The sequence below is a fragment of the Parasteatoda tepidariorum genome, chromosome 4 (genome assembly GCF_982258835.1).
Source record: "Parasteatoda tepidariorum strain Cologne lab strain chromosome 4, Ptep-v5.0, whole genome shotgun sequence".
Taxonomy (NCBI): Eukaryota; Metazoa; Arthropoda; class Arachnida; order Araneae; family Theridiidae; genus Parasteatoda; species Parasteatoda tepidariorum.
The window spans coordinates 86,177,128-86,249,216 of NC_141758.1; the positions used below are offsets into that span (position 1 = coordinate 86,177,128).

The window sequence follows — 72,089 nt, forward strand, 5'->3', positions numbered from 1 at the left end:
GACAGATCACTAGGGTACCCCGGGGCGTGACTCCTTGTGTTTACCTAAAGAAGGTAAACCCCCTCAGGGGGGTTGTATTTTTGAAACCAAATTCACGTGATACTGTTACGGGCGAGCCCCGATCACTGGTTCCTTTCTGTCCTGCCAGTCGCGATAGTTTTCGAGACTGGCTGGCATTCGCGAGGTCTGGAATCCTAGACGTTCGTCGTCTTTGAGACAATTCGAGAATTTTGTAGATGCGGTTAAAAAAAATTATATAAAAGGGGGTTACATTTATTTTCGATTTTAGTCAGACTAAGAGTTATCTCTGCCGCTTGTCCTTCGGAGCTTGTTTCTAAATCTGTTTTGTTTTGGAGACTCTGTGCTCGTTGAAGTTATTCATTCCAGCTCGAAACTTTGAGATCGTTGCTTAGTGGATATTTCTGTGCCAATATATATGTATATATTTTTGCTGTTCTTGGATCTTTAGGATGTCTAAACGCAAGAATTTAACAATTTTTAATTACTTTGAGAAAAAATCACGACCTGAAATTAGTGAGGTGACAGCATCTAGTACCAATGTAAGTTTTTCTGTTGAACAGAAATATGATACTTCCGTTGAAGAAAACGTTTCTAGCGTAACAGAATCTGATGAATGTGAAAGCGGCCCTCAAAGTGTTACTTCCCACCCATATGACATTGGACTTTTTTTCAGAAGATGCGAGGATAAAAAACTGGATATACTTAAAAATGTTTGGGAACCCAATCCAGCATTTGTTTTTCCTGAAAAAGAAAATTGAAATTTCAGTAGAAATGGCTTTATCGCTGGAAATGGCTTGCATATTCAAAGGTTAAGGGTGGTGCTTTTTGCAAATTTTGTGTACTTTTCCCCCCAAGTGGTGCCGATTCTGGAAAGCAACCTTTAGGCCAACTGTGCAATGTAAAATTTGACAACTGGAAAAATGCTGTAGAGCGATTTTCTGAATACGAGAAATGTCTTTATCACAAAAAATCGATCGAAACTGCTGGGACATTAAACGATATTTTACTTGGAAAGATGAAACCTGTGGATGAACAAGTTGACAGTGCAGCAAGCAGAAGAAAATTAGAAAATAGAAAAAACATTACTCCAATCATTGAAACCATCCTATTTTGTGGAAATCAAGGTCTCGCTCTAAGAGGACATAAGGATTCGGGAATAATTGCTGAACAACCAGGTGAAGAGAACGACGGAAATTTTCGGGCATTGCTTCGTTTCCGGAGTAAGAACGATTCGACTCTTAAGAACATTTTAGAGTCAAGCAGAAAAAATACTCAGTATACCAGCCCTCGATTTCAGAACGAAGTTATTGAGGTTTGCAATATTTTAATCCTGCAAAAACTAGTCAGCAAGATTAATGATGCAACTTGCTTTTCCATTCTTGCAGATGAAACAACTGATATTGCAGGTATAGAGCAATTATCGTTATGCGTTCGATATGTCGATAAATAAAATTTTAACATCACCGAACAGTTTTTGCAATTCATTCCGGTGCATGACTTAACCGGAAAAGCAATAGCAACAACAATATTAGACCAATTACAGTCTATGAAAGTTGATATAAGAAAGTTACGTGGACAGGGGTACGATGGTGCTGCATCAATGAGTGGAAAAATTAATGGTGTACAAGCCCACGTAAGAAGTATTGTCCCATCAGCACTCTATGTACATTGCTCTGCTCATAGCCTCAATTTGGCTGTATCAAATGCATGCGAAATAACTGGCATTAGAAATTGCTTAGGGACAATTAAAACATTATACGACTTTTTAAATACGGCAAAAAGACAGTATGTCCTATCTTCAGCAATAGAGGAGATGGAAACCAGCTCTAAGAGGGAGAAAATTAAACAGCTATGTGCAACCCGTTGGATGGAAAGATACGACTCAGTAACCGCTGTGGTGGAACTTTTCGAGCCTATCGCCGAAACACTACAAAAAATATCAGAATGGAAGGATAAGGAATCAGCTACCCAGGCTAATTCTTTACTGTGCACAGTATCTAATTGCCAGTTCGTAATATCTCTTTTGTGCATTTACAAAGTTTTCACCATAACAATCCATCTCTGTAGATACCTACAAAAAACAAGCATAGATTTGATAGAGGCAGTGAGTCTTGCAGAATATGTCATTAAAGATCTAAAATTAATGCGTGAAAATGCCACTGAAACATTCTCTGAAATATTCAGCTCCTCTTCTCTTATGCTAACAAGCATTGGATCTTCCACTTCCATGCAAATCCCTAGAATAACAGGAAGACAGAAAAATCGCGATAATTTTCCCTCATCGACACCGGAAACATATTTCAGAGTTAATGTTTTTATTCCATTTATAGAAAATTTTATAACACAATTAAACTTAAGATTTGTATCGCATCGTGATATTTTGAAAGGATTTCAGTGTCTTCTACCTGCCGATCCTTTCATTTGCCAACCTTCAAACATAAAGGGTTTTGAAGCATTAGTGGAATTTTACGCTGGAGATTTGGATACCTGTAAAGAAAGCCTTAAATCTGAACTAAAACTCTGGTATAAAAGATTAAAAAGGATTAGTGAAGACGGAGGTAGTGTTCCAAAAACTGCGGCGGATGCTCTTGGAATGTGCAATAAAGATATAACACCAAACATTTTCAAACTCCTAGAAATATTGGTCGTTCTACCTGTTTCAACGAGTGCAAACGAAAGATCCTTTTCGACTTTGCGCCGTTTGAAGACTTATTTACGCAACTCAACGGGAAATAATAGAATGAATGGATTGGCGCTCTTAAGCATTCATAGAAAATTTACCCCAGCTGTCGAAGACATTTTAAACGAACTTGCAAAAAAACCCCGTCGTTTGGATATTACAGTATAAATCAATAAATTTTTAGCGTGTTTGTATACTGGTTTAATTCCCTATTTGTTGGTAAGTCAATTTTTAGTTAAATTCATTGGTTTTCTATGGAATACTCACATTTATATGGTTATTATTTAGGTAGCTGTTACAGTATGAGTAGTTTTTTCTGGCTTGATTTATTCCTACTTTTTAATAAAAATAAAATATTTTACCTCTTATTATAAAAAAATTATATTCTTAAACTTAAAAAATAAAAACAAAATTTAACTAAACAATGTTGTCTAAATAAAAAGTCAAAATTGTCTAGCTGTCTAAATTAGGGAAGTAATAGTGCTTTATTACACACTCGAATTTCTTTTAGTAATTTCTGAAAATTATGAACCCCCCCCCCCACTTGAAAAAATTCTGCGTACGCCACTGATCAATATACACTGATGCTACCTACTATTTACTTTCATTATATTACCTTAAAATATAAAGACATATATCTATCTACATTCTACATAATTTATAAAAGTAGCTATGAAGTAAAATTTTTATTAAAATTAAAGTTATTAGGATTAATTTTTGATACATGAAAACTGAATTATTATAAACTAGCAGTTGCCTGCAGCTCCGCCCTCGTATGTTTTTATTTTCTCCACGTGTAAGGCTTTATTTTGTAACAAAAAAAAAAGTATTTTCGAGAGGTAAATTGTAGCCTAGCCTGTGTCAACTCGTTAGCTAGCTAGACCTCCTATTTTCTCTGCGCACAAGATCACGGTGATTTGTTGCTTAACTTTTACGTGAAAACGTAATAAACAGACCGATAATACACTACTACAGTTTTGTATACAAACTTATTTCCCCAATTATAATATTAGTAGCGGGGAACGGGTTTTGTAGTGCAGTATTTTATTCCACTTACAAATTAATTAAATTAGTAATTAAATTAGTTTGAATTTAATTAATAAATGTATAAAATGAAGATTTTTTTTTAAAGTTTTTCACACTAAATTTCACTACAGTTAGAAATTTAAATTTTTTACAGTTAGTCGCACTATACCAGCTGTCAAAAATACATTTGAAGTTGATATTGATGAATTTACACAAAATAAATATCAGGTAAGCAGGGTGTCTACCCAAAACCGAAAAACATGGCAAGGGATCTACGAGGCAAAAAAAAGTTCGGGAGCAACTGGTCTAGAGCTAAGATTACCTAAGAAAATTCATTACTTTAACTTTTGAGAAATTTTTAAAAAGTAGAAATGATAGTGGTAATTAATTTGATGCAAAGTAACACATTGAAGAAAATCTTTTGCAGATACTGCTAAATATGAATTTCAGGTAACAGCTTAATTTAAGATCCTTCAGTTCTAAAATCAATAAAATGATTTTATTAAAAGGAAACGATGTTACATTCTTTGATTAGCTCACTATTAGGGGTCTGTCCAGACATTTTGTGAAAGGTCCTGTTTTTTAAAAATTGTAAAAAAATTGCTCGTAATTTGTGAATATAAAATAAGTGTAGGTCACATTCTTTCAACCAGGGTCCTGTTTCGTGAATTTGTGCAAATAGGGTCCTGTTATTGAAAAAAAAACTATTTCAAGGAGTTTCAATTGTAAATGGATACAAGATTATGCTAAACTCTGTAAAATTATAATTAAAAAAATTAAAATTTCAAAAATAAACCGTTATTGCTGCTACTAAATTAGAGATGCAACATACAAATATAGGGTATTTAGCTTACACTGCACAAAGCAGAATATTCATTTCGACGATTAATGGAAACAAAATCACTCACATTTTTTATAATTTCAATTGACATATTTTAAAGAACGCAACTTAGTTATGCATCACTTCTAATGTGTTACACATTAAGTAAACTTAAACAATTCTTAAATTTATATATTTTTTTAAAAAAATATTGACATAAGTTAATTTTTATTTACATAAAATTTCATCCATTATTTTTATGAATAATATATTGCTCAATTATTTATTTACAAAAAGAATATCATTTAACAGCAATAAGAATATACACACGATGTTTGCAGAAATATAAATATTTTCGTAGAATACTACATTTGGAATTCATAACTTTTTTTGACCTCAAAGAGGTCAAGATACATAATATAAATGAAATGAAATCAAACTTAGCCTTAGAATTGAAGCAGAAAAACATGGTCAAAAAAATATTAGAGCAAGATGCGTCGAATGCCAGTAGATTTGAAAATAACTAAAATAGCTGAACACTCAGCATCAGTCAATTTACAATAATACGCAAATGTCTATCGAGTATCTGTTGTGAAAGGACAGATTAAAAGATAAAAACGAGCCCCTTAACAAAATAATTTAAGTTAAAATATTTTCTGAAGGGTTCGTTTTTATGAAAAGATATATTGTGAGGAGTACGTTAACGGACCCAAATTTCTTCTGAACAGACTGTTCTGAACAGACACCTGAATATAATTGTATACTCAGTAAACATAAATATAACTTTATTTATTCTGATACCCTATTAAACCCAACTATACTACCCAACTTTATATTATAATTTAATAAAACATTTATTCTGAAACAAGAATAGCAATCAGATTGATATACTGTTGATGAATTATTTAGAATTTAGTTTCAATTAGTAATCTATAAAAAGGAGAAGCAAACATTATTTAAGAAATCACAAACGCAAAAACGTCATTAAATTCCAATAGCAATAAGACATATTTGTTTAAAAGTTTTTGCAACAGAAAAAAAATAACAATTTTTTATGCTCTCTTTATTTACACTATTTAAAGTTTTATATTAAATCTACTTTTAGTAGAGATCTTTTTAGTCATTTTATTAGTGAAGTGCAGAAAAAAAAGTATCACATTTCATTTTGTGCTTTCTTTTGAAGCAATAATACATTCTAAAGAAACTAAAGGTATCCTGGAGTCAACAGGATAAGTGCCATTTTTCAAAGGGTGAAAGCAAATGTTGAAAAAAGTTTTTGGAAGAAGAAGATAGCAATAGTTAAGAGTTGTGAAAGCATGATGAAATGGAGGGTCAGTGGTTTGAAAGAGGGGATTTACTTCTCTGCAGGGGGCTATTTCCTGTATCTCAGCCTATAATACTTGTTGCTAATTGTATGGAACAGCTACAAGAAAAATTCCTAGTTCTGCACGGTTCTGGAAAGAAGACAAATCACTCTTTGAATACTTGACACTCTATTTTTGACAAATTTCTCTCTTTTCTGAGTATCGGCTCACAAGAAAGCATTTCTGGAGAAAAATGATTGCATCCTAGTTTGTAATGAGAAACGTATTTCTGTATGCATTTTAAAAAAGGAGGCGATGGAACTTAACTAACAATAAACAAATTATAACCAAACAATTTATTTATTGTCCAAAATTATAAAAAAGTGCATACAAATAAAAAGCTTTAATAGGAAAAGAAATTTCGAAAATAAATTTGTCCCTTAAAATCAGCCTCATATATAATGGAAAAGCAATAAGAAATAAAACTAAATATGTGAATGTAATTTACGCAGTTATCCATGCTTCATCTTCCACATATTTTATCTGTCCTAACTAGAATTTCTTTCAAGATTGTATTTTAAAAGGAAATATTTTTATTGTGACATCTCCAATGATGTTTTCAATAATTTTACCAACAACCAACTCTTATATTCTTAAACACGGTATTAACTTTTAATATGAAATTTTTTTTTCTTCCATTCTTTATTAAAAGTCAAATAATAATATTTAATTCTCGAAACACGCAAAGGCTGTTACATTTTAAGCTTCTGGGATCAATTTTACACGGTGGTAGTTTATGTAACAAATATGTATCAAGTTTCATGAGCAGAATTGTTCCCAATTTTGTCAGCACTATCAAATTGCAGGACTATCAGATTTTCTATGGTTAAAACAAATGTGTTGTTGTTGTCAAATTCCTTTTTAAATTAATTCCTAAGTAAAAAAAGTAAACATTTTTTAAACCCTTCGAAGCGCTGTTTGAATATATATTTATTTTGTTAAATTATCAAATAAAAATAACTTTTTTAATTTTCTCTATTAAAAAAAGTTTTATAATCCTTATTAAATAAATACTCGATTGTTTGACCTGTTTTTTGGTCTCAGTAATAGTAAAAAGCTGAGTAATACGCATAAATTAACTTTGCGTAGCCTTTTCCTTTTATTATTGTCCTTGATATAAATTGATTATAATTAAATCAGAAATTTGAAACAAATACATAAGAATATACAATTTAGAATATACATTAGCATTTACAAAATTTCGTTTAAAAAATTAGAAGGAAAAAAAAATTGAAATTATGTTATCCTCTGATTTTTACCTAGTCTTGTTTTTACTTAGTTTGCTTGGAATACATTTTTATGCAAGCCATATTAGTTTATTAAATAATGAATGACTTCATAAGTACATGAGAAGACTTTGAAGTAGTTTCTTGTTAAATAATTTATGCTACCAAAAATGAATGTTTAATTGTAATTTATTAAATTCCTTTATTATGACGCAATAAAGAAAGGATTTTGCGGGCATTATTAATATATCACTTGATAGTATTCGATAAAATTTAAATTGTCACAGAAAATAATCAGAGTTTAGCTGAGAAAAATTGTTTCAAAATATTATTATATGGTTTTTATATAAACTTAATAATTTTAATTAAAATTGAACTTAAACAGATATTTAATCTCATCCGTTTCTTTGTAGTTGGATGATTCTTCTTTTAGCAAAAATGTTTTTGTATGTACAAGTTATTATTTAAAAATTCAATATTTGTTTTTCGTATTCTGTTCAAATTTTTCTTTTATTTCTGTTCGAATTTCAGAGGCGATAATTCAAGGGAAATGCATAAAACATGACAAAAACCACAACAGAATAAGACTATGTTTCAGCATTTTTTAGAATAATTTTGAAAATTTGTGGGCAAATTTTTAGAATAATACGAAGAAAAAAAATTAAAAAAAGAATGTATTTAAAAGAATGTTTGCAAAGAAAACTTTAACATTTAAAATTAGCAAACTTTAATGACAAAATAGCAAAGTATTTCCTGGCAGTTGGAAATAAATAAAATAAGTCAAAATCTAAACTAAGTTAAAATCTCTTCTTTCATAAGTATGCAAGCTCACAAAATAAATTCATACTTAAGTTCGCAAAATAAAATTTAGCTGATGAATATTTTTAAAATATCGAATTTACAGTACTTATAATGAAGCAACAGAACATTATTAATAGAGATATTTTAAAACTTATTAAAAATATGCGAGTATTTATAAGCAATTTTAGATATTATATTTTATTTATACCTATTTTAAATAATTTCATCTTAAACTTCAATTCTTAATAAAATAGAAGTAAAATAATAACAAAAGAAACAAAATGTTTGATTTATTATTAGCAAAAGAAAACATAAAATTAATATTTTTTCCCTTTAAAACAAACTTTTACTCTCAGTACAATTAAACTGCTAATGTACTATGAACTCATGAATAGACTCACAACTCTTCTGTTATAGTGATTTATGATGACAGCTATAACCACCCCTCAATTAGTACCCAGTCGGCGGTCGTAGGGGAAGGAAAAAAATACCAGCCAAAAACTCGGGCGCGCCGCTAGAGAGGCAACCCGAGTTATTCCGGGCTTGCCGCTTTGCGTGTAGAAATCATGCCCGAGTTATTTCGGGTCCGCCGCCAGGAGGGTTAAAACATTTATGTACAGTTAAAAATACCAACAGCACGTAAATATGCAAAAATGTTAGGATGATGAATATCATCTAACAAATTCTGCATACATAAAATGGAACTCCCAAAAAACGTTAAACGAAGTGGACATGTTATTAAAATGTGATGAATCGAGAGAGGAACGTTACAGGTATTGCATAGAGGAGGAGGCTCTCCAAACAGTAAGTGGAGGTGTGTTAACCGGGTATGACCAATTCGAAGACGTGTAAGCTTTACATCAGCACTACGCAAGGGCAGTACTGGCAAATGGCCCAAATCGGTTTTAATGCTATGCAATTTATTAAAAACTTTGAGATCCCATTGTTGTTGCCACAATGATGTCACAAATTTCCGAATATGCAGTTTGACATCAGAGAAAGGTATAGATAATGTTAAAACAGATGTGGTAGATCGTGCAGCTGAGTCAGCTAGTTCGTTCCCAGGAATACCAACATGACTGGGTATCCAGAAAAATAATATCTCAAATCCCTTCTTCTGAAGAGTAGTTAGCAAATGAATAATGAAACATAAAATTGGATGAGTATCAAAGTGAAACTTTTCTAATTGGCTCAAAACGCTCATACTATCGGAGTATATAAAATATTTCCGAGTAGAGCGAGTAGAAATTAGTCGTAATGCTAATAAAATAGCAACAGTTTCAGCAGTGAAAACGGCGCAAATTTCAGGAATTTGGTAGCTGTACGTGACGTCAGCAATGATGACACCACAGCCAACATATCCAGGAGATTTTGAGCCATCAGTATATATCGGAACATAATGAAAAAACTGATGACGATGAGAAAGGAAAAGTTGTTGAAATATGGTTGATGCTACAAGTGATTTTTTAGATACATCAAATAGAGAACAAAAATGATATGGTGAACCAGTCCAGGGTGATATAAGTAGGTAGTCTGCCGATTGTGATGGTGAATCTAAAATAGCAAATGTTTGAATGTGTGATCGCATACGAGCTATAAAAGGGCGAACATAAGATGGTCGAGCATCATATAAGCGCATTAAACTTATAGGAGTAACCTCACGCTGTAAGAGGTGTGAGGCTGAAGACATGATTCGATAGTAGTGCATCAAGGACAATTGCATTCTGCATAAATCCAGTGGCAGTTGATGACAAACAGCATACAAGCTTTCCACGGGTAAAGTGCAAAATGCACCGCTACAGATGCGTAATGCTGTGTGATGTACCGTATCAAGGCGTTTTAGTTGCGAAGCAGAAGCAGTGCCATAAACTGTGCATGCATAGTCAATGAGCGACAGTATAAGTGCTTGGTAAATTCGCAATAGCGCGGTGCGGTCAGCACCCCAAAACGTATTAGAAAGCACCCGTAACATATTTAGGGATCTCTCGCATCTTTTTCGCAATTGTTTTATGTGAGGCAGAAAAGTAAGATTATGATCAAAAACAACTCCAAGAAATTTTGTTTCAATTACGATGGGTACAGAAATGTTATGAATATGAATAACAGGTTCATTGTGAAGCCGACGTTGCCGACAGAAATGCACACATGAGCTTTTGGAAGGTGATAGAGTATGACCATTCTCATGACACCATTTTACTATTTTATTGACAGCAAGTTGTAGTTGACGCTCGATTACTCTCATGTCAGATCCTGAGCATGAGACGTTGAGGTCGTCAACATAAAGTGATCCAAAAACTGTAGGAGGTAGAATGTTTAAAATGGAAGAAACATGAACTATAAAAAGTATAACCCTCAGAACACAACCTTGTGGAACACCTTCATATTAGATGTAGAGATCAGAAAGTGTATGATCCAGTTTGACATGAAAATATCTCTGACTCAAAAAGTTTTGAATAAAAATAGGTAGGTGACCACGGAGGCCCATATCAAACAATGCCTTTAGAGTGCCGTATCTCCATGTCCGATCGTACGCCTTCTCAATATCAAAGAAGATAGAGATAAAATGGTTACGTCGGACAAGAGCATTACGAATACGTGATTCTAAAGCAACAATGTTATCCATAGTCGAACTGCCCTTTCGAAAACAACTTTGAAAGTCGGGGATGAGTTTTTTCTTCTCCAGAAAGTAAACCAGGTGAGAGTTGACCATACGTTCGAATACCTTGCTGAAGCAGATAGTCAGAGCTATCGGGCGGTAGTTAATTGGTTCCGTCGGATCCTTACCTGGATTTGAAATTGGTATCACATGAGCCAGCCGCCAACTAGATGGGTATATCTGCTCCGTCCATAATCTGTTAAAAAGTAACAGGATATTCTGCAAAGATGCAGAAGTCAAATGGCGATATGATACACCATCAAGGCGGGGGCTCGTATTGGGTGCTTTTGACAATGCTCGCTGCAATTCATGAAAAGTGAATTTACAATTATATTGAAACTGCCGTCGAGTCGTAAACTGCAGCGTCTGGGCTTCAACTCTATGCTTGTGAGCTTGAAAAGCTGAGCTGTAACTGTCAATGCTAGATACGGCAGCGAATGTTTCACCCAAGATGTTACTCACATCTACAGGGTCAGAGTGCGTGATACCGTTTAAATCAAATACCGGAAGATAGAATTCACGGTAGATACCATTCGCTTTCTTGACCCTCGACCAGACTTGTCTGGGAGATGTTGTAGATGTGATGGATGAAACATAGCGTGACCAAGATTCTCTCTGGCTTTGGTGCCGAATCCTGCGTGCAATCGCTTTAGCTCGTTTAAAATCGACAAGATGTTCTGTTGTAGGATACCGATGGAAGATGTTCCATAGCATCTGCTTCTCTTTGTGAGCTGCGGAGTATTCAGCAGTAGTAGGTAAAAAAAGCCGATTCTGGATTCTGGCGGTGGAGTTGAGTTGTTTTCCTCCTGCTGCTGAGTTGAGTTGTTCCCCCTCCTACTTTAGTTTTGGTTTCGGTTTCCAAAAATTATTAACTTCCGGTGGCAACACTGAGTTTAGTTTCAGTTTCCAAAAAATTTTTGACTTCCGGTGGCAACACCGGATTTAGTTTCTGTTTCCAAAGCAAGTAAAATGTCGCCTATTTCTGCCCTCTTGTTTATTTCTGCCCACTTGAATTTCTTATTTTAGTTTTGATTTCAGTATTATTTCTTAGCGATGGCAACACTCATTCATTTCTATTTGTTATTAAAAGATGACAACACTCAATTTGGTTTCGGTATTCAAAATACACAGGTGGAACTGGCGGTTCAGTTTTAGCTTCGTCATTAATTACAAGTGGCACCATCTAGTGATTGAAATAATTACTAATTTTTGTACATTATAGATGTTTGATACTGGTGGCGCCATCTATATGAAAATTTTAGAAATAAAATAATTTTAAATCTATTTTAATATTTAATTATGTTTTATTAAATTATAATTCAAACTGAGGATCGAACTCATGCCAATCAAAAAAGCACTCGTGGGTCAGTAGTTGGATATCATAATCACTGACCTACGATTGCTTGGTCAGATATGTGTAAATAAGTTAAACCTTTGTATATTGAACACGTGTATGAATGAAGAGGGGTCGATTACGATATCACCTTTTAGTTTAATCGATATGTTTTTTACTTAATCATTGACAGTTATTAAATGACTATTTCTACCCGTATTGATGCTATTATAATTTTCTCTGGGTGGCAATGGCATTGACCATGCACATGTTAAAGTTTGACGTGTTCTGCATGATAACACAACTACTGATTACAGAGAGAGTTATTCTGATAAGATAAAACATGATAGATCTTGGTCTATGCATGTCTTGGTTCATTTATCTTACTGAGGAATAACGTCACACTAATAACACTTCCTTGAGGTACACCTTCCATCTGGTCAAAATCATCTGATAAAATAGAATTAATACGTACTTGAAAGGTTCTGTCAGATAAAAAGTTTTTGATAAAATAAAACATGTTTCCCGTAATATTATGCTTAATCAGGTCCATTAAAATGCCGTGTCTCCAAGTTCTATCATATGCTTTTTCTAGGTCAAACAGTACAGTTACAAGGTGTTGTTTTTTCAGAAAGGCTAATCTTACTTTTGTTTCAAGCATTAAAATGTTGTCAATAGTCGATCTACATTTTCTAAACCCGCTTTGATTTGTATGGTATATTTTACGGCTTTCAAGAATTTGGACAAGTCTGTTATTAATGATCTTTTCAAGCAGTTTACAAAGGCAACTTGTCAATGCTATTGGTCGATAATTAGTTGGATTTTTAAGATCTTTTCCAGGTTTCGGGATTGCTATGACTATAGATTTACGCCATGTAGATGGGAATTCTCTTTCTAACCATATACGATTAAACAATTTTAAAATTACTATGAAGTGAGGATCAGTAAGATTTTTTAGCATAGAATTGTGGATATTGTCAGGACCTGAAGATGTAAGTCGAGCATGGTTAAGAGCGAATTTTAATTCTGAAAATGTTATTGGTGAATTATATTCATCAGATGGGTATAATGAGAGTTTCAGAGGTATTTTTTCAACTTTGTTTTTATGAAATTGGAACTTGGAGGGATAGTTACTAGGATTTGAAACGTTGCTAAAATTTTTTGCCAGAACATTAGCTATGTCTTTAACATCTATTATTTTATTTCCATTCACAAGCACATGAGGGATTGATTGATTTGGATAGTGACCATTAATAGTTTTAATTTTTTTCCAAATTTCTCGGGATGTAGTATTACTGTTAATATTGGAGACATATTGGATCCAGGAATTTTTTTGACTATTTCTTCTAATTTTTCGTGCCAAAGCTCGCGATTTTTTAAATATAATCAGGTTATCAAGTGTGGGAAACCGACGAAATTTTCTCCACGCTCTTTTTTGTGCCTTGTGGGCGGAACTACATTCTGGGCTCCACCAAGGCTTAGGATACCTTGGAAGATGGCCAGAAGTGCGAGGTATACTTTTGTCAGCTGCTGTTAAAATGGAGTTTGAAATATTTAATGTTGCTTCTTCAATAGAATTGTCATAAACTAAATCATCAGTTAATGTAACACAGTTTTTAAATAGGTTCCAGACAGCATGCATGAATTTATATTTAGGTTGTATAGTTGGGATATTTCGTATAGATCCTGAGATATTTAAAATTAAGGGAAAATGATCACTCTGACATAAATCATCGTGAACGCCTAGGTTTAGTGAACTGTAGATATTTGGAGAACTAAGTATTAAATCTATGGAGTGGAATGTTCTGGTTGGAAAATGGAAGTACGTTAATTCATTATTATTGAGTAAACAGAGTTGGTGGTCGTCAATTAATTTTTCTATTTGTGCACCGCGTGAATTAGTATCTTTACTTCCCCAAATTATATTATGTCCGTTAAAATCTCCCAATAAGACAAAAGGTTCTGGCAGCTGGTTAATTAAATCATCAATATCGGATTGCGGGATTAATTGACTTGGAAGAAGGTAAATAGAACAGAAAGTTATGAGAGATGTTATTGTGACTTGAGCTGCGACGGCTTGAAGATTTACAGTTGAAAATGGATAGCTGTTAGATATCAGAAGGGACACTCCTCCACATGCTCTATTCCGTGATGTGTCGTCTTTTCTCAAGTGTGTATATCTGCGTATTTTTGGTGTGTGAGAAGGTTTTAAAAATGTTTCTTGTAGAGCAATACAAGCAGGATTATATACCTCGATTAAGTTCTTAATATCTGGCGAACTTGTATGAAATCCGCGGCAATTCCAAGTTAAAACTTTTCTTTCCATTATCTTTTAATTTTTAATTTTGAACTTTTTGGAAGAAGGTTGGTTGGCGTTTCTAATCCATCATCAATTTGCATTTGTGGTCCTAGAGGATCATCTGAGTTTTCTTCTTCAGTACTCATAGCATCTGAGGATGGCTGCTGGGTATTTTGTTGTGCTTTTGGACGAAATTTAAATTTATTTTGCCTGCTTTTGGGAATGTATTTCTGTTTGCTTATGACTGGTGACTGAGAAAATTTTTTGTGTAGAACATTTACCATTTGAGGTGTTAGTTTCAAATATTTACTACTTTCAGTGTTGCAAGGTGTTTTAGATTGTGTGGTTGTAGGTTTTGAAGTGTTTGATTTTTGTTGATTTACTTGAGATGATATTGATTTTGACTTAACTGATGTTTTACTAGGCGACAGAATTTTTAGTTTTGTGCTTTGTGGATCTATTTCTGTTGAGTCATACTGGATTCCTATAGATTTTGATGATTTTTTGGCTACTACTGCAGCATATGAAAGGTTAGGTTTTGGTTGGGAACCTAACAGTTTAGCTTTGGCTTCAAAATAAGTTAGATTCTGTGTTACTTTTATGTTTAATATTTGTTTTTCTTGTTTCCATTTTGGGCAATTTCGGGAATTAGCAGAATGTGATTCAGTACAGTTGACGCATTTTTCTGGGAGACTACATGTTTTAAAACTGTGATCGGGTTGGCTGCACTGCAGCGTGAACAGGTTTCATTTCCTCGGCAGTTGCTAGTTGAATGACCGAATTTTTGACATTTAAAGCAGCGTATTGGATTTGGGATATACGGACGGATTTTACAGTTACGATAGCCAGCTTCAACATCAGTAGGTAATTGAGCAGTATTGAATGTTAATATTAAGTGTTGTGTATTTATTATTTCTGAACCTTTTTTTATTGTAATATGACGTGCGTCTATAACACCTTGATCTGATAGGCCTTCTAAGATTTCTTCGATAGGGAGGGACTGGAGAGCTTTATCGGAAATTACGCCTTTGGAAATATTTAATGTATTATGAGGTGTGACAGTTATGGGTATGTTGCCTATTTTATGTGTTTTCAGGAGTGAAGTAGTTTGCTTTTCCGAGGTAGTTTCAACTAGTAAATCGCTTGAAGGTAGCTGTTTAACATTCTTTGGGTTACCTATTGATGATTCAAGTGACTTCTGGACAAGAAAGGGGGATACAGTAGATAGCTTTTTTTCTGTTGAGTTTAAAATTAGGAATCTAGCTTTAGCTGGGTCGTAATTCGGACATTTAGATAAATTAAAACTGGGTAACAAGGTTGTTCCGCTTTTGTTTCGGTGTACGGAACTAAACACCATCTGTTCATTTTCAGCCATAGGAAAAAATAGGCAAACTTCCACTATCGGCGGCACCACCCACCACGGAGTCCAACTCAGGGGATGCGAGAAATAGATTGAAATCTGTTACTCAACACCGATGCTAGCCAATAGCTATACGCCTGAAGGCCACCCCTGAAGCAGCCTCCACCCTTAACGAGGTGCCCAGTAAGTGACCCCAGGCTTGACCCAAGCCAACAGATGACATTCGTGACTGGCCGATTGATGCATACAGGCCTATATGCACCTCCCGTTTACTTGAAGCAAGGGCCAAAGTAGTGTATTGGGGTACCAGGATGCCCCTCAACTACCAGGATCCCCTTTTCCAAGGACACGGGTCTCCACGCACGGCGAACACGCGGGTGGCTTCTTCTCATCAGGGTCCAATGTAACACCGAACCAAGACGGAAAGTTCTAACCACGATAAGAATGAGAATCGATAACAAATTAGGAATTGCAACAAGATAAATAATTATATCAACGTAACAATTTTTTTTTAATCAAAAGTCTAGAAACCAATTTTCTGCAAATGATATCCAGAATTTGGAGGTAAATATAATAATATTCGCTCACTAGGTCAATGAAATTATAAAGTGAAAGTCAGAAACTCAAAACAGGACCGTCGCAAGAGAGAAATGGAAGTATGCTAAGGTCCAGCTCGGGGCCCCGGGTGCGCCGTACCCGTCACACAAGAGTGTGCCCCTGGGGGTGTACATTTTTCGTAATTGTCAAAATAATCATATGGGAAGATACCTTTTCTTAACAGTAAATCTAGTTTTTCTGAAGGGAAATAGTTTTTCATGTGATAAAATTCTTCCTTTTTTAATGTTTTTGTTAAATTATCTAAGCTGGAGGATATAAATTTGAAAGAATCTAAAAATCGAATTTGAAAATTATTACTAACCTTTTTACTGAATGATATATACTTTTCTTCCGTGTTGAGAATTACGTTAATATATTTTTTATCAAACCCTAATTCTTTTATAAATATATGGGCATCATAACCTGATAAATTATGGAAAAAAAATGGTAAAAATGTTGGCACCCTCATCAAAAGATTACAACTATTGTAGCATGCTCCGTTAAAATTTTGATTGATATGATTATGATCGCGTACTTTTTTATTGGATGAAGAGAAAGGTGTAGAACAAACGTAGCAATTTTTAGCATCGTCATAAAGTTTTTGCTCAACTTCACTTAAAGGTTTCAAAGGTTTTGGATTTGCATAAATTTTTTCTACTTCCATAGCTTCTTTTACAATATTTTGAATGAATACTTTAGGGGCATCCCTACCTCTGTATACGATTGGATCTTTATATTGACCCCCGTCGTAACAGACAAAATAGCAAAAACTAACAGGGATATGCTTTTCGTAAGCATTAGTAAAGGGAACTGTGGGGTCGGGACAGTAGCTATCAATTTTTAAAGTAATGCATTCAAAATCGGCATAAACAACAAAAGGAATTTTTAATGCATTTTGAAAGTTTTTAAATTTAAGAAACTTACTCTCTTCTGTTGGCATCACCACTCTGGCAGAACTCCTCTCATCGCAAATTTCTTTGTGACGAGAAAGTTTGCTTTCTGATTGGAAGCCTGTTAAGCATCTTTTACATACATATGTTTTGTGTTGGTGTTTGGATAGTTGTTTCGATACAAGTCGTGACAGGTTCTTTATCCAGCAATAATGTCCAATTTCTTTACTAATCGATATAAATAGCAAGTCAATATGTTGTTCTAATTCTGAGTCACAAATTAGAAGAGGGAAAATTTTAAGGTTCTTTTCAAACGAATACACATTTATAGAAATGTTGTTCATTTTCCCAAAATTCTTTACATCACTAAGAGGGGTTGGAAATGATACCCCCTTAAAATTTAATGTACTTACATTTGCTTCATAACTTGCTACTTTATTTGCATTGTTTGTGACCGGGAACAAAGCTGATAGAATCGCCCACTTGAAACACTGCGAATCATTAATTATGACATTTATAACAGCTTTAGTGTCCGAAATCTGCTTCGGCAGTTCTACAAAAGTTGATCCTTTTAAAGGGGAATATTTGTTTGTGCGAACTTCGAGTCTCAATATTTCCTCTAATGTCCAGCCAGAGTCTTTTTGTTCGAAATCTTCACTTTCCTTATTAATTTTCTCTGACATATGGCTATACAAAGTTTCTAAATTTGTTGACTTATACACTTCACTATTTGGCGTTTTGAATTCGACGTTTTTTATTTGCTTTTCACCGGAATCGGTTTTCTTTGAATAAATAGTATGTAACCGGAGATACTTTTTACGTATATCAACCCTGATAACTTTATTAAAGCAAACGATTTTGAATAAGCAACATGTCTACCATAGTAATAGATTTCGAGGGATTTCAACAATCTTCAGGAAACTATATCGTAAAAGAACTTGCCTTTCAGGCCGTAAATAGTAATTCCATCATCGGTAACTTTCATTTTCTTCCGCCATGTTCTTTCGAAGAGCTTACTCATCATGAGAAATTTCAATATAAATGGGTAACAAAACAAATACATTTAATAGAATGGAATGAAGGAGAACTACCATATTATCAACTACGTACCGTTTTGATTTTTTTATCTAATATGTTCACACATATTTATGTGAAAGGACTGGAGAAAAAAAAAATTCTAGAATTTTTAATTGGGAAAAAATGTGAAAATTTAGATGATATTGGCTGTCCGAAAATGGATAAATTAGATACAATTTCAGACTTTTGCTCTTATCACGCTCCAAATTTTAATAGATGTGCACTCACTAAAGTGAAAGCTTTTTGTGTTGGTTATAAACGTAAATGTTTTCTAATTACAATCAACACTGAAACAAGTATCTCATAGAACAAACTCTTTTACTATCACAAAAGTACACAAAGAATATATACATGTTGCCAACAAAAGAATAATGTAAGAAATAATACAATAAATAATATAATAAATAATCACTGCATCTGCGTTCACGTCTGGTAATCACTGCATCCGCGTTCACGCACTTGCGTCTGGAACATCCTCCCCACCCTGATCAATCTCAAGAGGAATGATCAGTTGAACAGGTCGGGAGATTTCTACTAGATGCTGCAGGTTGTGAAGGTATGGTTGTAAGTCTTCTACCGGTAAGAAAATGGGATGGTGTTAATGTTTCCTCAGGATCATCATTTCCTTGTTCATAAACTAACGGTCGACTATTTAATGCGGCTTCAACACCAACTAATGCTGTAGAAAGACCTTCTTCATCTAACAAGGTTCGACCTAGGGATTTTCGCAAACATCTTTTTGTTAGTCCGATCAAACGTTCCCACCATCCTCCCCACCAAGCCTCTCGTGCAACAATAAATTTCCACTTAATTCCCGTCTTGCTGGACTTTTGACGATGTCAAGTTGTCCCATAAAATGGATAGCTCTTTATTAGCGGCGTGGAAGGTAGTGGCGTTGTCAGTGTATATTGTATGAGGGACTCCTCTTCTGCCTACAAATCTTTTTAAGGCCATGAGAAATTTGTCAGTAGTGAGATCAGAGACTAGTTCAATATTTTCGGCACGAGTAGTTGAGCAAGTGAAAAGTGCGATATAGGCTGTATTTAAAGGTTTCAAGTTACGAACATAAAGTGGGCCAGCGAAATCTATGCCAATTGTAGTAAATGGAAGGCAAGGTGTAATTCTGTCCCTTGGTAAAGGAGCTTCGATTTGTTGACTTCTAGATGCCTGTGAGAGTTTACAAGGTAGACATTTATAGAGCACTCGTTTAATGGCTTCACGTCCTCGTATTATCCAGAAGTTGGAACGAATCTCTGAAAGTACAATTTGAACAATTCAGTGATGAAGCTTCACGTGTGTGTAGTATATGAGAAGATGTACAAAAGGATGAGAGCCATCAAGAAGCAAAGGGTGTTTTTGCTCATTTTTGAGCGATGCAAACTGTAATCTACCTCCTAATCGTATGAGATTTTCTTGAAGAAACGGGTTAAGACGGCTAATTGTTGAAGATTTTGGCAAAGGGGAATTATTTTGTAAAGCGTGAAGCTCTGCTGGAAAGCATTGCTTTTGCACTGTAAAAATCCAATCGTTCTTTGCTGTGTTAAGCTCATCACATGTGAGGTCAATAGAAATGTGTTGCTTGGATCGACAGTTATACAAGAAACGAAAAATATCCATGCTGTAACTCTAAGAAGTTTCATATATGAACTGAACCGCGATATATCAATAAGAGGTTGGTAAGAAGTTATCAATAAAGATTGAGAAGCTGGTTTACGTAGTTCAACATGAATATCTGGATTAGCGTCACTCAGTTGTTTTGAAGGCCAAAACTTTGATGACTGGGTTAGGGAGGTAGGTCCGAGCCACCAAAGATCCAATGATTTAAGCTCTGTTGGTGCAACACCACGAGACAAGTGGTCGGCAGGATTTTCATTGCCAGGGCAATGCCGCCATTGTGTTGGATTTGTGTAATTGAGAATTTCGTTCGTTCGGTTACAGACAAAAGTTTTCCAACAATTTGGATCACCTTGTATCCAATTTAAGGCAACTGTTGAGTCACTCCAAAGTGTTGCTGTGTTCCTATCCAGTTTAGTTTCTGTACAAAAATAGTGGAGTAATCGAGCACCCAATAATGCGGCTAACAGCTCTAAGCGGGGAAGTGTTATTATTTTCAGAGGAGAAAGTCTATTACGACTGCAAACCATTCGAATATGAAATTTAGTATCTTCTGTGAATCGTACATATAACACTGTTCCGTAAGCACGTTCCGAAGCATCGCAGAAAACGTGAATGGTAACATCAGCAGAAGATATTCCAATCCATCTGGGGATTCGAATGTTGTTTAAATGTGATAAGTCTATAATCCATTTTGACCACCTTGATGCGATAGATGGGGGTAAAAGTTCGTCCCATTCAATACCGCATAGCCATGTATCTTGAAAGAGAATTTTTCCTATTACAGTAGATGGTGAGAAAATTCCCAAGGGATCAAAATCTTTGAGATTGTTTTTAGAAGTAAGCGTTTAGTGACCGGTTCCTTAAATAAATCGTGGTCATGCTCCTTAATATTTTGATGAAACTAATCTTCTTCTGTATCCCAATGAACACCTAAGACTTGAGTCTAACTTTTAAACTTTATTTTTTCTTTCTTCCATTCGTTTTTCAAAACTTGTGAGTTGGTACTCCATTTTGCTAAGGGAAGGCTTATAAGACTCGTGAGTTCTCGCATTTCGTGAAATAGGGTCTTCGCTTCGATTTCTGAATAAACTCCCACAACGAAATCATCCATGAAAATATTGCCTTTTAGATGTTTAGCTGCTGTGGGATAAATGTTGGAGTACATGCAGGATAAATTCGTCAAGTGTAGCTGAAAGAAGGAATGGGCTGCTGGTTAATCCAAAGGGTAAACGTGTAAATTGGTAGACCACAATTTCATTCTCTAGCTGCAAATGTCCATCACCATTTTTCCTAGTTTTGAACCACAAAAACTTAGTAGCACATCTGTCTTTTTCCCACAAGGTTAATTGTAAAAAGGCCTGACTTCCATCACTAATAATTGCTTGTTTGTGAAGACGAAATCGCAATAAGGTGGCTAAAATTTCTGGAAGTAAGTTGGGACCTTGTTCTAGAACATCGTTTAATGATGGATGGCCTGGTGTGTGAGAAGAGGCGTCGAGCACTACTCGTCCCTTAATTTCTGCGTTCTTCTCTTTAATGACTAGATGATGGGGTATGTAATAGCTTTTTTCTACTTTATCATGATTTTCCGGTGCTATTTCAACTTGTCTTTTGTCTATGTAATCTTCCATGAGTGTAACATACATTTCCTTTAAGCTAGGATCTGTTTGGAGCTTCTTGCACAATGAATTGAAGCGTTTTGATGCTACGTGATAGTTATTTGAAGAAAGAGTAACGTCTTTCTTCCAAGGTAATCTAACAACACGACGATTTTCTAGGACTTCATAAGAACTGCGAAAGTCTTCCAATATTTCAGAATTGCGAATGGACATTTCTTTGTCTTGCATGGCTTTAATACCTAAAGTATCTAAGTCCCAGAATTTCCTAACTTGATCATCCAAAGTATATGGTAATTTCATGCTAATATTATGAACTGACGATAAAGAAGCGACAGATGTATGAGATCTGGATACAGACAAAATCCAGCCAAAGATTGATGGAATGAGCATAATTGTTTCCGAAAGTCTGAAAGGAATCTCAGAATTCACCACCGTCCAATAAAAATCTGCACAAATCAAAACTTCTATAGGCATCTCTTGAATGGTGTCATTCGGGTCAGCAAGCCTAAATTTTTTCTTGTGAGCCGTAGAAGCAATCTCTAATGGAACTGAGGGATGAACTGCATATCTAATAGAACTTTCAAATGCATGTAGATAAATTTCTGACTGATTCCAAATACTTTATAGTTTAAATCTTACTTTTCGTCTCGATTGAGCCTGATTTGATGATGATTGGAATGCATGAATTTCAAGTGAATCAGAGCTAATAACATCTAATTTTAGGTAGTCTACAAGATGTGAATGAATGAAACTGGTTTGACTTCCACAATCTAAAATGCATCTTGTAAGCTTAGTAATACCAGTTGGGCCAGTTATATATACTCGAGCAGTCTGTAAGTGAGTAAAATTAGGTGTACGAGTATCTATGTTATTTGTAGAAATAGAGTGGCTAGGTTGATTTGAACTGTTGTTTCTACAAATAGAGACATGGTGCTTCCTTTTGCATCTTATGCAGAATGCTTTATCTTTGCGAAGGCAATTGTTTATACTATGGCCGCGATTAGTACACAGGAAGCATGTACCAGAGGTTTTTAATTTTTGGATTCGAGTATCGATATCAGTTATATTCGTACAATCTTGCGGCCAGTGACCGTTAATTTCACAGAAGGGGCAAAATGGAGATGGTTTTTTTGTCTGGTTAATCTTTTTAGAATTCACATGCAAGGCTGCTGTAGATGTTTTAAATGTGTAATCAAAGTTTTGCTCACCTCGAATTTTTAGTGTTGTGAGAGCACCTTCTACTTCTTCAGATAAATATTGCACTAGTTTATTCATATCACCTTCAGATATTTTCTCTCTTTTTGCGTAAATGATCCATCGGCGACAAATATCATCCGGAAAGGCACGTAAAATTTTTGGAGCCAAAACTCGCCCGTAAGCGTTGATATCCTCCCCTAAGGCCGTTAAAGCGTTTAGTCTTCTGTTGCATTCTATAAATACTTCATTCAATGCAATAGGAGTGGGATTACGTATTGGCGAAATATTTTCCAAAAAGTCTAAATGGGTTTGAATTATTCTGTTTTTGTCGCCATATCGATTTTGAAGAAGAGCTTTTGTAGTTTCATATGTGCTGGCACTAACACTGATTCCGTCGACTAAACGTCTAGGTTCATCTTCTAAATATCCTCGCAAAAACACATGTTTATCAATTAATGATAGACTATTATTATCGTCAATAGAAGATTTAAATTGTTCCCAGAAACACTGCCATTGTTCAATATCACCTCGAAAAGTATCCAGTTTAATAGTAGGGAGTTTCACTGTGTGAGAGTGAGAAACGGGTAATTGCATAACGGGTACTTGTGTAACAGGTATTTGAGAAATGGTTACTTCTGGCGATTGGAACGTATTAAATTCAAAATTAATTCTACTGCCAAATTTTTTTGCTTTAAAGATAGCGAGCTCGGCATTATCCACGTATTCTTCACATTGAATAATATCATTGTCATAATCACTATCTGTTAATAAACTATGTATGTCATTATCCAATTTCTTCATTTCTAACAAGCAATCGGAAAGCCGATGACTAATATATTCGACATTTTCATTTAAAGTGTCAGAGGTTGCAGAAAGATCGGAATTTAATTGCGTAATAAATCGAGTAACATTACCTCGCACTGTTCCTCTTTTTCTTTTCAAAAGTGCCAGACTATCGCCAAGTTCTTTATCGTTTTGTTTCTCCATCATTGAGTAATATACTGATGTTTGACGTTTCGCTAGTTTTTAAAAGAGTGACTGCGTAAATTATTCATCTGATTCGTATTTAATTTTAAACAGAGTTGTTTCGGCACCAAAATGTGTTGGTTATAAATGTAAATGCTTTCTAATTACAATCAACACTGAAACAAGTATCTCATAGAACAAACTCTTTTACTATCACAAAAGTACACAAAGAATATATACATGTTGCCAACAAAAGAATAATGTAAGAAATAATACAATAAATAATATAATAAATAATCACTGCATCTGCGTTCACGCACTTGCGTCTGGAACACTTTTGTTAGATTTTTGGAGAAATGATAAATACATTCGAACAATAATTGTATCATTCATTTGATAACAAGATGTCAGTGTGCACTGAACAAACTTTACAGCTCTTAAAATTTATTTCTAAAACTAAAAATTCTAAGTCTCTACTGAAAAATTGTTCAAAAAGTGAGATAAAAACTTTGTGTGAATGTGTCTTAAATGTGTTGTGTGGAAACGTACCCTTAACAAAAACTCAAAAAAGTCGTTTATCTCCTTTTAAAGAAAACTTGCGAAAACTTTCAAACAAAAAAACACCCTTATATAAGAAAAAGCAAATTCTCATTCAAAAGGGAGAAGGATTTTTATCTATTTTATTACCTGCTGCTATATCAGTAATTAGTTCTTCAATTCATGGAGCACAGTAAGAAATTCGTGCTAGTTCAAGAAGATAGGGTTCAAATTCAAGAACACTTATCGGAGTTGGATCAACAAATGAAAAATATACTACAGAATAAATATTTAGCTGATCATGATAAAGCAGCTCTGTATTTGCAAGTGTTACAGAAATACACTCATTTTTCAATTATGAAACCCGATAAACCAGAACCTCAAACGGAACAACAGGATATTACAAATGTAGAGAATCCTTTAGATGCGTCTGCAGAAGAGGACTCTTCAAATATCAAAAAAGAAACAGAAGACTTGGAGGACAAAATTCTAACTGTAGTTCCAGCTCGAAAAAAAGCTAAAGATATGTATCAATTTTTAAAAAGTAATGAATCTCTCCTATGGAACAATAAAGGGGAGATTATTCATGAAGATAAAGCTGTTCCTGGAAGTAATATAGTAAATCTTATAAATGACTTTTTACGAAACAGAAAATCAGCTCCAGTGGGAAGAAATGTATTTCTAAAAACATTAAATGATGTTCATTTACCAGCACACTTAGATGTAAATAAAAAATTGTATAGTAAAAATAAAATTGTTATGAAACCTGTAATGTATGCTCGCAGAAGTGCTTGGGTGAAACTTTAAAAATAAATGTCACTCTATTAATTAAAACTTTTTGTCTTTGTCATTATCTTCAATGTTTTATTTTCTTATGAAGTTTTCATATTTAGAAGAAAAAAAATTTATAAAAACATCTTTTTAAAAAACTTTTTCTTATCTTTTCATTTTTTTATACAAAATATTTACATATACAAAAATATTTAAATATAAATGTTTTTCTTTTCCTTTTTTTTTCTTGGAAAAAAAAATTTTTTTTTTTGAAGATATTTGTAATTTTTTTTCTTAAAAATAATTTTATTTCTAAAAACGAAATAAAAATGTTATTCTTTTTTTTCCTCGGTAAGGAAATTTCAAAAAGTGATGATTTTTCTTTCCTTTGAAAAAAAAAGTTTTCTTTAAGAGAAATTCTTTTCTAGTTATTAAATAAATATGATACAATGCAACAAAATAAATATACATAATATTTTAATTTTATTCATTTTTATTTTATTTTCTGAAACAAATCTTACACCGTATCTTTTCTTTACAAATTGATACACTCGAAAATCACTAACATACAATTGATTTAAAATATGAAACATAGAATAACCTTGACAACGTTTCAGTAGAAAATAAATACAATATTGACCGCACACATTTGAAGTAAGTGATTGATATACTTTAGAATTCCATTGTACAGCCGAGTAAGGAGATATATTCATGCCGTAAAAGCTGGGTGGTCGACCATAGGAGTCATACAGTTCTAACTCGTTCTTCTTATTGATAAATATACCCAACCAGTGAGTTCCAGACTGTGAGGATTCATCAGAGTTCATTATCGCACACGAATTTTCCTGTAAAATCGGTAGGGTGTCTATAGAATACACCTCTCGAAAATATGGGGACGTTACCTTTTCATTAGATAAAATATGAAATAGCTAATCCATCCATTCCTTAGTTTCCGAAATCGTACAAAATATTTCTAGATTTGTTTACTTCAATTAAGTTTTCAAACTCAGCAAAAATGATAACACATACAGTGTGTTCTAATGATTGACTGAATTTTAGTTCTAATCGCAAATTGCTGTGCTTTATCAAATTTAAATGTTCTCCTGAACATAAATCCGGGGAAAGATTAAATCCGAACAATGTATTAGAGTTCTTATATTCTTCTCTGGAAATAAATATTCCTCTGTCTTGACCCATTCGATCTGTTTGATGCGCACGTATTGATTTTTAGAAAAGTCAAGTTCCAAATGATTGTGTGGTACGGGGTGGCCGTCTACATACACTCCGATAAAATTTAAATTAAAATGCTTAAATTCGTAGGGGGATTTTGCAAATGTTCCATGAAAAGCCTCATTTTCTACACATCCTACAATAATTTTTTTTGGCATTTGTCCTGAAAATATGTTATCTTGAATGAAAGACATGCTTCCTTTAGGAATCGAATACACTTTGCACAGAACTCTATTAATAGGATATTTTGCACTCGTTTTCTCCAGTGCTTTAGCATGGCCAAGAATAACTCCAGGGTTAACACGAACTTTGCGTATGAATAAGGAAACATGATCCAACACAACTTTAAAGCCTTTAGATCCTTGTAAACAAAATTCAGGCTTGCTTCGTATTAATTTCATTTTCAAATCAACTAAATTAAGTAAGAGACGATCTTGATGAAATAGATCAGAATGTATGCAGCCAATCATTTCTACTGTAGCACTTTCTTTAAAAAATTCAGTTCTTTTCATAAGTCCATCTTCATTATCTTTGTAAAATAATTCCGCCGTTAATTGAGAAGTTTTACTATCATGTCCATGGTTTAAGAGAGTCTCAATATACGCTCGATAAGGGTACGTATTATTTGAATTAGAAACCACGGAATCATTTAAGGATACATCTACTTGAGAAAATAAAGAATGTAGAAATAAATTCACAGGTCCTATAGTATCATTTGCAGTAATAAACGTATTGTCATCTTTTACTATTTTCGCTTTCACATATAGTTGCGTTTGACTGAGATCTATATAGTCTTCCCCACTTCCAGAAATCTAAAACTCTACAGGTGCGTTATCGAAAACGTTAGAAAGTGGATGAAATTGTATCCACTGCCCATCTTGAATAACTGTTTGAGATGCAGGTAAATTAAAAAGTTCTAATTCAGACTTCGCGCATTCGGGGGAATCTTTCAAAAGAAATGTCATTTTTTACGGGTCGAATATATCGCGTCCACTCACTTTACGTGCTTTGGAGGAAATGAATCTCTTCCGTTTCTTACGCTTTCTTTTATACCGTCCTTTCCCTACCATTGACTGTACGTTATCAAGGGCTTTTTGTGTTAAATTCTTCCCACTTTCTTTACTTCTTGTTTTTAGTGCTTCTTTAAAATTTTCTCCTGACAATACATCCGAAGCGACACGACTGCCAGTTACTAATGCTTCTTTTGCAACAGTTTTACCTCCTTTTACTAAAAAAGGTAATGCTGCTCTAAATAATCGACGAAATATCCCCCCGATTCCATAACCCTTTTGGAAATTAGCACCTTTATAATAGGTCAAACCCGAGCCAATTTGACTCACATAATGATCTTCAAACTTTTTAGTGCAGCAAACATATGGTGTATTCATCTTGATGGTTATATCATTAAATGAGGATACAATAATTGCGGTATACTATTTATAGTATTTGCCTCAGACGAAAATGTAGTACTATAATCACTCTACCTTTTTCAAAGGGAACAAAATCACCTGAATTGAGTCTCAGCTCTACTTGAATAGTTTGGAATGAATGCCTCATTAACGATAAGTATTGTGGTCTATCGTAATACTGACTAATCGTTTCCCCGTCTTGTCCTTTGATTCGAACGATTCGTAATAAAGGGGTTTGTATATCGCCTACAATTTGTGGTGAAATTAAATCTGAGTAGACATAAAAAACGGAAAAGTTAGACAATGCATCTGCAGCAAATTCACTTTTCATTTTACCCGTTATGATTGTATCACGTTTGAATCCTAGCAATTCACTTAACTTCTCTAAATGGAGACTGCTGCCCTCAACTGCATTAATTTCTACTCGTTTCGTAGCTTTATTATAATTTAATGTAAACCGACTAGGATTTTTTGGTAAAGTAAGTTGTATAGCTGATACAATATCGAACATTGATTCATAACAACCCACATCAATTGTTTTCTTAACAGTTGAAGTGATATTACCATTACTAATTTTATATAGAAAATAATTATTAGTTTCATTAACGTTATACCATGAATGAGGATAGATTATTTCAGACAGTCCTACTTCCCATTGCCCATTCAAATCAACCGGAACAGGTAATTGAGTCTTAAAATGAGATAATTTGTTTTCAGGAAAGAATTGCATAGAACTATCAGAAGGTAATGTTACGTAGAAAGACTTTTTTGAAAATGAATCCGTAATAAACAAGTTCTCCTTTTTATACTTTTTGAATATCAGTTACCCAAGTATTAAACTTTTCAGGATAACCCAAAAATTTAACAAAATATTCAGTTAATCCTCGCCTCTTTCTTTTTTTAAGCACTTTCTCTACAGGATAGAATCCTGAATCTATCACTTTTTGCAGTTCTGCTTCGTAGAAAGTACCCTTAATCTCCTCATCTACCAAATCTTTCAATTTATAAGCCACTGGACTTCTTGGGACAATTTCATAAATTTTAAAAAGTTCTACACTCCAATTTTGTTCATACCTCTTTTCAAAGTGAAGTTTTTTCTTACTTATGCGTACAAGATCTCCGATTTTGAGTTTAGGTATCTTAGGTTTCTCCTTTGTTGGAGTACCATACAAATTATGCAAAACCTGTTTCATATTTTGTTTATTTACGGAAGCAGGCTCCATTTTAATCGATCGATGATACGAATGATTATAACTATATATTAATTTATCTATAACATTAGTGTAATTTTTAGTATTAAATTCTGTAAAGTATTTCCACATTTTTATTTTTAGCGTACGATTAAACATTTCAACTATGCTAGCTTTAGTTTCATTATTCGTCGAAAAATATTTTACATTCATATTTTTCAAATAATTCTGAACTATTTTATTTGTGAATTCTGTGCCAGCATCTGTTTGTAACACTTCAGGCTTTTTTTCTATAAAAATAGATTCTAAAGCCGACTTTACACTTTTTCCAGTCATATCTCTTAAAGGTATTGCCCAAGCATACATACGTTATTTTCACAGATCCATATCATCATGATCTTCAAAATACTCAAAAGTATAAGGGGGGCATAGAATAGATTTTACTTCCTGTAAAACAGTATCTAGCTCAATATTCCTCAAGAAATCGCTGGTCACATAGGATAGGGGACTTAAAAGTAAAAAGTTTTTGCTATCCGATAAATTACAGTAAAATTTGTTGGCAAAGTTCGTAACATCAATGGAGAATGCAATAAATAGAATTGAAAGTTCTATCTTTATTAGCTCAGAGTTCTTCAGCAATTCTTACAGGCTGTTTCAAACCACCTTCGATAAACAGTTCAAACAATGAGCCGCGTAGCTTTGTCATCGCAAACTCTTGACCGAGGCTAACATCTAATGATGATGATAAAGCTCCTTCAATAGAACCTTCACAAAACTGGAGATATGCATTTACAAAGTCCATACATTGAAAGGTATAGTTTATAATACAGGTTGCAATGGCATCATAATTCGAAATCATTTCAGTCCATTGATTCAGTCAAGTCCAACTTTAAAGCATTCAAAAACAAATTGTAGAAAATCATCACTCGTAATTTTGATCTCATCCTCTGGTAAATCTACTCCGCCGTTCAGTTCATGCTTTGACTTAGGCACTGAACTTACTCCCATTATGTATTCCACCCAGAAAGGTCTTAGGGTAACACCTGCTGATGTAGGATAGTACTTTTTTCCATATTTTCTGTATCTTCGTAAGTGCACTACAACGTTATTTAGGAATTTGTTAACCACCACGAAAACGCTATCCCCAAGAGCAAAAACATTCTCTGGCATGTTGTCCTCCATAAGAGTTCCATTCCTCTAAAATATAAAAAAAAAGAAAAAATATTTAATAAACTGTCATAATTAAAACAGATAGCATACTCAGTTTAAACATTGATAATGAAAAATATAGCTTATTTATTTATTAAAAAATAACAAATCAAACTTACTTTTGAATCATCCATTCTAGATTTTTTACTCTGTATAGATGAATCTTCACTGCATTTTCTTTTATCCATACTCAGCTAAATTCAGAAACGATATCTAAAAACAATGTGAAGATAGAAAATTTTTTAACTTTACCACACCGCGACTAAACGACTGATATAATTCCTAGTTCAAACTAGGCAATAACTGTTAAGATAGAGTTGCCATTCCGAGAAACTGAAAAACTAACAACCAATGAGAAAATAGGAATCAGTCACATCGGTGAAAGGAACTGAATTCAATACGTCATAATTCGAGCTCTACCTTGTTAAATCTTGTTTGAACTGGATGCACCACGAAATGTGCAGCGGTGATGTCAGTCAGAAACTAGTTTGATTAGGATTATACGTCAAGAATTTGGAGAGTTGCCATTCGGTAAATAATAATGAAGGTGTTGCCACAGCTAAGAAGTAAAAATAAGTAAAAATCAAATGAGTTTAAATGATTTTAAACTAATATTTAGGTATGACCATTTCCAGAACTAAAAATAAATATGAATCTAAGTTCTTACTCATAACCGCGAACACGTCAAACTTTAACATGTGCATGATCAATGCCGTTGCCACCCAGAGAAAATTACAATAGCATCAATACGGGTAGAAATAGTCATTTAATAACTGTCAATGATTAAGTAAAAAACATATCGATTAAACTAAAAGGTGATATCGTAATCGACCCCTCTTCATTCATACACGTGTTCAATATACAAAGGTTTAACTTATTTACACATATCTGACCAAGCAATCGTAGGTCAGTGGTTATGATATCCAACTACTGACCCACGAGTGCTTTTTTGATTGGCATGAGTTCGATCCTCAGTTTGAATTATAATTCAATAAAACATAATTAAATATTAAAATAGATTTGAAATTATTTTATTTCTAAAATTTTCACATAGATGGCGCCACCAGTATCAAACATCTATAATGTACAAAAATTAGTAATTATTTCAATCTCTAGATGGAACCACTTGTAATTAATGACGAAGCTAAAACTGAACCGCCAGTTCCACCTGTGTATTTTGAATACCGAAACCAAATTGAGTGTTGTCATCTTTTAATAACAAATAGAAATGAATGAGTGTTGCCATCGCTAAGAAATAATACTGAAATCAAAACTAAAACTAAAATAAGAAATTCAAGCGGGCAGAAATAAGCAAGAGGGCAGAAATAAGCTTGATTGATTGATTGAATGTAGGGTTTAGTGGCACAAGGTCCAAATGAGGACATGCTGCGCCAAACAATATGGTGAAACAGTTCAAACGTATGAGTGAATGCGGAATGTTAATTGCAGCACAATTAAAACTGATAAAACAGTACAAAGTAAATAAAACAAGATAAAAGTATGAATACAGTATAAAACGCGCGAAATACTAAGTAAAATGAGCAAAGGTGATAAGAGTGTATAAAACAGTAGATGTGTTAAAACTTTTATATGCAGTTAAAGATACCAACGGCACGTAAAAATGCAAAAATGTTCGGATGGTGAATCCCATCCAACCAATCTTACATGCATAAAATAGAACTTCCAAAAAACTTTAAACGATGTTGATTAAAACATGAACACGTTATTAAAATATGATGAATTGTGAGAGGAACGTTACAAGTACTGCATTCAGGGGGGAGGTTCTCCGAATAGTAAATGGAGATGCGTTAACCAGGTGTGACCAATTCGGAGGCGGTTGAGCTTCACATCAGCACTGCGCAAACGCAGCACTGGCAGAAATAAGCAAGAGGGCAGAAATAGGCGCCATTTTACTTGCTTTGGAAACAGAAACTAAATCCGGTGTTGCCACCGGAAGTTAAAAATTTTTGGAAACCGAAACCAAAACTAAAGCAGGAGGGGAACAACTCAGCAGCAGGAGGAAAACAACTCGACTCCACCGCCAGCACCGCCAGAATCCAGAATCGGCTTTTTTTACCTACTAGCAGTCCACCATGGCTTGCGATGCCGGGGACGAGAAGTTGATGTTTTTGGTATGCTACTTTATGCAGCATTGATGATCACAGAAGTCACCGTTTCAACAGCAGCTTCACGATTTTCATCTGATATCATATCTTCTGTAATGTCAGCAAGCTGTGCAAAAAGCCTCCAATCAGCACGATGGTAAATAAATGTAGAGGGTTTTGTAGTGATAGAAGCAGTAGATGCATATGAAACAATGATTGGGAAATGATCGCTACTATGAAGATCATTATCAACCGAAAATTCTGAAAAGGGTAAAAGCGCAGGTGAACATAAAGCAAGATCAATGCAATGAAAAGTTCGTGTTGGTTCATGAAAGTGAGTGTCTTCACCTTGATTCAGTAAACATAGATTATGACCATGGATGAGCATTTCAACTTGATGCCCTCTAGTATTTGTGTCGAAACTACCCCATAGTTCGTTGTGACCATTAAAGTCTCCAAGCAAAATGAAAGGTGTAGGCAGATGATGAATTAATGAGTTTAAATCATGTTGTGAAACTAAAGCATGTGGAGGTATATAAATGGAACAGACAGTAATCGCAATCTTTATATGAATCTTTACTGCAATAGCCTGCAATGACGTTGACAATGGAAGACGAACTGATGAAAAACTTGTTGATGCTAAAATCGCGACACCACCATTAGGTCTACTACTGGCGTCATGGTCGTTTCGGTAACATGCATAATTATGAACATTAAAATTATCAGAGGATGTTAAATGAGTTTCTTGGATTGAAAAACATGATGGCTGATATTTAAAAATTATATCTCTGATGTCGGAGATTTTATTTCGCACACTGCGACAATTCCAAGAGATAATGGAACTTGCCATTATCTTTTGGATTTAAATTTTGATTTAGACGTGACATCCATCGGTGGGTCGTCGAAAACCGATTCGTCATCCGATGGATGTAGTGTTATTTCTGTGTCCATCTTCTGCAAGATATCTGAAGTGGACTTTTTAGCGATTTGTATGAATTTTGGGTCTTTATTCTTTTTAGGAATACCTGGTTTCAGACTAGGTGGCAACTTTGTATTCGGACGCTGCTTTAAGGCAGGACGAGGCTTTTCTGGGGATGTCATTCGAGATGTTTTTGGAGGTGGAGATTTGGATACAGGTCTGCGAGAAGTAGATGGTCCGGTAAAATTGAATTTTGGATTTTGTTTTGTTTGTTGTGGGGTAGATGATATTGAGGAATCTGTCTGCGTACTTACTGTGCAATATGAAGTTTCAGCTGCTGCGGAATAGGACACACCCGGACAGGGAGTGCGGGCCGTAACTATTCTGCGGGCTTCGTTAAATGTTAAGTTTTGTAATACTTTAATTGACTGGATTTCCTTTTCTTGTGACCATTTCGGACAACTTCTGGCGTAAGCTGCGTGATCACCCTTGCAGTTGATGCAAAGAGGTGGCAGCTCGCAAGAAGTGTCTTCATGGTCTGTATTGGTGCAACGGGCACACACTGGTCGACCTCGGCAAGACGTTTTTGAATGTCCAAACCCTTGACATTGGTAACAACGCAAAGGATTTGGGATATAAGGCCGAACCGGGCAGTTAATCCAAGCCATTTTAATTAAAGTTGGTAATTTAGCAGACGCAAAAGTGAGGATAAAGTGCTTCGTAGGGATGAGTTTACCATCCCTGCGCATCTTAATCTTTCTAACAGATGTAACGTTTTGAGATTGAAGGTTATCTAATATCGTGTCTTCTGTGTCATTTATGAATTCTGTTTCTGATATGACGCCACGAGAGGTGTTTAAAGATCTATGTGGTGTTACTGTTATATTAAATGAACACATGGTGGTGCATGTTGCCAGAATAGTTGCCTGTTTTGCAGAGGAGACTTCAACTAAGAGGTCACCAGAGCGTAGCTTTTTTACTGAGGCAACTTCTCCCAGAATGGAAAGTTGGTTGGTTGGTTGGTTAAAGTTTAATGGCACAAGAGCCAGAAGTGGCTATACTGCGCCAGTCACTAGGTAAAAAAAATTGCACTTTTACTTATATCAATGAATACAGTTTTATTGTTTTGATGAACTTGATGAGATTGTGATGTATAGGGTCACTAAGTAGGGATGAAAGATGGGGATAAAATCTGCCAAAAAGTTTCTTCCTCAAATATTTGAATCGTCTGCAGTCAGTTAATATGTGTTTAATTGAAATGTTAACTTGACATAGAGTACAGCTGGGTGCACGTTCGGCTTTCAGTAAATGCATATGAGTGAAACGAGTATGACCGATACGTAGTCTATTTATAATAGTCTGGGTTTTGCGATCAACAGTTAATGTCTTACAATTATCAAGATTAGGGTAAATTTCATATAATTTATTATTATTTTGCGCATTCCAATGATTTTTCCAGGCCTGATGAACTGAAGTTTTACAAATGTGTTTCAGGTCTAAGCAAGTCAATTGTGTTGGCCTGCTTAAGTTATGAGTAGTTTTAGCTATGATATCAGCACGGTCATTTCCAAGAATGCCGACATGTGACGGTATCCAACAAAAATATATGCTGAACCCTCGGACTTGCATTTTCATAAAGTGGCTTTGTATTTTTTGAATTATGGGGTTTTTTCCGACGTAAGGAACACTAGATATAAAGCTACGAGAATCAGTATAAATTATCCATTTATTTTTTGTTTGGTTTGAAATAAAATTAAGTGCTAGCAAAATAGCATAGCATTCTGCAGTGAGAATTGAAGTTTCGTGAAAAAAATTTTCAGAAATATTAGAGCTTTCGTAAACAACACCACAACCAACATGGTTATCATGTTTCGATCCATTTGTATAAACAGGTGTAAAATCCATATATTGATGACGATGTTCGTAAAACATTTGGCTAAAAATTGTTGGGCTCGTCTCGGATTTTTTCAAATTATTAAAAACGTTTAAAACACAAGTTGTAAGATCAACCCATGGTGGGATAGCGTCTGTGCTAGTAAAAACCTCAAAATTTAAAACGTTAAGCTCACATAAAATGTTGGTGGTTCTAATTCCAAATGAAGGAATGTAAGATGGACGTGAAGAGAAGTGAGTAACAAGTTGCGGATGGCAAACACAAGAGTAGAGTGGATGAAGTGGATTCACTTTTATTTTAAAATAATAGTCCAGAGATAACTTGTAACGACGAAAATGCAGAGAAGGTTCAGAACATAAAACATAAAGACTCTCAACTGGTGAAGTCCTGAATGCACCCGATGAAATTCTTAATCCTTGATGATGGATGGTATCGAGATATTTTAATACAGATTGGCGGGCTGATGAGTATACAGAAATACCATAGTCAAGTTTGGAACGGATTACGGACCGGTATATTTTTAGCATTGCGTCCATATCAGCCCCCCATGAGCAGTTTGTGAGGACCTTAAGAATGTTAAGTGTTTGAGAGCATTTTCTTTTAATATAAAATATGTGTGGTTTGAATGTAAGCTTTTCATCGAAGATCATGCCTAGATACTTGGTTTCTGCTAAAACAGGAATCACGTTATTATTCAGAGTTATCTCAGGATGAAGATGCATACCACGTTTACGACAGAAATGAACACAATGAGTTTTTTGTGGGGAAAATGTAAAACCGTTTTCATTTGCCCATTTTAAAATTTTATTCACAGCTATTTGTAGTTGTCGTTCAATGAGAGACATATTGCCAGATCGGCATGAAATTCTAAAATCGTCGACAAATAGCTCGCCATAGACAGTCGGGGGAAGTTGATTTAAAATTTCGTTTATTTTCAAAATGAAAAGTGTCACACTTAAAATGCTTCCCTGAGGAACGCTCCTGGGAAAAAACATCTGATAAAGTTGAACTAATTTTAACTCTAAATGTCCTGTTTGATAAAAAGTTTTTTATAAAATAAAATAAATTACCGCCAATGTCACAATTGATTAAATCTCGCAAGATTCCATAACGCCACGTCCTGTCATATGCTTTTTCCATATCAAAGAATATAGAAACCAAGTGTTGATTTTTGAGAAAGCATTGACGGATGTCGGTTTCAAGTTTCAGTAAATTATCAGTGGTACTGCGGCCCTTGCGAAAACCACTTTGATAAGGAGATAATTGATTTCGCGATTCAAGTGTGGTGTCTTCGGAATTCTTACCAGGTTTTAAAATAGGGATAACATATGCTGTTGACCAGGTCTGTGGAAAAACTCTTTCTGTCCAGATACGATTATATAATTGAAGTAGAAGCACTAAAGCTCTAACCGGCAGGTTTTGTAACATTGAATAATGAATTTCATCTGGTCCAGGTGTTGAAGGACGGGTGTTTTTTAGAACATATTGGAGGTCGTTTATTGTAAATGGCCGGTTATAATTATAATCTATGTCGTCTTTTGGCCTCAATTTAATTCTTTCGATATTTTTCTTAAATGTGGCGAAGGGTTCTTTGTAATTTGAAGCACTTGAGATTTCAGAGAAAGCAGCAGCAAGAGCATTTGCAATATCAGGAGTGTGTGATATATGTGTGTTATTAACTTTGAGAATAGGTATGTTATGTTCACAATATTTACCGGATATACTTTTAATTTTGTTCCAGATTTCAGTTGAGGGTGTATTACTGTTTATTAAAGAGACATAATTTTTCCACGAGGTTTTTTGAGCATTTCTTTGAACTCTCCGGGCTATGGACCGAGCTTTTTTAAATGCAATCAGATTATCTGTGGTTGGGTGTCTACGAAAGGTTTGCCATTGCTTTTTTTGTTCTTTCTGTGCTTGAAAACAGTTTTGATTCCACCAAGGTTTCGGATGTTTTGGCAGTTTAGTTGATGTCATCTTTGTGCAGTGTTTCGCTGCTTTAAGTATATTCGATGTGATATGTTCCACTGCATCATTTATATTGGCTTGGTTTATAAAGTTTTCAGTTATATTTACAGTCGATTTAAATTTGTTCCAATTCATAGTGTCTATTTTAAGTCGTGGCGTGCGGGAATTTTGAAAGTTACTGCTGCCTGTATGAGTTAGTATTAAGGGGAAGTGATCACTATTGAAAATGTTATCATGAACCAAAAAAGACCAATATGGATACTGAGATGAGCTGCAAATTGCTAAATCTATGGCATGATAAGATTGTGAAGGGGCGTGAAAATAAGTATTCTCACCTGAATTGAGAAGACTGAGTAAATGATTATTGATAAGTTTTTCAATTAAGTTTCCTCTATTATTTATGTCCGAACTACCCCAGATGGGATTATGGCCATTAAAATCCCCTATTATTATGAAAGGTTCTGGGAGTTGGGCAATTAGTTCGTCAAGATCTGCTTCTGATACATCATCTCGAGGTGGAAGATATATGCAGCATACAGTCAATAAAAATTGGATACTAAGGCGGACAGCCACTGCCTGCAAAGAAGTATTTAGTGAAACCATACTGGAGGGATACATACAGGAAGTCAATATCATGACTCCACCTGAAGCTCTACTATTGTCTATATTATCCTTCCTGCTGACGTGATATCCATGAATTTTAGTTTTATGAATGGGTTTTGGTGATGTTTCCTGTAAGCAAATGCAACATGGAGAAAACTTATTAATTATATCTATAATGTCAGGTTTATTATTGTTGTAGCTCCTACAATTCCAAGATATTAATTTAGCCATTTATTGCTTCCGATTTTTGGATTTTGTATTTTTTGGACAGAGATTGGGCGGTGTTTCCAACCCTTTATCGGTTTGCATTTGTGTATCTGAAATTTCATCGGCGGTGTTTTCGTCTGTGCTCATTGCATCAGATTGTGAATATTCTTGTTCTTTTTCTTTTGTTTGTTTTTGCCTGTTCTTATTAAATTTATTTTGTCTGCTCTTTGGTACATATTTGTGTTTAGTCACTAGTGGTGATTGGGTAAGTTTTTGTTGTAAGACATTTACCAATTGTGGAGTCAGTTTCAGATATTTTTGTTTTTCTGTAGAGGTTTGTGAAGGTGTTGTACGAGAGATAACAGATTTTACAGGGTTTTGTGTTTTTGAGGGTGGTTGAGATTGCTCCTTATTAGTTGAGCTTGCTGTTGGTTTAGGCAATAGTCTTTTGAAATTTGTATTATTTGGTTCGGTATCAGCTGCGTCATACTGAATACCTATGGATATCTTCGGTTTACTATTGGATAATGCTGAAGAATATGAAATATTAGGTCTTGGTTGTGAACTTAAGAACTTAGCTTTAGCTTCAGTGTATGTCAGATTTTGATTAACTTTGATGTTGATGATTTGTTTTTCCGTTTTCCATTTTTGACAGAGTCGGGAGTTGGCGGAGTGAGGTTCTGAACAGTTGGTACATTTTTCAGGCCGGGTGCAAGTTTGAAATGTATGTCCAAATTCACTGCAGCGAGAACAAGTTTCTTTACCCCTGCAGTGATTAGTCGAATGGCCAAACTTCTGACACTTAAAGCATCGAAGAGGGTTAGGAACATATGGTCGTACTTTGCAATTAATATAGCCTACTTTAATGTCAGTTGGTAGAGTGGCGGAATCGAAAGTTAATATTAAATGTTGAGTAGTAATTATATCTTTGCCTCTCTTAATGGTTATATGGCGTGCATCAACAACTGATTGATCAGAAAGACCTTCAATAATCTCGCTGATTGGGAGATATTGTAATGATTGAACTGTAATGACACCTTTTGATATGTTGAGGGTATTATGAGGAGTAACAGTTATAGATATATTATCTATTTTACGTGATTGTAGAAGTGACATGGTTTGCTTATTAGAATTGGTTTCAACTAGTAAATCACCCGACGGCAATTGACGAACATTTTTAGGGTTTCCGATTTGGGATTCTAAGAATTTTTGAATAATAAATGGTGAAACAGTACTAAGTTTTTTGTCTTTAGAATTAAGAACTAGAAATCTGGATTTTGCTGCGTCGTAGTTGGGACATTTGGATAGATCAAATTTAGATGTATTTGCGAAACTGTGTGCAGAATCTTTGGGTGACACCATAGCTCATAGAAACGTTCATCTGAACACTCTCACGCCCACCATCGAGCCCAACAAGGGGAAAAGAAGCACCGGCTCTGAAAAGCTCAGCCTCGGTGTTCTGTTCAGGGTAGCTCCAGGTATAGCACTACAACAGGGGAGCGTGGATCCGCCAAAACTATCAGAGTTCAAGGGCACTCTCCTGATGCAGCACGTAGTTCCTAGCAGGGTGCTATGCATGCCCTGCCTGCCGATTGAAAGGGAGGGGGACCTGACCTCCTTCCACTCGTCTACAGTGAAGCAGGGGCCAAAGAGTACGCAGTCGACCAACTCCGAGATGAAAATGCCCCCTTGGGCGCCACACTCGTATGAGAGAGCAGACAGGTAGCTCCAGGCTCCCCCTTTCCACCTTACGAGACGCAGCACACGGCAAACGTGCTGGTCAGCAAAAGCTAACGTTGTTAGTCTGTTTACTTTAGGGGAAAATTGGTTACTTAAAATAAATAGGTGAAACATCATAAATCAGGAAAGCCGACAAAAACAGTAGAAAACATACAGAAATCTGAAGATCTATAGTCTGTAAATAATATACAGTGTTTTTGAATGGAATGAAATAAAATTCGTTCACTAGGTCAATATAATATTTGATGAAAAGTCGGAAACTCAAAACAGGACCGTCGCAAGAGAGAAATGGAAAAATGCTCAGGTCCGGGTGCGTCACGCCCGTCACACAAGAGTGTGCCCCTGGGGGGCCCAGAATGGAAAGAGCCTTGTGTATCAGAAATGGAGATATGTGGGTAAATGAGGTATTAGATATGTTTGGGTTTGTCAGATTCATCGAAAAGTAACGAGCGTAATCACATGGTGCTAAGAATGTTCCGCTGTTTTTGCATTGGTGTGTGGAACTCAACACCGTACTATCTTCTGCCATAGAAAATAAAATCAGTTCTACTACCAGCGGCATCACCCACCACGGAGTCCTACTAAGGGGATGCAAGTAACATAATTCGTCACTTGACACCGATGCTAACCAATAGCTATACGTCCGCGAGTCACCCCTGAAGCAGCCTCCACCCTTAACGAGATACCTAGTAAGTGACCCCGGACTTGACCCTAGCCAACAGATGACGTTCGAAGCTAGCCGGTTGGTGCATACAGGCCAATATGCACCTCCCGTTTTCCTGACGCACGGGCCAAAGCAGTGTATTGGGGTACCAAGACGCCCCTCAACTGCCAGGATCCCTTTTTCCAGGGACATGGGTCTCTTCCCATCTGAGTCCGATACAACAGGGTGGTAATCGAACACAGACAAAAAGCCCTCACCAGTTAATGTGGCAACCACGACAAGGGGGAAGAGAGAGGAGAAAGTTGGAGAAAAGGGAGAAGAAACAGAAGGGAGGACAGATCACTAGGGTACCCCGGGGCGTGACTCCCTGTGTTTACCTAAAGAAGGTAAACCCCCTCAGGGATTTTATTTTCAGTGAATTGATTGTCATAAAAATGTTTCGAGAAATTATTTTTATTTTTATTGTTTTATGTGTTACAGTTTCCATGAATTATTGATGAGTAGAATTTATATTTTTGTTTCACTATAGTGTTCAGGGTGAAGATAAAAATGCAATTAAAACAATTAAAAAAAAAATTTTTTTTCTAAATTCAACTACAATAATTATTGATATTGATTTCTGGTATTGATATTGACATATGAATGCGATTACGGTGTGGCAGAAATTAAATCGAGAAATGTTAAAACTAACATAAATAGTTAGAAAAATGAACAAAATACTTGTTTTTAGAATTTCAATTGAAATGTGAAACCAGACATTAGTGTTTGAGTCCAACGCTGGTAATTAGTTCATAGCTCAGTTCCATCTCAGTAATTTTCATAAACAAATCGTTTCTTTATTACTGAACTATAATTCCAGCATACAGTTAGGAAAATTGAAAAGTAAGAGTAACCAAATACACTTCAGAAACACGCTAAAAATAGAAATGAAAATATTAGAGTTTCCTAACACCTGATTGTAACAAATTAAATTACCAATTAAGATCTCTGCACAAAAATTACTTTAAAAAAATATCCGAACTAAAATTTTTGAAAAAAAAAATTTATGTCCAAAAAGAAAGAAAAAAAGATATAAATGAAAAAAAAAAGAAATGAAAGGTAATTTGCAAATTAACCAAACTTGCACTTCAGATTAAAAATAAAGAAAATAGCTAGATCAGTCAAAAATTAAAAACTGATTTACCTTAATACCATATTAAATTTGAAAGTTTGTTTTGAATTTCAATTAGTGATTTACTGTTTTAAACAGGTTGTAATGCAAAATCTGAGAAGACTGATCACCTTTTCTGATTAAAAAAGCAATTTGTCTTTACATATTTCCTGAAATCCGGGTTAATAATTGCAGTAAAAATACCAATAAAGAAAAAGTATAAATAAATATAAAGAAAGTAGAAAGAAAAGAAAAATAAGAGAGAAAAAGAAAAGAAAAAATGTCATAGAAGGCAAATTTTGGACATAAAAAGAAAAATTCCGGATATTTTGCTATTAAAATGATAAATATGAAAGGTTAATAATAAATAAGTGAAATGAATACAATACTGAAATCTTGGACTTCGCAATAACAACCACTGTGTCATCTTTTTATTTTATTTTGTTTTCAAACAAGGTAAACAATACTCAAGTCTAATTCCAGATTGAAATTTTTCCAGTAAAACTGTTTTTGTATTTTGTGTTTTACATTTTAAATTACGCATTTTTAAAAATGTTTATAAATTTTTATCATCCTGATTGAAGAGTTGGCTTAAATTGTGTTATTATGAAGAATACTTCTTATAGTGAAAAAACTTTTAAGTCAAAAAAAACTGTTGAAAATGAAAATTTTGAATTTGCTGATAATGCTACTACAGATTTTTGATTGTGTTAAAATTTTTACCATGTGCACAAATGTGTATTTTTAATAATTCATATTACTTTTATATATTGTTAATATTACAAATTTGACTCTTTTCATTTTAATTGTACTTATATCATAGGGAAGATTTTGCAAATAGATAATTTTTAAAAATATTTGGATTGTAATTAAGCATTTTTGGCGAGGGAGGATTTAAGATAAAAAGCTTCAATTAATCTTTTTATGTTATCCTAATTATTATTCTAATCGAAATACTTTCTCACACTTTTAAAAGCCACATCCTGTTCTTAAATCTATTTTTGGCTCAAGTATGCATTTAATTAAAAGCAGGACATTTTTCCCTTTGCTCTGTGTGGGAAACGCTCGAGCTATTTTATAAACCAATAACATTTACTAAGATTTCCCTCTTTCCCTAAATTAAGACATTTTACGAATTTTACTTTGCAAGATTTTTCCTAACATATAACCAAGGAACGCAACATTTCATGCTCACTTTCACTTTTCTCATGACTGCTCTGTCATAATAAAAAATTTTGTACCCTCCTTCCCGACCTAAGACCTGTTTTAATCCTTCCACTCGGCAACGACGTTATATATATATATATATATATAATATATATATATATATATATGTATATATATATATATATATATATATATATATATATATATATATATATGTATATATATATATATATATATATATATATATATATATATATATATGTATATATATATATATATATATATATATATATATATGTATATATATATATATATATATATATATATATATATATTATATATATATATATATATATATATATATATATATAGTATATAATATATATATATATATATATATAATATATATATATATATATCTGTTACGCTTTGAAAGCCTAAACATTGTAAGTTCGTAGTGTGGCCGGTGCTTCTTGAAAAAGATACAGGAAAATGCAGGAATCATAATATAATTTTATTAAAGTAAGGACCAAAGCCCCAGAATGACAACCTTACATAATGGTGGATAGGTAGAGAATAGCACATTTGACCTTGGAAAGAGGATTTTTTATCTTTCTGGACAATATATTTAAATGTTAATAGGTCTCAGTAGCGTGGGACTGATCAATTTCCCAAGCTACTAAAGCCACATCAGCACATTTTTTGAGATAATTAGATCAATATTATTACTTTCTTGTGGGAAAGGTTTTTAAACGTTTTCGCGTTAGATAAATGCTCTTTTTATGGATTGTATTTAATTTATAATTGTTTTAACATTACATAATATTCCCCCCCCCCCCCCTGAAGAAAGTTCTGATCAATATGCTAGCCTATTGGTCAGAACTTCCCCCTTCACGCGATTTCAAATTAAAATGTATTATTTTTGGTATATTGTCCAATATTATACATTTATAAGTAAAGTATTACAACAATAACATTTATATAAAAGTAACTAAATATTTCTGCTTAACTTTGAATAACAATAATTAATATCTTTATAATAATTAATAATGATTATGTACATTTTTCCTTTTCCTGTTGAAAAGAATAAAAAATATCAAAACAACTCTAGAATATCTAAAACAAAAAATACCATGACATATCTAAAATAAAAATAAATCAAACCAAAATTTCACAACTTGTGAAAAGTTCTTTTCTTGAAATAAACTGGATCCACTGTTCAAGCCAAAATTTATTAAGTTATTCATCCATTTAAGAAGAAAAAAAAAGTTAATGTTCTTAATCATCATTGTTTCATTTTCGAAACAATTATTATTCATGAAGTCATTAAAATTCACTTATCATTTACATTTTTTCTTACTTTCTCATTAGTAATTATGTATTTTCACAAATATTGTGTAGAATTAATCACAACATATGAAATACACTTAAAAAATCAATACAAATAAAATAATACAAATAATATAAGTAATCTAGTTTAAAATGTTTACTTTTCCACATAATATTTAATATACTTCTATCAGAGCCGGATTATACCTTTCGTAGGCCCTAGGCACAGAGTCGGATTATACCTTTCGTGGGCCCTAGGCATAGCCGTTTTTGGGCCCTCCCCTCCTTCCCCCACTCCTCCCCTCTTTTCAAAATATATGCTAAAAAATTTTTTTACATTTTTATTAATATGGATTTTAATTTACAAATTTGTTTATCGAACTTTATCTGCAATACCGACATACTGCCGATATTGCAGTCGATATCGATAATACCATTATGATTAGTTCGATCGATAACTATGTTAAAGATAAACTAGTGAATACTTTCCCTAACGTTCATATTGCATTAAGAATATATTTGTCGATTCTTGGATCAAATGCAGAAGGAGAAAGATCTTTCTCCAGGTGGTTAAAATTGATAAAAATTATTTGCGTTCAACAATGAATCAAGATCGTTTGGCATCGCTTGTACTTATGTCTATTGAATACGACATTTTGCGTAGTTTGGAATTCGACAGCATAATACAAAATTTCGTTGAATCCAAAATTCGCAAAAAAGTAATATATTAGATCATAAGATTCTGCAAAATAATTTATTACCGAAAAATATTATATTTTTATTTGTATCTTCATAATTTTGTGCAAAATACACTTGTTGTTTTTAAAGCTAAATTATTTTTGTCAACAAATTTTTTTCTTTCAAGTTTTTCGTAGGCCCCTGAATTTCGTAGGCCCTAGGCACGTGCCTAGTGTGCCTATAGGTTAATCCGGCCCTGACTTCTATGGCATAAAAATTTACATACAAAGTGCATAATAAATCTTTGTTGAAAATAATATGCTTTATTCCAAAATAATAAAAATATATGCGTTATCTATTGATAACGATTGATAGTCTAAGTTGGGTAAAATATTCCCAACAAGGCGGAAAAAAATAGAGTTTTAAGTTTGTTTACTCATGCTTGATCCTTAATATTGAGGAGAAAACATCAGTAAAGAAACATTCTATGTGAGGAGTCCCACGGTTTAAACCATTTCTAAATATTTTATTTGCAAAAATAAAATTTAGGAAATTTACCTAAATTTTCCGAAGTAACTCTCAAACATCATGTAATAAAAAAAATTCAGACATAGATGCATTAAAAAAAAAATAACGGGACTTCAAAAATACGGGCAGAAAATAAAAATGAAAAACATATGAAAATACCAGCATTGAAAAGCTATTGTGAATTTTTTACATACAATTGAAACTGTTGACTTGGATAAAATTTCCTTAATTTGTTTACATGTACTATTTCTGATTCTTTCTTAGTGAGAAAATTAGGTTTATCAATGATTGTCAGATTGGTTTATCAATGATTGTCAGATTGGTTTATCAATGATTGTCACCTCAGATAATTTCTTTAAAATTTTGTATGGACCAGAATATGGTGAACTTAATTTCCTTGTGTTAGGATAATGGAATTCTTCGTAAATTACTAAATCATTAACTTTAAAATTAGGTTCCAAAAAATTAGTGTCATAACGAATTTTGGTTTTCTTAAAAAACTCTTGGGTATTTTGAGCAGCTATTTTTCTTGCTTCATCAACTGGGGGATAAATATTTTGATTTACAAGAGAATCACAAGGTAATTTTCCATACATTAAATAAGCAGGAGGAAATTGAGTTACAGAATGAGGGGTGTAATTATATTCATGTGTTACTTCTTCTAATAACTTTGTCCACGGAATTTTTTTAGAGTTTTCGTTTATTTTACATCTTAACCTAGAGATTATTGTCGCATTAGATTTTTCAACTTTTCCATTTGTTTGCGGATAATGAGCTGAAGTCAATAATTGTTTAACATTATAGTTTCTAAGAAATCTTCTAAATCTAGATGCTGTAAATGCAGCATTACGATCACTTTAAATTTTATCTGGAACTTGAATTTGAAAAATTTGTTTTAAGCAATTTGTATATGTTTCAGTTGTTACACTTTTTGAAGGAAAAGTCCAAAGATATCGAGTAGCATGATCAATAACTAAATGCAAATATTTTTTAGTTGAGTTGTAATAGTTGAGACCTCTGACAGTATCAATTGATAAAATTTCAAATGGTTGCTCTGTAGGGGGCATACTTTGTAACAACCCAAATCTTTTTTGGTGAGATTTTTTGTTAATTTGGCAAGTTTCACAACATTTAACATAGTTAGAGATATCAATTATTATATTAGGCCAATAGTAGAAGGGTGAGATTAAAGCAATCATTTTTTAATACCAACATGACCAAATTGAAAATGAGTTTTTTCTAATATTTTTGTTCTTAAAGAAAATGGTACTACTATTTTATGCAAAGTGCTACTATTAATGGTAAACTATTTTATGCAAATGCTACTATTTTATGTTCTTAATCGTTAACAAATCATTAATTGTTATGAATTTAGGATTACTTAAATTTTCGTTAATTGTGCTTCTTTAATTTCATCATGAGTCACAACTGGATTGTTATCAAATAAACTAAAAAATACAGAATATCTAGAAAGCATATCAGCTTCATGATTATTTTGACCCTTAATATATTTCACTTCACAATCATACATAGATAGTTTTAAAGACCATCCAAAAAGTCTACCTGTAGGATTTTTTATTTTCTTTAACCAAGTCAAAGCGGAATGATCACTATAAATTTCCATGGTAATAACAATGATATTTATCTAAAGCATTAATAATAGCTAAGCATTCCAATTCAGTAATAGAATAATTTCTTTCATGTTGAGATAAACATCTGGAGTGAAAAGCTATTGGATGCATTGAGCCATCGGGATGTTTTTGTTTTAAAACAGCAGCAATTGCTTCTTTTGAGGCATCAACAAACAAATGACATGGATAATTAGGATTATACAAAGTTAAAACAGGCTTAGAAATTAAAGACGATTTTAATTGATTAAATGAGGTATTGCATTCTACTGTCCAATTCCATTTAACATTTTTCTTAAGAAGATTATTAAGTGGCAATCTAAGTTCTGCATAATTCTTAATAAATTTATGGTATACATTAATACTACCAAGAAATCATTGTAGCTCTTTAACATTTTTTGGAGGTTTTAACTGTCTAATAGTTTCAATATAAGCATTTGCAGGTGAATATTGACCTTGTTCTATTTCATATCCTAAAAATTTTATTTCAGTTTTAGCAAATTGACATTTTGAAAATTTAAGTTTTAAATTTTCAGTTTCACATATTTTAAAAATTCTCTCTAAATGATCTAAATGTTCTAAATAATTATCAGAATATATGATAATATCATCAAAATAGTTTAAAGCAAAATCAACTTTATGTTTCTGTAAAATTTGACGAATAGCTCTTTGAAAAATAGCGGGTGAATTTTTCCAACCAAACGGTAAACGTAAAAATTCATAAAGGCCAAAATTGGTTGTAAATACTAATTTTTCAGTATCATTTGGATCTATTGTTAAATTCCAGTAACCACATTTTAAATCTATAGTTGAAAAATATTTAGCATTAGACAATTTATCAATTAAATCATCAATTCTAGGTACAGGTTCAGAGTCAGTTTTGGTAATCTGATTAAGCTTTCTAAAATCTACACACAATCTGGTTTTATTACCTTCATCTTTTTTGTAAACAAGAGTAACTGGGGTGGAGTATGGACTATAGGAGGGTTTAGTTATGTTAGCTTGTAATAAATTATCTATTTGATTTTTAATTTCTGCATTATCTTTAACAGATGCTCGATATGGACGCAATGATATGGGCAGTTCAGAAGTTACAGGTATTCTATCCTGAAATTCTGAGGGTGGGTTGAGCCTATGCTCATGAATATTTAAGCTATTGAAATTTCTTTCATCATAAAAATTATTAGTTTCTATATATCTATTATTAACACAATCATTTACATTACAATTCACATTTTTAAGATCATTTTTTTGTTTATTGTTGTAAAATATATTAGTATGATACTTATTTTTAGCACTATAATAATTATTAGACTGAGAAAATTTATCATATGTAACATCTTTAAATTTTTGAAAAACTCTAAACTTTATAAAATCAATATGTAACTTAAATAATGATATTTCATTAAGAACAAGTATAGCAAAATTAAGAGGGGTGTCTATAAAGGCGCATGTTATTACTTTTGTAATGTTTCCTATTTTAACACTTACCTTTTGGAGGTTTCCTTTGATATTTCCTTGAAATTGCGAAATTAAAATCCTAGTAGAATTCGCATGTTTTTTTTTATTGTCCTATAAAATGTTTCGGAATTATAGTGATGTTGGATCCTGTGTCCAATATAGTTAGTAAATTCTTATTGTTCACTCGCGATGTCACACATAAATAGTCATTTGATGGTCAGCTGTTGTTATTGCTGGGCAGCGGAGGTTGGGAATCATGCTGAGGTACTCCATAGCGATTAAGAGAATTCACAAACTTTGGCTGCTGCATTCTGTACTGATTTTGGGGAATCCACATTATATTTAATATATAATTGTTTTAACATTACAAATATATATATATATATATATATATATATATATATATTATAGACAATTAACTAGATTAATAAGGAAGAAAATGAAATTATTTTCAATCAAAATTTTAAGTGATATTAAATAAAAATTGTATTTAATAACAGTTCAGTATTTTTAATGAAAATTCTGATTCTGAAAACTAATGAGTAGTGCTTTAATAATTTTGAAAATGAATACTAAATAATATCCAAATAACATTTATTAAGGAAAAAAAAAGAGAGATAATAGGAGATAACAAAAATATATACAAAATAAATACAGACATGTAAAAACAAAAATATTTATATGATAATATATACAAATACTAGTAAGAATGTAAAAACAAACATTGACATATTTGTATTCGTGAGTATTTTGACAAAGTTGTTTTTTTTTTTTATATAACTATTCTCACTTTTTAGAGAAAATATTTTAAAAAATATAAGAAATTGGAAAATATATATTGGTTTTCAAGTTACAATTATAATATGAAATAGCAATGGCATTATAGAAATTAAATAAAGTTGTTTTACTCAATGAAAATTTTTTTTACGTTTACTTAATCATTGAACTTAAAAATATTGAATAAGTTTAAATATATTATAATTTTTTATGCTTGAAATTGAGATATGGTTAGAAATTTTACAGTTAAAAGTAAATGTCATTTATTTCATCTAAAGTTGGAAACGAAAATTTTTTTTTCTTTAAATATTTAAAAATAGCTGATATCGAAACAATATGCTTTTTAAATATTCGCTAATCGCAATAAAAAGTTATCCTATATCTTTGATCTTATATTATGATTGTACAGCTTGTCTAATTATTAACAAGAACAAAATTAACTTAATAATTAATTTATTAACAAAATTTGAATTCCTTTATTTCAAAATTTGTTATTGAATTCTTCCATTATTTTTTACGTTTTCCTCCCTAACTTAATTTTTCCACTCCTTCGAATTTTTTTCATTTTCTAATTTTTTCATAATTTTTAGAACATTTATTTTGTTTTTTAAATAAGTTTAAAAAGTAAAAGTAGAAACTGATTTTAAAATGATTTACAGAAAGGTATTAAAAAATTGTGGAAACTTTATCTTTTTCAAAAAATTAAAATAATTAGTATTTATTTAAAAAATATCTATTTTGTTTTTAAGGCAAATGCTTCAATTCAAGTAGAATCAATAGAACCTTGGTTTCTTACTTTAATATATTTTAACTATTTTTGTTCAAATTTCTTTTTAACTTTAGTTTATTTTAACTATTTTTGTTCAAATTTTTCTTTGAATTGTTTTTGTTTCATATGACACTACATTTAAAATGTTAAAATATCCTATTTTTCCGTTTTTAAACTCGGCAATTTTTTCCTTAATAAATAGTTATTTTTTTTTGTTATTTTTCGAGGTTCACAACCCTCGGCAGTGTTAATTCTAATGTAGGTATCACTTTGTGTTAAATTAAGGTTTTTGACAAAAAGAAAGATGTTAGGGTTTGTTGCTTCAAAAAATGAACTAATCCTGCTGTGAAAACTCTAACAAGAATTAGTTGTTCGCCACAGATCACAAGAGTCAGCTGCCCACATGGAAGGAGGATACGGCGTGTTATCATCTACGTCGATGTAGTTTTTTGCTAAACAATCAGCAAATTCCATCACTTCTGATGTCTGATGCCCAATTAATAAAAAAAATTGCCACTTCGACATCTTCAGGGCTTAAATATGTAAGACCAAAACAATAGCTCAATCATCTTCAAATTGGAGAATCTCGCTCTTTGTAGTGCCTACTAAGACCTAATTGCTGTATTTTTCTCCACCTGAAAAAGATCACTCTTGTAGTATTATGAATTTGAAATAAAGAATAAACAAATAAAAATTAAAGAGCATGCACTAAATTTTCTATAAGTAGATGTTTTTAACTTAATACTACATGTTCAACTCCGTAGCCTTTGAATTTTGAAGCCAAGGGAACTCCTGGATCGAATATTGGGAGAAATTTGCCTTCATGGAGGACTTTTTCATGAAGCTAACCGGCATTTGCGTTACATGGAGAGGAATTGAATTGAATTGAATGTGGGGTTTAGTGGCACAAGGTCCACAAAAGGACATACTGCGCCAAATACACGGTTTTAAAAACAGATTAAAAGGTTTAATACAGCACACGTATAAAATCAGATAAGATAGTGAAAATTCTAAAACAATGTTGTAAAGTTACATACATTAAAATCAATAAAACTACATGGTAAATTTACTAAAACACTAAATAGTATGAAACAATTAAATACAACTTAAAATTCCAATAATCTTAAAATCGTGCTTCCAAAAAAGGTGAGGCGTTGTTGGTTAAAACATGGGCAAGCGATTAAAATATGATGAATTGAAAGTGAAACGTTACAAGTATCGCATCGAGGGGGTGGTTCTCCGAACAGCAAGTGAAGATGAGTCAGTCGAGTATGTCCTATACGTAGGCGGGTGAGCTTGACATCTGCTCCACGCAATTGCAACACAGGCCAAGGCTCTAGCGTGGATTTAATTGTGTGCAGTTTGATTCAATTTGTAAATCCCAGTGTTGCTGCCACAAAGACATAGTAAACTGTCGTATATAATTCTTCATGTCAGAAATGGGGACTGATAGTGTTAATGGAGTCGTAGCAGATCGGGCAGCAGAGTCAGCCATGTCATTACCTGAAATACCAACATGGCTGGGAATCTAACAAAATAAAATGTTAAAACCACTTTTGTGAAGACTAACTAACAGATGTTCAATGATACATAAAATAGAGTGAGCTTCGTTGTTAACATGATTATTCAGCTGGCGTAAAACACTTAGGCTGTCAGAGTAAATTCAAAACTTTCGTGCGGCCAGTGATGAGATAAGTCGTAGAGCTATGAGAATGGCCACAGCTTCGGCAGTAAATACAGAACATATGGCAGGTAGGATATAACTTTATGTTCGATCAGCTATAATGATTCCACGTCCAACATGCCCTGGAGATTTTGACCCATCCGTAAAAACAGAAACATACTGAGAATACTCATGACGATGAGACATGAATAGCTGAATATACACGCTAGGAGATATACTGCATTTTCTGTATGAAGCAAATGGAGAATAAAAGTGATATGATGGAAGAATCCAAGGTTTGTTAAGAAAGTGATCGGTTGATTGAGATGGTGATTCGCAAAAACTGAATGTCTGAATAACTGTACGCATACGAGCATTAAAAGGAAGTGTGTACGAGGGTCGCGTACCATATAATTGTCGTAAGCTTAGTGGAAAAATCTCATGTCGAAGAGGATGAGATTTAGATGACATAACACGAAAGTAAGACAGAGCTGAATACGTCGAAAATAGAGAGATGATAAATTACATATACTATCGAAACTTTCAACAGGGGACGTTCGAAATGCGCCGCTACAGATTCGCATTGCAATATGCTGCACTGTATTTAACAGCTTCAAATTTGACGCAGTTGCAGTGCCATAGATTGCGCAAGCATAATCAATGCGTGATAATATCAACGCTTTGTAGATTCTGATTAGGGCGATGCGATCCGCACCCCAGAAAGTATTTGAGAGAACACGTAGGACATTTAAAGTTTTATCACAACGTTTTCTAAGATAACGAATATGGGGCAGGAAAGTGAGTTTGCTGTCAAAAATTACACCTAAATATTTTGTCTCCGACACAATAGGTATATTAACGTTATGAATGGAAATAACAGGATCATTGTGTAATCTGCGCAATCGGCAAAAATGTATGCAAGAAGCTTTTTTGTGGGTGAAAGTGTGTGACCATTTTGATCACACCATTTTGAAATCTTATTGACGGCCAGATGAAGTTGACGCTCAATAACGCTCATGTCAGAGCCAGAACATGAAACATTTAGATCGACAACATAAAGTGAGCCAAATACATGAGGTGGTAGTATGTTCAAAATGAGTGAAACATGAGTAATAAAAAGTATGACACTTAAAACACTGCCTTGTGGAACGCCTTCAGCTTGAATGAAGAGATCGGAAAATGTAGTGCCCAGTTTTACTCAAAAATACCGCTTCGACAGAAAGTTTTTGAGGAAGATGGGTAAGTTTCCGCGAAGTCCCATGTCGTAAAGTGTCTTCAAAATTCCGTATCGCCATGTCCGATCGTAAGCCTTCTCAATATCGAAGAAGATAGAGACAAAATGGTTACGTCGGACAAAGGCGTTACGAATCCGTGACTCAAGAGCAACGATGTTATCAATCGTGGATCCTCCCTTACGAAAACCACTCTGGAAGTCTGGTAAAAGGGGATTTTTTTCAAGGTAGTATACCAAGCGAGAGATAACCATCCGTTCAAATGTTTTTCCAATACAGCTGGTCACGGCTATAGGACGATAGTTAACAGGGTCTTTCGAGTCTTTACATGGTTTTAAGATGGGTATCACACTTGCTTCACGCCAACCTGACGGGTACGTTTGTTCCGTCCATATTCTATTGAACAGAATGAGGACATTCAACAACGACGTCCGATCTAAGTGGCGGAGCATGTGATATGTGATGCCATCAGGACCAGGGCTTGTATTGCGTGACTGGTAAAGTGCTCGCTGCAATTCTACAAAATTAAAATTGCTGTTATAGGAGAAGAGGCGGCGAATATTAAAGTTGATTTTATTCCTTTCGACGATCTGCTTATGTTGTTGAAATGCTGGACTGTAGCTCTCTAAGCTAGAGACAGCAGCAAATGTCTCACCAAGCATATTACAGACATCGGCAGGAGAAGAGTAAGTGGTGCCATTTTTCTCGAATACCGGAAGGTGAAATTCACGGTATATGCCATTAGCTCTCTTGACTCTCGACCAGACTTGTCTGGGAGAAGTCGAAGATGTTATGGAAGAGACGTAACGGGACCAAGAATTTTTCTGACTATTGCGCCGGACCCTTCGTGCCATTGCTTTAGCCCGTTTAAAAGCTAAAAGGTTGGCAGTGTTAGGGTAGCGGCGGAAGATGTTCCATAAGCGTCTCTGCTCTTTATAAGCAGCTGCACAATCCTCATTCCTCCACGGCTTGCGGTGGCGAGGAAGCGAACTCGACGACTTAGGAATACTTTCTTCTGCCGCTTCAAGAATTACAGACGTAACACGATCAACAGCTACACTTATAGTATCTTGTGTGACCATGTCATCCGTGATCTGAGCAAATAGAGACCAATTAGCACGATGGTATATAAAAGTTGAGGGCCTTGGGCTCATGGCAGCTGAAGCAGAATATGAAATTATGAGAGGGAAATGATCGCTGTTATGACGATCATTACTTACTGAAAAGTTTAAAAAAGGTAAGAGAGATGGTGAACATAAAGCTAAATCAATGGAATGAAAAGTTCGTGTCGGAGTATGAAAGTAAGTTTCTTCGCCTTGATTAAGCAAACAGAGACTGTGGTCATGGATGAGTTGTTCAATTTTACGCCCCCGGTCATTGGAGGCAGAACTACCCCATAATTCACTATGACCATTAAAATCTCCGAGCAAAATGAAAGGCGAAGGTAATTGAACTATCAGTGAGTTTAAATCTGTTTGAGAAATATGTGTATGAGGAGGTAGATAGACAGAGCAAACTGTGAGGAGAACATCGATGTGAATTTGAACTATGGTAGCCTGTATTGAGGTTGATAAAGTAAGATGAGTAGATGGAAATGCATTACATGTTAAAATTGCAACACAGCCATGAGGATGATTTCCACCATCGAAATCATGCCGGGAGCAAGTATAGTTGCGCAATTTAAAATTATTAGATGACGTTAGAAGAGTTTCCTGCACTGCAAAGCATGCAGGTTGATATTTAGAGATGATATCTTTAATATCAGAGACCTTGTTTCTGAGGCCACGGCAGTTCCATGAAATAAAATTTATTGACATTATGAAATGGATGAATTTAGTTGTCGTTTTCAACGTCAAAAGTTTTCGGTTAGTCTAGTAAAAATTCATCGTCGGAAGGATGAAGAGATAATTCTACGTCTAAATCCATCTTCTGAGAAGAAGAAGTTGATTGATTGACGTATTTTGGGTCTTTTTTCTTCCGAGTTATGCCAGGTTTTTTAGCTTGAGGTATTTTTGTTGATGGAAGCTGTTTGGGGAATGGTCGGACTTTTTCTGCGTTATCAATTTTAGAAGTTTTCTTAGGAGGAGGAGATGTTGTTCTATTTGATGCTGATGGTGTATTAAAATTGAATTTTGGCTTTTGGACTGTAGTTTTAGTCTGGTGATGAGAGGTAGAGGGCAAAGGTGGAAGGTCCGTTTACGTACTGACAGAGCAAAATGAAGTCTTGGCAGCCGCAGAATAGGACACACCCGGACGAGGAGTGCGGGCGGTTACTATACGGCGGGCTTCATTGAACGTCACGTTTTGCAATACTTTGACACTTCGTATCTCTTTCTCTTGGGACCATTTTGGACAACTCCTGGAGTAGGCAGGGTGAGCACCCTTGCAGTTAATGCAGAGGGGTGGCAACTCACAGGTAGTGTCATCATGGTCAGATCCAGAGCATCGAGAACAAATGGGCTGCTACGACAAGATACTTTAGAGTGTCCAAACCTTTGGCACTGAAAGCACCTTAATGGGTTTGGCACATATGGTCGTACAGGGCAGTTATGCCAGGCAAGCTTAACCGAAGATGGTAATTTCGGTGCGTCAAAAGTAAGGATCAGATGTTTCGTTGGGATGAGTTTCCCATCCCTCCTAATCCTGATCCTACGGACAGCAGTAACATGTTGGTCTGTTAAATTTTCCACAATTGTTTCTTCTGCATCATCGAGGCATTCAGATTGTGATATGACACCTCGAGAGGTGTTAAGAGTCTTATGAGGCGATACTGTTTTATTGAAGGAGCATATGTTGGTACAATTAGATAGAATAGTAGCTTGTTTCTGGGAGACCTCAACTAAAAGGTCACCCGAGCGTAATTTTTTCACCGAGGCTACTTCTCTTAATACTGAGAGAAGAGCCTTGTGAATCAGAAAAGGCGAAACTTTGGTAAATGAAGTGTTGGGTACTTCAGGGTTCGTGAGCGTTATGATGTAGAATCAAGCGTATTCAAAGGGTGAGAAGATTGTTCCGCTGTTTTTGTTTTGGTGTGCGGAACTGAACACCTGGCTACTTTCAGCCATAGAAAATTAAAAAATCATTTCGACTACCAGCGGCATCACCCACCACGGAGTCCAACCAAGGGGATGTAAGTAACAGAGTGGAATCTGTTGCTTAACACCGATGCTGACCAATAGTTATACGACCTTGAGTCACCCCTGAGGCAGCCTCCACCCTTAACGAAGTGCCCAGTAGGTGACCCCGGTCTTGACCCTAGTCAACAGATGACGATTGTGACCAGCCGATTGATGCACACAGGCCATTATACACCACCCGTTTACCTGAAACACGGGCCAAAGCAGTGTATTGGGGTACCAAGATGCCCCTCAACTGCCAGGATCCCCTTTTCCAGGGACACGGGTCTCCACGCACGGCAAACACGCGGGTGGTCTCTTCCCATGTGGGTTCGATACAACAGGGTGGTAATCGAACACAGATGACAAGCCCTTACCAGTAAATTCGGCAACCACGACAAGGGGGAAGAGAAAGTAGGGGAAAAGGGAGAGGAAACGGAAGGGAGGATAGATCACTAGGGTACCCCGGGGCGTGACTCCCTAAAGACTGATTATGAGACTGATAAAGTGCTCGCGGTAATTCTAAAATATTAAAATTACTGTTATAGTGGGAGAGACGGCGCTTATCAAAGTTGATGTTATTTCGTTCGGCAATCTGCTTATGGTATTGAAATGCTCAACTGTAACTCTCTAGACTAGAGACAGCAGCAAATGTCTCACCAAGTATATTACAGACGTCGATAGCAGATGAATAAATGGTACTGTTTCGTTTGAATACCGGAAGGTGAAATTCACGGTATATGCCGTTAGCTCTTTTGACTCTCGATCAAACTTGTATGGGAGAAGTCGTAGATGTTATAGAAGAGACGTAACGGCACCAAGAATCTCTCTGACAATTGCGCCTGACTTTGATATTGCTTTAGCCCGTTTAAAGGCTTAAAGGTTGGCAGTGTTAGGGTAACGGCGGAAGATGTTCCACAAGCGACTCTGCTTTTTATAAGTAGCAGCACATTCCTCATTCCACCACGGCTTGCGATGGCGAGGAAGCGAACTTGACGACTTGGGTATACTATCTTCCGCCGCTTGGAGAATTACTGACGTAACCAGGTCAGCAGCTGTATTTATAGTATCATATGTTACCATATCATCCGTGATCTGAGCAAGCTGTCCGAATTGTGGCCAATTAGCGCGATAAAATATGAAAGTTGATGGTCTTCGGCTCACGGGAACAGATGCAGAATATGAAATTGAGAGGGAGATGATCGCTGCTATAAGGATAATTACTAACTGAAAAATTTATAAAAGGCAAGAGAATTAGTGAACACGATGCTAAATCAATGGCGTGAAAGGATCGAGTAGGTGTTTGAAAGAAAGTTTCTTCGCCGTTATTAAGCAAACAGAGATTATGGTCCAGGATAAGTTGTTCAATTTTACGCCCCCTTTCATTGGAGGCGGAACTACCCCACAATTCACTATGACAATTAAAATCTCCGAACAAAATAAAAGGCGAAGGTAACTGATGTATAAGTGAGTTTAAATCTGTTTGAGATATTGATTGATTGATTGAATGTAGGGTTTAGTGGCACAAGGTCCAAATTAGGACATGCTGCGCCAAACATTATGGTGAAACAGTTCGAACCTCTAAGTGCATGCAAATGCTAATTGCAGCACAATTAAAACTGATAAAACAGTACTAAGTGAATAAAACAAGATAAATTTAAATTTGTTTGAGTTATGGGTGCCTGAGGAGGTAAATAGACAGAGCAGACTGTGAGGAGAATATTGATGTTAATTTGAATTACAGTATCCTGTAATGAGGTTGATAAAGTAAGATGGTTGGTTAGTTGAATTTTATATGCACAAGAGTAAGAAATGGCTATACTGCGCCAGGCTCCAGGTTGAAAGTCGGTTTCTAAGTCAAACTACTGTATTATTATAAGGCAGAGAATATAGTCCTATAATTTTGATAAACTTTAAAAGGTTGTGATGTATAGGGTCTCCAAGTAAAGATTGAAGATCAGGATAAAAGCTGCCAAAAAGTTTGTTCCTCAAATGCTTGAATCGTTCGCAGTCTGTTAAAATATGTTTAATTGTAATGTCAGCACGACATAGAGAACTAGGTGCAGGTTCAGATTTTAATAAGCGCATGTGGGTAAAACGGGAATGACCAATGCGCAGTCTATTGATTATAACCTGGGTTTTGCGATCAATATGTATTGTTTTGAAGTTGCCGAGATTAGGTAAAATTTCGTGCAGTTTATTATTAGCTTGTTTATACCAATGTTCTTTCCAAGCCTGTCGTATTGTGAATTTATATATACGTTTGAAATCAAGAGAAGTTATAAGGTTATTGCTTACATTTTGAGTGGTTTTAGCCGTAATATCTGCAAGGTTGTTTCCGTGTATGCCAACATGTGATGGTATCCAACAAAAAGTAGATGTGGAACCCTTCATCACACAATTCTGTGAAGCAATTTTGAATTTTGCAAATCATAGGGTTTCACCCGATGTGAGGAATACTTGATATAAAACTGAGTGAGTCAGTATAAATTATCCACTTGCGATAAGTTTGGTCAGAGATAAAATTAAGAGCGAGCAAAATAGCATAACATTCTGCAGTAAAAATTTTTCAAGTTTGGAATTATAAATGGATCTGCTCATAGTGAAAAGGAAGTCGGTAAGAGCTTCTTTTACTCGTTTATATAATATTTTAATTGCGGCTCTCGATAAACCAGAATTAAATTTTGAAGATTTAGAAAGTAAATTATCATCTTTGGAAAGAATTTCTATTGATTTATCGAAATTAGATGAAGATATATGTAACGCCATTTTGACAGAACTCGCCAAAGCAGACGATTTTGAAAAAGAATACTGTATCATTGAAGAATACAGAGAAAAGTTAGATTCTATTCCTGTAAAAAAGGATTCTTAATTCTCGTGAACTGAAAGATAAGAAAGATAATTCGGTTAAAAATGAAAAAACTAAACTAAAGCTTCCGAAAATAGAACTTGTACATTTCAGTGGCGAGATAAAAGATTGGCTGCATTTTTGGAGCCAATTCAGTAGAATACACGAAAATAAATCGATGGACGATGAAGATAAATTTCATTATCTTATTCAATGCGTGATCGCCGGAGGATAGTTACCCGCCGACTGCCGATAATTATTGCAAAATTATTGAGAGTTTGAAATCAAGGTTTGGCCGAGAGGAACTTTTAACTGAATATTATGTTCGGGAACTTTTGGCTCTTGTCGTCAAAAATGCTACAAATTTAAGGAATAAGATGGATATTACACAATTGTACGACAAATTAGAATCCCATTTGCGATCGTTGGAATCCATTGGCATGACATCTGACAAATATGCCGATATGCTATTCCCTTTAGTGGAGTCATGCATTCCCGAAGAAAATCTACAATCTACGAGTTTGGCTTAGAGGTCCTTTAATTAATAAAAAAGGGAATTCTTATAGCGATAAATTGGCTCAACTGTTAACATTTCTAAGAACGGAAGTAGAGGGTGAAGAGCGGATTGCTCTAGCAAAATCTGGTTTTAAACAAACTGAAATAGTTGAAAAGAGACAAAAACACAGAGAAACAGAATTTTATCCACCTACTGCCAATGATTTAATATCTGGGTCTGAAGAAAAAACAAAGTTTAACTGTATATTTTGTAACAAATTACATGAAAGTAAAGACTGTTTTAAGGGACAAAAACTGTCATTAGAAGAAAAGCGAGAAGCAGTCAGAAAATATAAATGCTGTTTTTTTGGTTTGAAGCCAGGGCATTTATCTAGAAACTGCAGATTAACTGTACGCTGCATGGTTTCCGGAAAGAGACACTGGGTAATAATATGTCCTAATTTATCGCCATGTCAGAAAGTGGCGATTCAAGAAAGTCAAGAAGTGCCGCAAAATCTTGCTTTAGCCAATCACAATGTTTCAGAAGAAGTTTTGTTGCAGACTTTGCTTGTTGTGATAAATCATGGGGGAAAACGTAGCGTCGTTAGAGCTTTAATCGGTACTGGCTCACAACGCTCTTATGTATTAAAATCCACAGTTGAACGAATGAAATTAAAACCTGCAGGATTTGAAACTCTGAATCATGTAGTGTTGGGTGGCTATATGACAAGATCTAAACACAATACCAATAAATTAAATGTAAGCAGTGTTCATGCAAACAAATTTTGCGAGATACAAGTCTTAGATCAACCAACCATTTGTGGAATAATACCAAGAACAAATGATGTATCTTGTTCGAAAGAGTTAGATGACTTGGGAATCTAGATAACAGACCGTGGTAAAGGTAGACCTCCTATTGAGCTCCTAATTGTAGCAGATATTGCAGGCAAATTGTGTACAGGTCAAACGCAAATTTTAAAATGTGGTCTTGTTGCTGTGCAGACGCACTTAGGTTGGACTATCATGGGAAGCTTTGAAAATCATAATTGCAAAGACAACACTATAACATCGCTATTTTTACAAAGTCATAGTATAGAAAATCTTTGGAAACTGGAAGCGATAGGAGTTGCAGATCCTTGTGAAAGTATGAACACAGAGTTATAGGAAAAAGTAGCCTTAAATCATTTTGAAAAGACTCTAAAGATTACTGAAGATGGGCGCTATGAAATTAGTTTTCCTTGGATGCAAAGTCCCGACGAATTACTAAGCAACCGCGAACTTGCAGAAAAACGATTATTGTCCACTTCTTGGAGACTCAGTAAAGCTGGAAAGATAAAAGATTATAATGCTGTGTTCCAGGAATGGCTGCAATGCGGAATAATTGATGAATGTTCAGAAGGGCCAGGTCACTATTTGCCACATCATGCATACCCTCCAACTTATGAGGATTTTGAAAATAATTCTTTCTAGTGGTAGCGAACCAAAGTAGAAATTTTTAAAGCAAATGGATCTCTCATAAAACTTTTATCAGAACTTAAGAATCTAGCCATATGGCCTGCACTTTTATAAGTAATAGTAGACAAGTTACGCTAAAATAATTTTTTAAATATTAAGACATTAATTTTGCTACCGTCAGAAAAGAAGATTTCTGAAACTACGGAAATTCCGTAGCAGTTGGAGGGTATGCATCATGCAGTGTTCAAACCAACTTCCCCTACAACACCTGTTAGACCCGCTTTTGACGCCTCGTGCAAGTCGAAGGGAAATATTTCGTTAAATGACTGCTTAATGAAATGTCCAAATTTGCTCAAAGACATCCCAACTGCTCTTCTTAGATTCAGACAGAAAAAAATTGGAGTTGTTGCTGACATTAAGAAGGCGCTTTTGCAAATTTCAGTAGCAGAAGAGGATCGCAAGTATTTGAAATTCTTATGGTGGGGAGATGAAGAAAAAAATCTATTAAGGTATACCAACATTGCAGAGTTGTTTTTGGACTTAATTGTAGTCCGCTTTTGCTGGGTGCTGTTTTAAGACATCATTTAGATTCATTTGCATTTTCTCCATATCAAGATGTTTCAGAGACACTTAAATCTGCTTACTATGTAGATAACTGTGTTACTTCAGTTAATTCTGAAAATGAATTACAAAGATTTGTAAAAGTGTCTACAGAGATCATGGCCAAAGGAAAGTTAGAGTTGAGAGGATGGGAATATTCTGCTGTTAAACGCTTAAGTGTTCCTATGGTCCCATCACAAGTTTTAGGTTTACTATGGGACAAGAACGAAGACGTTATTCTTTGCGATACTCAATCCATTTCAAACCATCCAGAAAAGATAACTAGAAGGTCCATTCTTTCCATGGCTCAGCAAGTATTTGATCCGCTTGGATTTTCATGTCTAGCTACGTTGTATCCTATGTTACTATTACAAGAGAGCTGGAGGTCTGAATTAGGATGGGATACTGAGGTTTGTGAAGATACAAAACTCATAGTTCTAAATTGGATTGGAGAAATGAGGAAACTAAAAGATTTAAAAATAAAAAGACAAGTGTTTCCTGATAATTATCTGGAGTCAGAATTACATACCTTTTGCGATGCAAGTGGTTTATCTTACGCTGCTGTAGTTTACTTGAGATGTGAGACAGATGAAAATACTTCGGTACAATTATTGATGGCTAAATCCAGAGTGGCACCATTAAAGAAGATTTCTATATCCAGGTTAGAGCTTTTAGCCTGCTGTATTGCCACACGTTTGGCTGATTTAGTACGGAGAAGTTTGAAAATAAACCTTAAGCAATTCTTTTGGACGGACTCAACTACTGCGTTGCAGTGGATTCAAAGGAAAGAGTCCTGGGGTGTGTTTGTGAGGAACAGGGTCAAGGAAATCCTTAAGACATCCACAAAGGAGAGCTGGAGACACATTCCAGGTGATTACAACCCAGCAGATCTACCTTCCCGGGGGTGCTCTGTGGAAAAGCTTATAAAATCTAGATGGTGGGAGGGGCCACACTGGCCCAGAACGCCGGTTGGAAGTTGGCCAAGTACAGAGATGAGGACAAATGAGGAAGAAGTACGCCTAGAAATACACAACTGTTCAACACTTTTACTTATCGAAAACAGTGAAGATTTCCTATATTACTTCTCAACTTATACCAGAATTATACGCATGATGTCATGGATATTAAGATTTATTCATAACTCAAGAGACAAAACCAATTTTCGAAAGGGAGAATTATCAGTAAAGGAATTAGATGAAGCTGAAAGAGTTTCGATAAAAAGAATGCAAGGAGAAGTATTTACTCCGCAATTTATCAATAGTTTGAAGACTTTAAACGTTTTTACAGATGAAAATGGAATTAATAGAGTAAAGACGAAATTAATTGACAGGAAAGATACTGATTTGTTTAGATACCCTTATCTTCTTCCGAGTAAACACAAATTTGTAGAAGTATTGATTCGAGAAAACCATTTGGAACTTATGCATGCTGGATTACAAACTGTTCTGTCTAACTTAAGGGAGAAATTTTGGGTTCTAGGTGGAAGACGATCTGTTCGCCACGTAATTAATAAGTGTATAAAGTGCAGAAGGCGCACAGTGAAGCCTGTTGAAACCGCTCCAATTTCCTTACCAGAAGATCGTGTCAAGAACGCTTCAGTTTTAGAAATTGTAGGAGTAGACTTGGCTGGTCCTTTGATATTGAAAGGTGGGCAAAAGAGCTGGCTTGTGCTTTTCACGTGTGCGGTGTTCAGAGCTGTACACTTAGAATTGGTCAGTTCGTTGTCTACCAAAGACTTCTTACTCTGTTTAAGAAGATTCATCGCTCGTCGAGGACGACCAAGTGTTGTATATAGTGACAACGGTACAAATTTTGTAGGAGCGGAAAACCTTTTCCGAAGCATTGATTGGAGTGTCGTCGAATCAGAAACAACAGTTAAAAGAATTGTGTGGAAATTTATCCCGCCCTCCGCCGCCTGGTAGGGGGGTTTTTGGGAACGCATGGTACAAATGGTCAAAAAACTCTTGCGAAGAGTTTTGGGAAATGCCTCACTTAATTATGAAGAGTTAATGAGCCTTCTCTGTGAATGCGAGGCAGTAATTAATTCAAGGCCTTTATCTTATCTTTCCGAAGATAGAGAAGATTTGATGCCACTGACACCGGCAATGTTCTTACAAGAAATGCGATCGGTGGGAGTACCCGATATTGATCAAATGGATTTGAAGAAAAGATGGAGATTTCAGCAAGCTCTTAGACTACAACTTAAGAAAAGATTCAGAATTGAATATCTCGGACTGTTAAAGCAAAGTAAAGAGAGGCCAAATTGTTTTCAACTAAGCATTGGAGACGTCGTTATTATCGAAAATGACTCCATAAAAAGAACTCTGTGGCCACTGGCTAAAGTGATGGAAGTTTATCCTGGTAAAGATGGAAAGGTTCGAGTAGTGAAATTTAAGACATCTTCTTGAGAATTGCTGAGACCTGTCCAACGCCTTTATCCGATGGAAATAAGTTCTGGTGGCGAATCTACTATTAAACAATCAGAGACACAAAATTCACTTTTAGCTGATAAACTAGTAAAAGATATTACGACCAGAAGTGGTCGGGTGATTAAGAAACCTATTAGATATTCAGATGACTGAAAGAAAACATTAGGTATTTATTTTTAAGTATAGTATTATTATTAAGTATAGTACATTTAATTTTAAGCTTACGTATTAGTGTTTCAATGCTTATTTTGGAAATGTTTTTTTTACTCTTAGATATAGTATATAATGCAGTTAGTAATTTTATATGTAGTTAAAATTTATATTTATTGCTTGTTTATGCATTTTTAAGAAATGTTCTAGTTGATTAAATAATATTTAATCAAGGTGGGAGGATGTCGCGTAAAGATTTTGTAATGACGTCATCGTTCATAATCTGTAATATTTTATTCATTAGTTTAATACTTATATGAATTCGAATGGCAACAGTTTATCAGTTTATGTTTTCATAGAGATTGTTAAGAATAGATGTGGATCACTTTTTATAACTTGTAAATATTGTAATAAAGGTTTATAAAAAATTAGTAAGAGTTTTACGATGCATCTGACACCAAGGATCTAGCGTGGATTTAATTGTGTGCAGTTTGTTTTCAATTTGTAAATCCCAGTGTTGCTGCCACAAAGAACTAGTAAACTGTCGTATATAATTCTTCATGTCAGAAATGGGGACTGATAGTGTTAATGCAGTCGTAGCAGAACGGGCAGCAGAGTCAGCCATGTCATTACCTGAAATACCAACATGGCTGGGGATCCAACAAAATAAAAAAAAGCACCACGCTATTGAGAATTTACCAAGTACTTATACAGTCTCGCATTGACTATGCATGCACAGTTTATGGTACTGCTTCTGCTTCGCCTTGACACGGTACATCACACTGCATTACGCATTTGTAGCGGTGCCTTTTCGAACTTCACCTGTGGAAAGCTTGTATGCTGTTTGCCATCAACTGCCACTGGATCTACGCAGAATGCAACTGTCCTTGACGCACTACTACCGTATCATGTCTTCAGCCTCACACCCCGTACAACGTGAGGTTGCTCCAATAAGTTTACTGCGCATATATGATGCATGACCTTCTCATGTTCGCCCTTTTATAACTCATATGCGTTCTCACATTCAAACATTTGCTATTTTAGATTCACCATCACAATCGATAGACCACCTACTTATTTCACCCTAGACTGTTTCACCACATCCTTTTTATTCTCTATTTGATGTGTTTAAAAAATCACTAGTACCACCAACCATATTTCAACAACTTTTCCTTTCTCATCGTCATCAGTTTTCTCATTACGTTCCGATATATACTGATGGCTCAAAATCTCCTGGATATGTCGGTTGTGGTGTCATCATTGCTGATGTTACGTACCTCTACAAAATTTCTGAAATTTGCTCCGTCTTCACTGCTGAAGCTGTTGCTATTTTATTAGCATTACAACTAATTTCTACACGCTCTACTCGGAAGTTTTTTATATACTCCGATAGTATGAGCGTTTTGAGCCAATTAGAAAAGTTTCACTTTGTTAGTTAATTAAGTATTATTGGCGCAAAAGCCATTTTTGGCCATACCGCACCTACAACTTGTTTTATAAGAAACATTCTGCTATAAGTTAAAGCTAAATTGATTTGTAAAAACCAATGTCCCTTAGATAATTAAAAATGTTATTGTGAGGTTTATCTCCAATTAATAAAGTCAATGTTGGATTAAAGCAACCAAAGTGGCGTTGTCTCTGTGTTTTAAATTCGTTACACTTTGTTACTCATCCAATTTTATGTTTCATTATTCATTTGCTAACTACTCTTCAGAAGAAGGGATTTGAGATATTATTTTTCTGGATACCCAGTCATGTTGGTATTCCTGGGAACGAACTAGCTGACTCAGCTGCACGATCTACCACATCTGTTTTAACATTATCTATACCTTTCTCTGATGTCAAACTGCATATTCAGAAATTTGTGTCATCATTGTGGCAACAACAGTGGGATCTGAAAGTTTTTAACAAATTGCATAGCATTAAATCCGAGTTGGGTCATTTTCCAGTACTGCCCTTGCGCAGTGCTGATGTAAAGCTTACACGTCTTCGAATTGGTCATACCCGGTTAACACACCTCCACTTACTGTTTGGAGAGCCTCCTCCTCTATGCAGTACCTGTAACGTTCTTCTCTCGACTTATCACATTTTAATTATTTATCCATGTTTTAACCAACTTCGTTTAACGTTTTTTGGGAGTTCTATTTTATGCATACAAGATTTGTTGAATAATACTCACCATCCTAACATATTTGCATTTTTACGTGCCGTAGGTACTTTTAACAGCATATAAATGTTTTAATGCATCTGCAATTTTATTCACTTTAGAAAACGACGTATTAGTTACTTCGTGTATTTTATATCGTAATCATAACTTCTTGTCTGATTTCATTCCTACCCTTTTAAGTTATTTTATACATACCTTTTATCTGATTCTATTTACAACCTCATACCATTTACAAACTTTTACCATTTTATCAGTTATATTTGTACGATAAATAAAGTGTTGCATATACTTCGTCTTCTGCACTGTTATACCATATTGTTTGGCGCAGCATGTCCTCTTTTGGACTTTGTGCCACTAAACCCTATATTCAATTCAATTCAATTCCAACAAAATAAAATGTTAAAAACACTTTTGTGAAGACTAGCTAACAAATGTTTAATGATACATAAAATAGTATGAGCTTCGCTGTTTACATGATTATGCAGCTGACGTAAAACACTTAGGCTGTCAGAGTAAAGGCCAAACTTTCGTGCGGGCAGTGATGAGATAAGTCGTTGAGCTATGATAATGGCTCCAGCTTCAGCAGTAAATACAGAACATATGGCAGGTATGATATAACTGTATGTTCGATCAGCTATAATGATTCCACATCCAACATGCCCTGGAGATTTTGACCCATCCCTAAAAACAGAAACATACTGAGAATACTCATGACGGTGAGAGATGAATAGCTGAATATACACGCTAGGAGCTATATTGGATTTTCTGTATTAAATAAATGGAGAATAAAAGTGATATGACGGAATAATCCAAGGTTTGTTAAGAATGTGATCGGTTGATTGAGATGGTGATTCGCAAAAATTGAATGTCTGAATGACTGTACGCATACGAGCTTTTAAAGGAGGTGTGTAAGAGGGTCGCGCATCATATAATCGTCTTAACCTTAGCGGAATAACCTCATGTCGAAGAGGATGAGATTTAGATGACATAACACGAAAGTAAAATGTAAGACAGTTGGTTGGTTGGATTTTATTGGCACAAGAGCCAGAAATGGCTATACTGCGCCAGGCACTAGGTTAAAATTCGGTCTCTAGGTCAAACTACTGTATTGTTTTAAAGCAGAGAATATAGTCCAATAGTTTTGATAAACTTTAAAAGGTTGTGATGTATAGGGTCACCAAGTAAAGATTGAAGATTAGGATAAAAGCTGCCAAAAAGTTTGTTCCTAATATGTTTGAATCGTTCGCAGTCTGTTAAAATATGTTTAATAGCATTGTTAACACGACATACAGAACAACTGGGTGCAGTTTCAGATTTTAGTAAATGCATGTGAGTAAAACGAGAATGACCAATGCGCAGTCTATTGATAATAACCTGGGTTTTGCGATCAATATCTATTGTTTTGAAGTTGTCAAGATCAGGATAAATTTCGTGCAGTTTATTTTTAATTTGTTTATTCCAATGCTCTTTCCAAACCTGGTGTATTGTAGATTTACATATTCGTTTAAAATCAAGCGATGTTATAAGGTTATTGCTTACATTTTGAGTGGTTTTAGCTGTAATAACAATAACAATGTGAGCATAAAATGACCAATATGGATATTGAGATGGGCTGCAAATTGCTAAATCAATGGCATGGAATGACTGTGATGGAGCGTGAAAATAAGTGTTCTCACCTGTATTGATAAGACTGAGCAAATGATCATCTATTAGTTTTTCAATCAATTGTCCATGATTATTTAAGTCGGAACTTCCCCAGATGGGATTATGGCCATTAAAATCGCCCAATATAATAAAAGATTGAGGAAGCTGTGTGATTAAATCGTCAAGGTCAGCTTGAAGTACAATATCACGAGTTGGAAGATAGAAGCAGTAAACTGTCGATAAACAATGAATGCTTAATTGAACAGCAGGAAAGGAGTATTTAAAATAATTTTATTGGAGGGACACGTGTTAGAAGTCATAATCATGACTCCGCCACAGGCTTTGTTATTATTTTCGTTATCTTTCCTAATGACACTATAACCGCGAAATTTGGTTGTTTGAGAAGGTCTTAATGAGGTTTCTTGGAGGCAAATACAACATGGGGAAAATATATTTATGATATCTATAATGTCTGGTTTTGTTGTATTATAACTTCTACAATTCCAAGATATTATTTTATCTATTTATTTGTTTCGAATTTTATCTTTTGTATTTTTTGGATAAAGGTTTGGAGGAGCCACCAACCCATCGCCAGTTTGCATTTGAGGATTTCGAATTTCTATTGCTTTATCTTCATCTGTGCTCATTGCATCAGATTGCGATTGCTGTTCTTTATTTTTTGACTGTTTTACCCGAATTTTGTGAAATTTATTCTGCCTACTTTTTGGCACATATTTCTGTCTGCTTACGAGTAGAGATTTAGTAAGTTTTTGTTGTAACTTAGTTATCAATTGTGGGGTTAGTTTCAAGCATTTTTGGCTTTCAGAAGTGACTTGCGAAGATGTCGAAGGGATTATGGGTACTTCAGATTTCTGCGTCTGTGCAAGTGGTTGGGAAGGAACTTTTGATGTATTGGATTCCTGTCTAGGTAACGCTTTGAGATTATTATTTGCTTCAATTTCATTTACTTCACGTTGTATGCCTATTGATTTCTTTGGTTTATTATTGGCTACGACTGCAGAATATGATTATTTGTTTTTCCTGTTTCCACTTTGGGCAGCACCGAGAATTTGGTTCGAAACAATTTATACATTTTTCGGATTGGGTACAGATTTTGAATCTATGTCCGGCTTCACTGCAGCGGGAGCAAGTTTCTTTACCTCTGCAGTTGTTAGTTGAATGTCCAAACTTTTGGCATTTAAAGCACCTAAGAGGATTAGGAACATGGGGCCGTACTTTGCAGTTTAAATATCCTACTTTAATATCTGTTGGTAGAGTGGGGGAGCTAAATGTTAGTATTAAATGCCGTGTGGTAAATATTTCTCGACCTTTCTTAATGGTTATGTATCTTGCGTCAACGACTCCTTGATCAGAAAGACCTTCAACGATTTCGCTGACTGAGAGGTTTTGTAGAGATTTGACTGTAACACCTTTTGATATATTGAGGGAATTGTGAGGAGTGACGGTTATGGGTAAGTTATCGAATTTACGCGCTTTAAGAAGTGACATGGTTTGTTTATTAGAACTGGTTTCCACTAGTAAATCACCAGAAGGCAACTGACGGACATTTTTAGGGTTTCCAATTTGGGATTCTAAGAATTTTTGCACAATAAAGGGTGATACTGTACTAAGTTTTTTGTCTTTAGAACTGAGAATGAGAAATCTGGCTTTTGCTGTGTCATAGTTTGAGCATTTTGATAAATCAAACTTATAAGTTGTCTTTTCGGAACTGTGTGAGTTATTGGTTGTATCCATAGTACACGGAAACGTTCAACTGGACACTCCCATGCCCACCATCGAGCCCAACAAGGGAAACAAACACACTGGCTCTGAAATCTTCAGCCTCAGTGCTCTGTCCAGGGTAGTTCCAGGTATAGCACTACACCAAGAGAGCGTGGATCCGCCAAAACTATCATAGTTCAGGGGCACTCTCCTGATGCAGCACTAGTCCCTAGCAGGGTGCAAGGCATGCCCTACCAGCCGGTTGAAAAAGGGGGGGACCTAGCCTCCTTCCACTCGTCTACAGTGAAGCATGGGCCAAGGAGCACACAGCCTACCAACGTCGAGATGAAAATGCCCCCTTGGGCGCCACACTCATATGAGAAAGCAGACAGGTACCCCAGGATCCCATTTTCCACCTTAGGAGACGCAGCACACGGCAAACGTGCTGGTCAGCAAAAGCTAACGTTTTTAGTCTGTATGATTTAGGGAAAAATTGGTTATCTAAAATAAATAGGTGAAACATAATATATCAGGAAACCAGACAGAAACAATAAAAAACAAAAATATGAGCATCTACAATCTGTAAATGATAAACAGTGCTTTTGAATGAAAAAAATTTCGTTCACTAGGTCAATATAAATATTTGATAAAAAGTCGGAAACTCAAAACAGGACAGTCGCAAGAGAGAAATGGAAAAATGCTCAGGTCCAGCTCGGGGCCCCGGGTGCGCCGTACCCGTCACACAAGAGTGTGCCCCTGGGGGTAAATGTAAGACAGAGCTGCATACGTCGAAAATATAGAGATGATAAATTACATATACTATATAAACTTTCGGCAAGCATAATCAATACGTGATAATATAAACGCTTTGTAGATTCTTATTAGGGTGATACGATCCACACACCAGAAAGAATTTGAGAGAACACGTAGGACATTTAAAGTTTTTTCACAACGTTTTCTAAGATAACGAATATGGGGCAGGAAAGTGAGTTTGTTGTCAAGAATTACGCCTAAATATTTTGTCTCCGACACAATAGGTATATTAACGTTATGAATAGAAATAACAGGATCGTTGTGTGATCTGCGAAATTGAAAAAAAATGCATGCAAGAGCTTTTGTTGGGTGAAAGCGTGTGACCATTTTGTTCACACCATTTTGAAATCTTATTCACAGTCAGCTGAATACTTTTTTCACAGTCAGCTAGTTTACTTTTCATTAGATGTCTAGTTGACAAATTGTCACCCGATTTTTAACAATTACCACCTAGTTGAATCTGAGAAATATAACTATGATTTTTTTTTTTCTTAACGCAGTGATTAAAAAATATTAATTGAAAAAATACATTTATCTTATGTAATAATAATTTTATCAAATTTTAGTAAAAAATATTAGCTATTTTACTTCTATTTTTAAGCAATAGTATTATTAAAATATTGTATCAGATGCTCTGGATGGTAAATTTAAAATTTAAAAAAATCCAATTATTTTTATTCAAATAAAAAAAAATCAATCAATAAAAAAATGAACTAATTTAAATCAAATATGTACGGTTTTGGAGTAAAAAAAATAATGATAGTCAATCATGACTTCTGGTCAGAGTTTTAGTCATAAACTTTTAAGTACAAGAACTGCAAAAATTGAAACATTTTATGTTCATATATTTTTTTTAAAAATAATATGCAGAAGTTCGGTTAAGATAGATTGGTTAAAGGTGGTTTAAAATTCAAATTATTAAATATATTCAAAAATTGCAAGTAAAAAATTATTTAAATTATTAAATAAATTCAAATTATTGAATATTAAAGAAAGGTTTTTTCAACTTAATTAAAACTTGATACTGCACCCTGAACTTTAATTTTTTAACCAACTTAAGATGACAAGTGGGCAACAAATGTATATTTTTTTTAAAACTTTTTAACCAATATTCTCGAAACAATTGCATAGGTCTAATTAAAATTTTAACGGATTTTCGAAACTTTGAAAGCTATATATCACCTTAAAATGAACTCTAATTTTTTTTTTATTCATAGGTTAAATATAGTTTGTATTTTAAAATTGCAGAAGTATTAAAATTTAAAAACCTATAAAAAATTCCTTTTAAATGAAAATTACTAAAAGATGGAGGAAAACTTATTGACAAATACCCCTCCCCCCTCAGCACACTAGCTTCTGGCGAACAATATTGGCGAGACGATACTTTTATCAGAAATTGTTTTACTGCATAAATGAAGTAGGAGGGATAGTCATAAGGGTTGCCTTAAGCGCAGTCCACCAACCTTTATTAAAGGGGGATAAGATGTTAGCAGCGCAGTCCACCATGTTTCAGAAAACTGTTAGCGCAATCAGGTATCACCGCTGTAAATATACGACTCAAAAGCACAAAAGAGCCCAGGGTCATAAAAATGATTAAGGCCATTTAAAGAAGCAAAAGGTCATTTTCCCATAGTGTAAAAGGAGATGGCTATTTTTTGAGGAGTCAGATAACTGTGGGTCAACTCTGTGGGTGGTATGAAGGTTTTACCCACAGTCAAAAGATTCTTTAAAATATATCTATTAGTCTCAGTGTATGATGCATTTTTCAGGATGCAAAACAGTGGTACTAATTTTAGTTTTCTAAACACTTATGTTTTTTTATGATGTGCTCCTCTTCTCCTTTCGTGTTTTAGAAACATTAGATAGAGATTTGCGAATTGTTTATAAATGGGTCAGAAAAATTAACGGAATCGAGGGCGTGTTAAGATTATTGTAGAGACAGGCATCACGACCAGCGCCTGAGGTAAAACTGATGTGTAGCATTGGTTGCTGGTAGAAAACTAGTTTCACATGAGTCACTGCAAGTTGAAGTGAAAGTGCTTTTTTTCCATTACCAAGTAAAGGTAAAATTATAGGCAGTGGCGTATCTAGGGTATGGCAGGCATGGCGAGAGCCATGGGAGCATTATTTGAAAAAGGCGCAAAATTAACCAACATCAACGTCCTTCTTTTTTTCAATTTTTCAAAATATTGTGATATTTTGCTTGTTTTAAAAAAATAAATTTAACATACATACAAATACAAATTTTAAAAACAATAATACAAATTTCAAAA

General features: G+C 34.5%; 7 protein-coding genes across 7 annotated transcripts; 2 read left to right on the forward strand and 5 right to left on the reverse strand.

The window, feature by feature from the left end:
- Positions 1-8,548: 8,548 nt before the first annotated feature.
- Positions 8,549-10,180, reverse strand: LOC147811884 (uncharacterized). Its single transcript, XM_087162265.1, has one exon. It carries the CDS (start codon positions 10,178-10,180, stop codon positions 8,549-8,551), a length of 1,632 nt encoding a protein of 543 aa, XP_087018391.1.
- An 8,464-nt stretch (positions 10,181-18,644) lies between these two features.
- On the reverse strand, positions 18,645-20,818 carry LOC147811885 (uncharacterized). Its single transcript, XM_087162266.1, has 4 exons — positions 20,716-20,818; positions 19,584-20,524; positions 19,087-19,317; positions 18,645-18,977 (listed from the first exon to the last, which is right to left on the reverse strand). The coding sequence occupies exons 1-4, from the start codon at positions 20,816-20,818 to the stop codon at positions 18,645-18,647; spliced, it is 1,608 nt and encodes a 535-aa protein (XP_087018392.1).
- Positions 20,819-20,900: 82 nt separating this feature from the next.
- On the reverse strand, positions 20,901-21,860 carry LOC122272001 (uncharacterized). The gene has a single exon (XM_043054921.1). The coding sequence runs from the start codon at positions 21,858-21,860 to the stop codon at positions 20,901-20,903; it is 960 nt and encodes a 319-aa protein (XP_042910855.1).
- A 147-nt stretch (positions 21,861-22,007) lies between these two features.
- Positions 22,008-23,177, reverse strand: LOC122272002 (uncharacterized). Its single transcript, XM_043054922.3, has one exon. It carries the CDS (start codon positions 23,175-23,177, stop codon positions 22,008-22,010), a length of 1,170 nt encoding a protein of 389 aa, XP_042910856.3.
- Positions 23,178-33,890: 10,713 nt separating this feature from the next.
- On the reverse strand, positions 33,891-35,658 carry LOC147811886 (uncharacterized). Its single transcript, XM_087161524.1, has one exon. It carries the CDS (start codon positions 35,656-35,658, stop codon positions 34,018-34,020), a length of 1,641 nt encoding a protein of 546 aa, XP_087017650.1. The 3' UTR covers positions 33,891-34,017.
- A 24,861-nt stretch (positions 35,659-60,519) lies between these two features.
- LOC107452376 (uncharacterized) lies at positions 60,520-62,813 on the forward strand. The gene is made up of 2 exons (XM_071183959.1): positions 60,520-60,752; positions 60,842-62,813. Exons 1-2 carry the CDS (start codon positions 60,520-60,522, stop codon positions 62,811-62,813), a joined length of 2,205 nt encoding a protein of 734 aa, XP_071040060.1.
- An 18-nt stretch (positions 62,814-62,831) lies between these two features.
- Positions 62,832-63,299, forward strand: LOC147811887 (uncharacterized). Its single transcript, XM_087162267.1, has one exon. It carries the CDS (start codon positions 62,832-62,834, stop codon positions 63,297-63,299), a length of 468 nt encoding a protein of 155 aa, XP_087018393.1.
- Positions 63,300-72,089: the final 8,790 nt, after the last annotated feature.

Excerpts from the sequence above, each read along its gene's own strand:
- LOC122272002 (XM_043054922.3), bottom strand. The coding sequence starts at position 23,177 with ATGCAATTACCCGTTTCTCACTCTCACACAGTGAAACTCCCTACTATT.
- LOC147811885 (XM_087162266.1), bottom strand. The coding sequence starts at position 20,818 with ATGCGAGAACTCACGAGTCTTATAAGCCTTCCCTTAGCAAAATGGAGT. Across the intron at positions 20,525-20,715 it reads AGAAAAAATAAAGTTTAAAA|ATACATGGCTATGCGGTATT; the intron begins GTTAGACTCAAG and ends TTCTCTTTCAAG. Across the intron at positions 19,318-19,583 it reads AAAATCTTCAACAATTAGCC|GCATCTAGAAGTCAACAAAT; the intron begins GTCTTAACCCGT and ends AAACTCTCACAG.
- LOC122272001 (XM_043054921.1), bottom strand. The coding sequence starts at position 21,860 with ATGCCTATAGAAGTTTTGATTTGTGCAGATTTTTATTGGACGGTGGTG.
- LOC147811886 (XM_087161524.1), bottom strand. The coding sequence starts at position 35,658 with ATGTCTCTCATTGAACGACAACTACAAATAGCTGTGAATAAAATTTTA.
- LOC147811884 (XM_087162265.1), bottom strand. The coding sequence starts at position 10,180 with ATGAGAGTAATCGAGCGTCAACTACAACTTGCTGTCAATAAAATAGTA.
- LOC107452376 (XM_071183959.1), top strand. The coding sequence starts at position 60,520 with ATGCATCATGCAGTGTTCAAACCAACTTCCCCTACAACACCTGTTAGA. Across the intron at positions 60,753-60,841 it reads GTAGCAGAAGAGGATCGCAA|TCCGCTTTTGCTGGGTGCTG; the intron begins GTATTTGAAATT and ends ACTTAATTGTAG.
- LOC147811887 (XM_087162267.1), top strand. The coding sequence starts at position 62,832 with ATGGTACAAATGGTCAAAAAACTCTTGCGAAGAGTTTTGGGAAATGCC.